This window comes from Colobus angolensis, unplaced genomic scaffold, assembly GCF_000951035.1.
Source record: "Colobus angolensis palliatus isolate OR3802 unplaced genomic scaffold, Cang.pa_1.0 Scaffold585, whole genome shotgun sequence".
Taxonomy (NCBI): Eukaryota; Metazoa; Chordata; class Mammalia; order Primates; family Cercopithecidae; genus Colobus; species Colobus angolensis.
This window is the reverse complement of record NW_012119432.1, coordinates 1,280,011-1,352,099: the sequence shown is the minus strand read 5'-3', so window position 1 is coordinate 1,352,099 and position 72,089 is coordinate 1,280,011. Positions and strand designations below refer to the sequence as shown.

The following is a 72,089-nucleotide window of genomic DNA, read 5'->3' as shown; positions in this document are numbered from 1 at the left end:
GGGTACAGACTTCATTCCACTTTATCCACCCACTATCATGCCACACCCTAAACCTCATAATCACCCGCAATTGCCAACTTGAAAGAATAGCTTCAAACCTTCCTCTATGGCCTGTGTCAGAAAGTAGAGAGAAGCAGAGACTGAAATCAGACTGACCACAGTCCCGACCTTGCACACACAATTTGACCATTGAGTGTCTTAGTTTCATCCCATATAAAATATTTAAAAAAACAATATATACTATTAGTGTTATTTTTAGCTGTTTGCATAGAACAATGGCTGGATTATAGTGAGTACTAGCTCTTGCTACTATTGTTCTCTCTCTCCTTCAACACCTGCTTTTTATAACCCATTTGATACCTCCCAACTTTAGACTCTTCCATTTTCTCCCAAACCATCAGTTTTCTTCAGGTTTCACTCCATCTTCTATTTTAATCTAGGTACTAGATGTATCTTCTCAATTAGTTACTGTCTAAACCCTTCACCTCCTTTGATCCTTCACTGTCCTGCATATCATATGGCAACATTATAACCCGGATCAATCCAGCTGTTCACAATTGTCTGGCCTCCTGTTCCATGCCCTTCCTTCCTCAATCATAGTCGAAGAGGTCTTCAGTCTGAGGCAGATCCCAATTCTTATCCCTCTTCAAATAATTTAATTCACAAATGATCCCATCTTCTGTATCTTCAACCTGTTTACTAATTTTCTATTTCTTTCTCATCAGCATTTCCAATGGCTTAGTTTCTCCTGCTATGGAACAAAGTACAAAACAAACACCTTCCCCACTACGATGTGGGGAAGTCATTCCCCAAGGCCACAGAGGAAGGTTTGAAGCTATTCTTTCAAGTTGGCAATTGCGGGTGGTTATGAGGTTTAGGGTGTGGCATGATAGTGGGTGGATAAAGTGGAATGAAGTCTGTACCCAGTTCACCACAGCTCTTCTGCCCTCTCCTTCTGCAGCATCCCAGTGACTTTCTGCTTGTCATTGTAATTGCATCCTTGTAGCTATCTCTAGCTACCAACCTAGGACAGCAATACTTCTAGATTTCAAATTTCTGGATTTCTAGAATCTAAAAAGAGCAAGTTACACAATGTCGTATTCACATTCTCATTAGCCTTAGTTCCTCAGTTAACTGCAGTGTGTATTTTGCCTTTCTTTTTTACTGATGTTGTCGTGGCAAAGTCACCTGTGCCTTATGATGGTATCAAGGGTAGATCGATATGGAAAAATGTTTAATCTCCCCAATAGGGTACAGTAGAACACCTGGCATGCAGTAGAAGCTCGGTAAATGCTTCTTAGTAGGAAAGAAGATGCACAGACTTACTATAACAAAAATGACTTGCAATATTTTTGTCTTGAGCCCAAGTTGGCGTATGAAATCCAGGAAGAAAAAACCTCTCGTTGGAAAGAATGGGGAGGCTGGAGCTGACTTTTATTAGGTGGCAACAAATGGTGGCAGTTGGCATTTTAACGCTATTTTCATTATATATTCACGAGTAAAATGCTAATTTTTTTAGAAACAGAAGTATAGAGAGTGGATTGTAATCAAGTTGAACGCATTAAGAGGGATGCCCAGGAAAATTTGTAAACCGAAGCTGAAGACACACTCCTTGAAAGCTCTAAAATTTTGTGGGGGATGCGCCATCCCCTTTCCCCAATTATTCCTCTCTATCTTCTCTCCCTTGCCCCCTTCTCAGATTTGCTTGCTTCCTTTGTATTCATTGACATTCATGAGTATTCATCCATCTATTCATGGAGAGGATACCTAGACTCAGATCCCCTGTGCCCGTGCCACCCCAGCTCCTGGGAATTTTGGCTGCTGGCAGCTCCCAGATGCTTTTCCAGGTTGGAAATTGCCATAGGCCTCCCAGACATGCTATGCCATGGGATACTTCCTTTTTAGGGACTGGATGACTGAGTAAATCTGAGATACAAAGGCTAGTCAACCTGATACAAAGGATGGGTATTTTTGCTTCAATTTGGAACAACTTTAAAGGGCCATCCCAGCCCTAGATCCCCCAGTGAATCAGATGAGGCACTATTTGCAACCCGATTGTAGGTCAGAATCTCCCACTGCTAACCCTGCCTTCCTCACCCTTTACAGGCCTGTCTTTTTGTCAGTGACATAATGCACTTCACAATTAAGAAGATGCCTTTATTCAGGCTATTAAAACAGCAAATGTTAAAAGACAAAATTACAAAAAATATATAGTTTTGAAGACCTTAATTGACTTTAATTGTGAGTGCATAATCAGACCCTACTGAAAATGGTTCAAAATCCTCCACCCTACCACATGTGCAGATCATATTTATACTCAGATTAAATGAAGTGAGATACAAAAATAACCTGATTGGCTGCCCTCTGCAGTTGCCTTATAAGGTCATATTTTGGCAGCTCTCAGCCTCATTGGCTGGCCATTCAGCTGCTATGATTGACTGAGACTTGGTTACTTGTTACAAGAGGGTATGTCCAGATTAGGCTACAGTCTTTTTACACATCAAGCTAGGTTACATTTCACTATACATGGTTAAACCTTTAGATCAAACTTAAAATACTATGGAGGCAGCTTTTAGGCAAATCTTAATTCAGGTTAACAAGGGACTGTGTATTAATAAAAAAGTTGTCAAAGCCAAAGAAGGTGTTTTATGGAGGTAGGAGACAAGGAAATCATCTGCATCATTCAGGAGTCCTGTAGGGGCAAGTGAAAGACAGAGGTGGGTGTTGTCTCCCAATATGTAAACATATGAGGGTAGGGTGGTCCTCAGTGGTTAGCCATTTCCAGAACAGGAAAGGGTGGTGATGGTGTCAGTAGTAGAGGTGGTGGGTGATGGTGGCTGTGGTGGTGGTGGTTGTGGTAGACTTTCTATCTTCCACTGCCATCTGAAACTCATGGCTCAGGTACAGTTCCACACTGCCACTCTCAAGAGCTTCCCTAATCAACCTCCTGCAAGCAACTCTCCATCCCAGAGTCTGTTTTCAGGTAACCCACTCTAAGAACTCTCTGCCATCTGGCAGTATGAACCAGGTTTGAACTTCTCTGCTTAGAGGCCTGAACACCAGAAATCTACAGAACTTTATGTTTATGAGATAATCAGTGAGATCCTGGGTAGAGGTTGAGATTCTAGCCCAAAGCCTTCACATTTCTTTGGGTACAACGAGACTCTGGCTGTGAGCTGAGCTGCTTCACAGTCAAGTTGGGACTCTGAATTGGAATCTTTATCCCAGCAATGCCCTAGCACTCTGAAGATGATAAACCATCTAGATGCAATACCCTTGGTTCTTGGTCTTTGGTTTGGACCTTGGGCCTTGTAAGAAGGGCCATTGATGACAGTGAAACCTCTTGCCACTGGCTTCGAGGGTGGCAACCTGGGGAAGATAAAACTGGGAAGAATGTAATGGATCTTGCTTGAGGCCTGCAACTAAAAGTCTTGTGGGGAGCCTTAGAAACGCGCCCCAAGATATACAAATAGGACATTTTGGAAATTGTGACTTAATTGCCAGCAGTCAGGCTGATAGAGGTTTGAGTGTCCATGCTTTGGTCATGAATAGTAAATGTAATCTTTCAGGCTGGTGAGGTCTGGGATGTCGGTGTTACATTATGGTATCTTTAAATAGGACTCATTAAAATAATAATGTTGTTTCTTGGCAAGTATGGTCACACTTAAATAATATCAAAGATGAGAAGACTGTTATAAAGTACACTGTAGTTTAGTAATGTCAAATTTATTTTATTTTAAAGTTCCAGGGTAAATGTGCAGGATGTGCAAATTTGTTACACAGGCAAATTGTGTGCCATGGTGGTTTGCTGCAACTATCAGCCCATCACCTAGATATTAAGCCTAACATGTATCAGTTATTTTTTCCTAATGCCTTCTGTCCCTCCACACCCCGCCCCCATCCCCAACAGGCTCCAGTGTGTATTGTTCCTCTCCCTGCTGTGCCCATGTATTCTCATTGTTCAGCTCCCACTTATAAGTGAGAACACGTGGTGTTTGGTTTCCTGTTTTTATTTTTGAGATGGAGTTTTGCTCTTGTCACCCAGGCTGGAGTCCAATAGTGAGATCTCAGATCACTGCAACCTCCGTCACCCAGATTCAAGTGATTCTCCTGCCTCAGCCTCCTGGGTAGCTGAGATTAGAGGCACCCACCACCATGCCCAGCTAATTTTTGTATTTTTAGTAGAGACAGGTTTCCCCATGTTGGCCAGACGGGTCTCGAACTCCTGACCTCAGGTGATCCACTCGCCTCGGCCTCCCAAAGTGCTGGGATTACAGGCATGAGCCTCCGCACCTGGCCCAGTGTTTGGTTGTCTATTTCTGTATTAGTTTGCTAAGGATAATGGCTTCCAGCTCCATCCACGTCCCTGCAAAGCACATGATCTCATTCCTTTTTATGGATGCATAGTATTCCATAGTGTATATGTACCACATTTTCTTTTTCCTATTATTGATGGGCATTTGGATTGAATCCATGTCTTTGCTATCGTGAATAGTGTTGCAATAAACATACATGCACATATGTCGTTATAATAGAACGATTTATATCCCTTTGGATATATACCTAGTAATGGGATTGCTGGGTCAAATGATATTTCTTGTTCTAGGTGTTTGAGGAATTGCCACACTGTCTTCCACAACAGTTGAACTAATTTACATTCCCATCAGCAGTGTAAAAGTGTTTCTATTTCTCCACCACCTTGCCAGCATCTGTTGTTTCTTGACTTTTGAGAAGTGTCTGGTCATGTCTTCTGCCTACTTTTTAATGGATGATATGGTATGACTGTGTCCCCACTCAAATCTCATCTTCAGTTGTAGTTCCCATAATCCCCATGTGGCATGGAAGGAATCCAGTGGGAGGTAATTGAATCATGGGGATGGTTTCCCCTATGCTATTCTTGTGATAGTGAATAAGTTATTATGAAATCTAATGATATTACAAGTGGCTTTACCCATCGCTCGGCTCTCATTCTTCTCTCTTGTGCTACCATGTAAAGAAGGATGTGTTTACTTCCCCACTTCTGCCACAATTGTGTGTTTCCTGAGGCCTCTCAGCTATGCAAAAGTGTGAGTCAGTTAAACCTCCTTTCTTTATAAATCACCCAATTTCAGATATTTCAGATATGTCTTTATTAGCAACATGAGAATGGACTAATACAATGGGGTTTTTTCCTGTAAATTTGTTTAAGTTCCCTGTAGATTCTGAATATTAGACTTTGTTAGATGCATAGATTGCAAAAGTTTTCTCCCACTCTCTAGTTTGACTCTGATGATAGTTTATTTTGCTGTGCAGAACTCTTTCATTTAATTAGATCGCATTTGTCAATTTTTGCTTTTGTTGCAATTGCTTTTGGCGATTTTGTCATGAAATCTTTGCCCGTGTCTATGCCCTGAATGGTATCATCTAGATTTTCTTTTACGGTTTTCATAGTTTTGGGTTTTATATTGAAGTCTTTAATCAACCTTGAGTTAATTTTTGTATGAGGTGTAAGGAAGGGATCCGGTTTCAATTTTCTGCATATGGCTATCCAATTCTCCCAGCACCATTTATTAAATAGGGAATTATTTCCCCATTGCTTGTTTTTTGTCAGGTTTGCCAAAGATCCGATGGTTGTAGATGCATCGTTTTGAGTTTTTCTATTCTGTTCCATTAATCTTTGTGTCTGTTTTCATACCAGTACCATACTGTTTTGGTTATTGTAGCCTTGTAGTATTGCTTCAAGTCAGGTAGTGTGATGCCTCCAGCTTTGTTCTTTTTGCTTAGGATTTTCTTGGGTATATGAGTTCTTTTTTGGTTTCACATGAATTTTAAAATAGTTTCTTCCAATGCTATGAAAAATGTCAATGGTAGTTTAATGGCAATAGCATTGACTCTATAAATTACTTTAGGCAGTATGGCCATTTTCATGATATTGATTCTTTCTATCCATGAGCATGGAATGTTTTTCCACTTGTTTGTGTCCTCTCTGATTTCCTTTAGTAGTGGTTTGTAGTTCTCCTGGAAGAGGTCCTTCACTTTCCTTGTTAGCTGTATTCCTAGGTATTCTATTCTCTTTGTAGCAATTGTGAATATGAGTTCATTCAAGATTTTGCTCTCCGATTGTCTGTTGTTGTTTATAGAAATGCTTGTGATTTTTGCACATTGATTTTGTATCCTGATACTGTGCTTCAGTAGCTTATCAGCTTAAGAAGCTTTTGGGCTGAGATGATGGGGTTTTCTAGACATAGAATCATGTCATCTGCAAAAATGGACAATTTGACTTCCTCTGTTCCTATATGAATACCATTTATTTCTTTCTCTTGCCTGATAGCCCTGGACAGAACTTCCAATGTTAGGTTTAATAGGAGTGGTAAGAGAGGGCACCCTTGTTCTGTGCCAGTTATCATGGGGAATGCTTCCAGCTATTGCCCATTCAGTATGATATTGGCTGTGGGTTTGTCATAAATAGCTCATAATTTTGAGGTACCTCTTCAATACCTAATTTATTGAGCGTTTTTAACATGAAGAGATGTTGAATTTGATTAAAGGCCTTTGCTGCATCTATTGAGATAATCATGTGTTTTTTGTATTTAGTTCTGTTTATGTGATGAATTATGTTTATTGATTTGTATATGTTAAACCAGCCTTACATTCCAAGGATGAAGCTGACTTAATCATGGTGGATCAGCTTTGTGACGGGCTGCTGGAGTCAGTTTGCCAGTATTTTATTGAGAATTTTTGCATTGATGTTCATAATAAATATTAGCCTGAAGTTTTCTTTTATTGTTGTATCTCTGTAAGGTTTTAATGTCAGGATAATGCTGGTCTCATAAAATGAACTAGAGAGAAGCTCTTCCTTTATAATTTTTTTGAGTAGTTTCAGAAGAAATGGTACCAGCTCATCTTTGCACCTCTGGTAGAATTCAGCTGTAAATCCATTTGGTCCTGGGTGGTTTTTGTTTGTTTGTTTGTTTTGTTTTGTTTTGTTTTGTTTTGTTTTGTTTTTGGGTGACAGGCTATTTATTACCACCTCAATTTCAGAACTTGTACTAGTCTGTTCAGGGATTTAACTTCTTCCTGGTTCAGTCTTGGGAGGGTTTAAGTGTCCATAAATGTATCAGTTTCTTCTGGATTTTCTAGTTTATTTGCATAGAGGTGTTTATAGTATTCTCTGATGGTTGTACTTTTTTGTGGGGGGTGGTCAGTGGTGATATCCCCTTTATCATTTTATATTGTGTCTGTTTGATTTATCTCTCTTTTCTTCTTTATTAGTCTAGTTAGTGGTGTATCTATTTTTTTTTTTTTCAAAAAAACAGCTCCTGGATTCACTGAATTAAAAAATTTTTGTTTGTTTGTTTCTCTATCTCCTTAAGTTCTGCTCTGAGCTTGGATATTTTTTGTCTTCTGCTAGCTTTTGGATTTGTTTGCTCTTGGTTCTGTAGTTCTTTTAGATGTAATGTTAGGATGGTGATTTAATATTTTTATAGCTTTTGATGTGGGAATTTTGTGCTATAAATTTTCCTCTTAACACTGCTTTAGCTGCATGCCAGAGATTCTGGTACATTGTCTCTTTGTTCTCATTAGTTTCAAAGAACTTCTTGATTTCTGCCTCGATTTCTCTTCATCTGGGTCCCTTCCACAACTTGAGGTATCACCAGTGAAGGCTGCCAAACAGCAAAGGTGGCTGCATACTCCTTCCTGTAGGAGCTCTGTCCCAGAGGTGCAATGACCTGATGCCAGCAAGAACTCTCCTGTATGAGGTGTCTAGAGACCCCTGTTGGGAGGTCTCACCCAGTCAGGAGGAATGGGATCAGGGACCCACTTAAATCAGCATTCTGGCTGTCCCTTGGCAGAATGGGCGTGCTGTGCTGGGGTGAATCTCCCTCTTTTGGGCTGTCCTGACTCTCCATAGCTGGCAGGCAGAGTAATGTAAAATTTTAAGACAATTATTATTGTTCCTGTAAAGGCTACTAGGAGGTCAACTTTGTGGTCAGGCATTTTTATTTTGGAGTCTGACAGATTTGTGTAACTTCAGACTAGATTTTCATCCAGTGGGGAAGCCAGGGAGAAGAGAACAATTTCTAGGGACTTCAGTCCTCCACATATGATGTCTCAACACCCCTATGGTCCACAATCCAACCCATCCTTAAGAATTAATGAAAACTAATTGCTTGATATCTGAATGGAACCTCAAGGCAGGTATTCTAATCCAGAGAAAATTTTATTAAAAATGTACAGGAAAATATATGCATACACTCACACAGGCAACCCAAAATTAAGACGCAAACAAACAAACAAAGAAAAATCACTGAGTAAAAACAGTAGATTTTCAGACAACTTTAGCTTCAAACTAAGAAAGTCCTTTAGCCAACTTCTATCCGCACGGCTTACTCAGTATTGTGTTTCTTCTCTACTCCCCTACCCCAAACACACTTTTGCACAGGAGAGTAAAGGTCTAAACCCTTCTATATGCATATGTGGTCTCCTTAACTAGCTATAGGTAACTTCTCTATGCCCCAGTTTTCCAATCTGTGAAATGGAGAAAATAATAAACATTTAATGAGATCTTCCACATATGGTGCTTAACAGTGGGTGACCCATTGTGAGCATGCATATATATGGAAAAATACATTATTAGAATTAGATTTTTATAGGTTTTATAAAATACCTGGTAATGTACATCATTTATACTAAAATATTTGTTGCATTTTTTGTATACTTGAAGGTAGAGTGAGAGGAAGATATTTCTGTCTGTCTCTTCCTCCATGTGAGTCTGGAATTCCTTCTACCCATCTGAATCTGGAATCACTTGATTGCAAGGAACAAAAACAGAAACTCTTCAAAAGAGCTCAAAAGAGAAGAATGGATTTATTAATAAGGAAATCTCCTGGAACCCATTTTAGGATGCATGTATTTTACCTGGATTAATTAATTTAATGGCCTAACATAATTAGTCAATATTGTTTCCATTTTAAAGATAAGTAAAATGAAACACAGAGAGGAAATATAACTTACCCTTTAAAAAGAGTCATTTCCTTATTGTTGGAATTTTCAATTATTTTCATATGTTTGTTATTATTTTAAAAACTTCAGGAAATATTTATGTATTGATTTTTTATTTTGAAGTAACTTTGTGAGAATAAATCCTGAAGATATATATTATTTAGACAAAGGGTATGAGCTTTTCAACAACTCAGTATGTGTTCTGGTTTTTATTTCATGCGATATTTCCATTAACTAAGAAATATCCTATTATTTTGCCAAAGTAGAGATGCTATTGGCAGCACTTACTATTACTAATTGTTTAACACTAGAATATATTGGATGATAATTATTGGTATTGAATTGTCTGTGGGCTTTTCATCTTGTGTATCTATTTACTCTTCCTTATTATCTTGCGTACCTCCTGAGTACAGTTCTTGTCCTTGCATGGTTCATATGGTCAGCCCCTAAGTCAGCCATCTCCAATCTCTGGAGTCAGAGATCTGCCCTCTCATTGTGATAGATTATCTTCTGAAGTTTTCTCACAGACACTTATAGGAAATAGATCTGACTGGAAAAAATGGAAACTTTCCACTTGCTTTCTCAGCTGGTTTTGATTAATTATAAGGTAGAATGATTATAAGTGTAATTAGGTTATTTTGTCTCTTTGGAACAAAGGTTCAGTAGGAAGAGGAGTGCAGAGTGCAGTAAGAAGAGAGAAATGATAGCAGTGATAACAATGATAAAGTTGGTGAATACTGGGTTGGAAGTCCAAAGTTATTTTGTCTCTTTGGAACAAAGGTTCAGTAGGAAGAGGAGTGCAGTAAGAAGAGAGAAATGATAGCAGTGATAACAATGATAAAGTTGGTGAATACTGGGTTGGAAGTGAGGGGTGATTACCTTTCTTTCATTTCTCTAGCTGAGCTTCATTCTGGAATCAAAATATGAATGCTTGGGTTAATCATTACACATGAGAAGCAACCATTGAGAATATACTAATTTGCCATTCATTCAACAAGTATTTATTAAGTACCTCTGTTGTACTAGGAGCGGATTGTGGGGAGGGAAGGAGTGGTGGGGAGAGAGAGAGAGAGAGAGGGAGAGAGAGAGAGAGAGAGAGAGCGATTGCTCTAGCACACACAGTATGTCCAAACTTAAAATGAAGAAAATAATATTTAACTGCTTATAGTAGTCTCTATTAGGAGGATAAAATTAAGGAATAGCAAGGTTAGATGACATGCCTAAGGTCAGACTCCTAAAAGGTATTAGAGTTGGGATTTTAAATGAAATCTATCTGACTTCCCCTTTTCCCCTAAAGGACAGTAACTCCTAGTGTCATGAGAAAAATAATATATCATTAGAGGGCTATGAGAGTTTAGCAGAGGAATTGATTAATTCTTTTCCAGGGGTCAGGAAGGGCTTGGTGGGAACATTTAAATGGAGCCCCTGATGGATGACTAGGCTTTGATTGGCAAGGGGTAACATATAGCTGACGGGGTGAAAAGGCTGAGGATAAAGGTTGAAAAGCAGTATGAGCAAAAACAATGAAGTTGTATTAATGTGTCTGAGGTTTTCAAAGCAGGAGGAGTGGATGGCCCTTGTGGGTGGTCCACAGTTTGGATGGGGCATAGAGGGGTGGTGATAGACAGCTTGGAGCTCCAATGTAGAGAGCCTTGGAATGCCATGCCAGAAAGTTCAGATTTCATTTTATCTATAGTAACAAATGATTGCAAGGACAAATGTGAGTTGTAAGAGCCTGAAACATTGGCTACAGCAATGAAAACAAAAACGATTGGCAAGATTCCAAAGATAGTTTAATGGCAGAATTGGCTGACTTCCATTATCTTTTTTTAGAGAGAGGAAGAGATCGAAGATGCTGAGGTTTCACTTTTGGTAAAGAGATTCACCAAATTTAGTTTTATTCAGTTTATCCACCATTTGCTGGTTACCCCTGTGGTGTGGAACCCGAGGAAAGGGAAGTTTGTTTTTACAAAGACATCCCTAGTACTGGAAGGCTCAAGGTAAATGTTTTGACAATGTACTTCCTCTAATCAATATAACTCTATAATTTAATAAAGCACTCCACAGTTTATCTTACCAGATTTTCTGACCTTAAAAAAAGGAGTTTCTTATTTCTTATACTCCATGAAATTAAGGATTCTTTCAATGGATGTTGCCCCCCACCACACACACACACATTTCACACTTTGACACCTCCATTAATCTGAAGAAATGATTGATACCAATTCAAAACCTTAGGCTGGCTGTACCTGCCTTTTAAAATACATATTTTTGGTAGTACATATTCAAAGTACGTTGTTGGGTTTTTTAATCTCTGAAAACTGTGAAGCAAAAAACTCTGGCTGAGCAGAAGAGTGGGAAGAGGTGAGGCTACTGCGATGGAGTGGAAGTTTGTGAGCATTTTCACAAGGCCCTTGTTCAGCAATTACCTTTGTCTGTGCCATTTATATATGTTTAGAATAAGCTCTACTGTATTACCAAACTCAAAGGAAGCCTTTTTTTTTTTTTTTTTGAGACAGAGTTTCGCACTTGTTGCCCAGGCTGGAGTGCAATGGTGCAATCTCAGCTCACCACAACCTCTGCCTCCCGGGTTTAAGTGCTTCTCCTGCCTCAGACACCAAGTAGCTGAGATCACAGGCATGCGCCACCATGCCCAGCTAATTTTGTATTTTTAATAGAGATGGAGTTTCTCCATGCTGGTCAGGCTGGTCTCCAACTCCCGACCTCAGGTGATCTGCCCACCTCAGTCTCCCAAAGTGCTGGGATTACAGGCATGAGCCACCGTGCCCAGCCTAAGAAAGCCTTCTGTGACACTTGGAATCATCAGCAGGAAACTATCTTAACACATTAGAAATCTGTAATGAAAGTGGACTAATATTTTGGTTTTAAGAGAATGCTAAATGAAGTAAATGGTGACCATCTGGTTATCATTTGTAAATTTAGTGAAGCTTGTAGGATGAAAGTTTATCCCTGGCCATGGATTACACACTTTTAACATTTATTGACTGCTTACTATATTTCAGGAACCATGATGCAAGGTTTTTTTGTTTCACATCTTATTCAATGTTCAGAACAGCTCAGTGTGGTGGTATAGTTATTCTCATCTCCGTTTTACTGATGAGAAACTGGGGCTAAAGACATGAAGTGACTTGCACAATGTCAGCCTGACCCTACTCTATGTCTGGCTGTGGCTTCCTGTGAGCTGATCTATTAGGCAGTAGTTGAGATCTTCACTTACCCTGAATTTCTTCTGGCTTTCCACTACTGGTGAATGACTAAGTCTGTGAATTGAGTAATGGATGAAGTCAGGAATGAGTCTATTGCATGCACGCATTTATAGAAGAAGCTGCAGTGCCAAGACTCCTTTGGTTTTCAGTTTGCACATTGTGTATGGATGAGGCTATGCCAGTGTTCTCTATCTTTATTGCATATAAAATGCAGAGGATTTCAGGCCTGGGTGTAGACCGTCATCACTCGTGTGTTGTTGTTGCTATGTTTATAGGCAACAAAGATAGGTTTAGACCAAGCTTGTCCAACCCACAGTCGATGGGCCACATGTGGACCAGGACAGCTTTGAATGTGGCCCAATACAAATTCGTGAACTTTCTTAAAACATTATGAGATTTTCTTTTGATTATTTTTTTAAAGCTCATCAGCTATCATTAGTGTCAGTGTATTTTATGTGTGGCCCAAGACAATTCTTCTTCCAATGTGCCTCAGGGAAGCCGAAAGATTGGACAGCCCTGGTTTAGACAGTGTCATGGGTTGAATTGCGTCCACTAAAATTCATATGTTGAAGTTTTAACTCCCGGTACCTCAGAATGTCTTTATTTAGGCCTATATCAGCTGTTCCCAACCGTTTTGACACCAGGGGCTGGTTTCATGAAGACAATATTTCCATGGATGGGTGGAGGGATGGTTTCAGGATGAAACTGTTCCACCTCAGATCATCAGGCATTAGTTGGAGTCTCATCAAGAGAGCACAGTCTAGATTCCTCGCATGTGCAGTTCACAATAGAGTTCATGCTCCTGTGAGAATCTAATGCCACTGGTGATACTTGCTCGCCAAACACTCACCTCCTGCTGTGTGGCCTGGTTTCTAATAGGCCACGAACTGGTCTGCTTCATGGCCTGGAGGTTGGGGACCCCTGCTTTACAGAGTTAATCATGTTAAATGAGACCCAATGTGATGGATGTCTTTATTAAAAAAAAAAAAAAAAAGGAAATTTGGGTAGAGAGGAATGCATAGAAGGAAGATGATGTGAAGACACAAGGTGAGAAGACAGACATTTCCAAGCCACGGAGAGAGACCTAATACAGATCCTTATCTCAAAGCCAATTTATAGTCTTGTGTACACTTGTACAAACACAATAGATGAATAACATGGGCGTGGCTATTATTAATTTGTGAGGAAGTGGCAGGAAGGAGGTCCAGGGAAGACTGTCTGGAAATAATGACACCTATGCTGCAGATTTATGGAGGAACAGATGTTAACCTGGTGATTGGGATGCAGTGTGGGAGAAGGGTGTCCTAGGCAGAGGAGATAACTTGCGTAACGTCAGGAGTGGGTGAGTAAGAGAGGATGGTATGTGCGTAGGACTCCTTCCTGCTCTGACCTTGGGCCTGGCACTTCATGTTCCTGGTTCTCCGTTGCCTCTCCTAAGCATCATTTTCTCTTCCGCTACTCATGCTAAGCACTATGCAAAGTTCAGTTTCTGGCCCAGTGATAGTCTCCTACTACTACTTTTGAAAAATTTTAAAAATGCCATTACATAAAATATCCTCCCTCCCTGGACACCCCCATATACTCCAGCTGAGTGGCAGTTCTTGTCTCCAGCATTTACATTTGTATAGCCCAGCTTCAGCTCAGGTCTGAGATGCCAAAATGACACCCTTCACCTTTCCTTCCAAATTGTTGTCTAGATTCTGTGTTTTAAAAAACACTCATCATCAATAAGTGACCTGGTCCTAAAACCTGGAGTGATCTCTGACTTCTCCTGCTACCAAACACCTTGTCCGGATTCAGGGCCAGACAAACAGTGTTATTGTATACATCCTCAATTGTTTATTTTTCTTGAAATTCTAAGCAACCTTCATCTCTCCCCATTCTGTGCGCATCTCTCTCCAGTTTTACAAGCCATGTCAAAAATTACTGACAGTGACTGAAATTATACCTGTAAGACCTTTTCACACTGGGAATTTCATTAGGCTGTGTCCAAGGGCTTACATTTTTAGTAAACAGTCAGATAATCTCCTGCTACCTTTTTGTTGATCTGGGTTGGGAATTCCCCTCTTAAATTGTCTGTTCTATCCTTTCTAATTTGAAGAACGTTACCTTTCCTGAATAAAATAGGCACACAACAGAAAATTAATAGTTGGAACGTTTTCAGATAACATGTGCAGAACGTGCAGTTTTGTTACATAGGTATACATGTGCACATGGTGGTTTGCTGCACCCATCAACCCGTCATTTACATTAGGTATTTCTCCTAATGCTCTCCCTCCCCTAGCCCCCCACCCACCGACAGGGCTCAGGAACATCACACCTTCTTTTGTCCTCATTCTGTCTGTCTACAGACATTTTTGCAGTCATTGACACTGTGACTACCCTGTTCTTCATACGACTTTGTTCTTGTTTATGTGACACCATTGCCTCTTGGTTTTCTGTTTCTCTCTGAGGTCAATTCTATTTCAAACTCTGCTACAGAATCTACTTTCTCTGCTAACATTTTAAAAGTTTATGTTTCCTAGTCATTTGCCCTGAATCCACTTGTCATTTTTACTCTTCAGATTTTACCAGATCTTGTAATTTATTGGCAGACCTCCACTGCCACCAAACCCACACATCTGAATCTACAGATCAGATCTCTCTTCTAGAGATTCAGCTGCCACTTCAACACCCCTACTTGGATTGCCTAATAGATTCCTTAGCCTCAATCTACCAAACACTGATCTATTCACCTATTTCTTCTTTTAAGAGGGACTTATATTGTTACTAGGATTGGGAAAACGTATAGCAAACTTTGTTTCCTGAGATGTTAAAGTGATTTGTATCTGTTCCAATTTGGTTTCTGGCCAGTATATTTTAGGTACATTAAATAGTATTACCTACAAAGTTTCAGAATAGGCAGGGAAGGAATAAAAGCAGGCACAACAGACTTCGGTACTTATTCATTCAGTCTACAAATGTGTAGTAAGCACCAACTTTGCTCCAGGGATGACAGTCATCACCAGTGGTACATGGCTTTAAGGTATGGTCCCTTCCCTCATGGAGCTTAGATGGTGAGATATTGTGTAGACGTTCCTTAAGAAGCATCACAGTCTTTCACATACTGAGATATCCTCAACTTGAGTCTTACCTGTGTGATTATCTGTAATTAACATACTGTACAATTAATATTTGTGCCTGGACAGTTTTATGAATTATAACCCATGTTTAGATTTATGTAACCACAACACAATCTGGATACACAACAGTTCCTCACCCCCTCGCATTTTCTCATGTTGTCTTGAGAAACTCTTTCCTGTTAAACTCTCCACACACCCCAGAACCCATGGCAGTCATGGATATGTTCTCTTTCCTGTAGTTTTTGCTTTTAAAAATGTTATATAAATGGAATCCTACAGTTGTTTTTTTTTTTTTTTGAGATTGTCTTTTTTCACTCATCATCTTTCTCTAGATAATCATTCAAGTTGCTTGTATTAGTAGTTTTAAAAATATTTAATGCTGGGTATTATTCCATTATATAGATGTACTACATTCTGGTTATCAGTTCTCCAGTTGAAGGCATTCATATTGTTTATAGTTGATGGTGAACTTGAATAAAGATGCTACTAAACATTCATGAACAGTTATTCTGTGAATATCATTCACTTAGGTAAATTCCTAGGGTAAATATTACAGGGGTAGGATTGCTGGTCTATAGAGTGAGTGTAAACTTAACTTCTAGAAACTGCCAAACTGTTATCAAGAGGGTGTAGCATTTTGCATCCCCATGAGCAATGCCTGAGAAAGCCAGTTGTTCTGCCTCCTTACCAGCACCTGGTGTTTCCTGGTTGTTGTTATTGTTGCTCTTTTTCCATCTTAACAGAAACATTGCGGTATCACTTCATGGATTTCATTTGCATTTTCTTAATGACCTCTTTTTATATGTTCCTTTACCATCCACACATCTTCTTTGTTTGTGTCTGTTCACGTATTTGCTGTCTGAATGTTTTAATTGATTTCTAGAATGTCTTTACATGTATATGCCAGGTAAAAGTTTTCTGTCAGATTGGCAAATATTTTCTTTCAGCTCATTGCTTGTCATTCAGTTTTTAAATGGTAGATTTCTCAGAGAAAATATTTCTTTTTTTTTCTTTTTGATAAAGTTGTTATATTAGTTTGTTCTCACTCTGCTATAGAGACATACCTGAGACTGGGTAATTTATGAAGAAAGGAGGCTGAATTGACTCACCATTTTGCGGGCTATACAGGAAGCACAGCTGGAGAGGCCTTAGGAAACTTACAATCATGGTGGAAGGCAAAGGGGAAGCAAGCATATCTTACCATGGAGGGGAGAGAGAGAGAGAGAGAGAGAGAGAGAGAGAGCGAGAGCACAAAGGGAAAGTGCTATACACTTTTCAAACAACCAGATCTTGTGAGAACTCTACTATGAGACAGCACTAGGGGGATGATGCTAAACCATTAGATACAACCCCCATGATCCACTCACCTCCAACCAGTCCCCTCCTCCAACACTACAAATTACAATTTGACATGAGATTTGGATGGGGACGCAGAATCAAACCATTTCATTTTGTACCTGGACCCTCCCAAATCCCATGTCTTTCTCACATTGTAAAATACAATCATCCCATCTCAATAGTCCCCCAAAGTCTTAACTCATTACAGCATTAACTCTAAAGTCTGAGTTCAAAGTCTCATCTGAGAGAAGGCAAATCCCTTCCACCTATGAGCTTGTAAAATAAAAAACAAGTTAGTTACATTAAAGATACAATAGAGGTAAAGGCATGGTGTAAATGCTCCCATTCCAAAAGGAAGAAATTTGTCACACAAATGGTCTACAGGCCCCATGCAAGTCCAAAACCCAGCAGGGCAGTCATTAAATCTTAAACCTTTGAAATAATCTCCTTTGACTTCTTGTCGCACATCTAGGGAACACTGATGCAAAAGGTGGGCTCCCAAGGCTTTGGGCAACTTCACCCCTATGACTTTGCAGGGTATAGCCCCCATGACTGCTTTCACAGGCTGGCATTGTGCCTGTGGCTTTTCCAGGTTCACAGTGCATGCCATCAGTGGATCTAATATTCTGGAGGCTGGAGGAGATTGGCCCTTTTCTCACAGCTCCACTAGGCAGTGATCCAGTGGGGAATCTGTGTTGGGGCTCCACCCCCACATTTCCCCTTTACATTGCCCTAGTAGAGGTTCTGCATGAGGGATCCATCCCTGCAGCATACTTCTGCCTGAATGTCCAGGCATTTCCATACATCTTCTGAAATCTAGGCAGGGCCTCCTGAGCCTCAACTCTTGCCCTCTGTGCATCTGGAGGCTTAACACTCTATGGGAGCCACCAAGGCTTGCAGCTTTTACTTTCTGGAGCAGCAGCCTAAGACGTATCTGGGGCCCTTTTAGCCATGGCTGGAGCTGGAGCAGCTAGGACACAATGAGTAGTGTCCTGAGGTTGGGCAGGGCAACAGGGTCCTGTGCCTAGCCCACGAAACCATTCTTCCCTCCTACACCTCTGGGCCTGTAATGGGAGGGGCTGCTGTGAAGGTCTCTGAAATGCCCTGGAGGCATTTCCCCAATTGTCTTCACTATTAACACTCTGCTCCTCTTTACTTATGCAAATCTCTGGAGTTGGCTTGAATTTCTCCTCAGAAAGTGGGTTTTTCTTTTCTCTCACATGGTCAGTCTGCAAATTGTTCAAGCTTTTATGCTCTGCTTTCCTTTTAAATATATATTCCAATTTCAGACCATCTTTTTGGAAATGCATATGAGCGTAAGCTGTTACAGGCAGTCAGGCCATTTCTTGAACATTTTGCTGCTTAGAAATTCTTTTCTGGCAGATGCCACAAATCATCTCTTTCAAATTCAAAGTTCCACAGATCCTTAGAGCAGAGGCCCAATGCCACCAGTCACTTTGCCAAACCATAGCAAGAGTGACCTTTACTCCAGTTTCCAATAAGTTTCCCATCTCCATCTGAGACTACTTCAGCCTGACCTTTATTTTGCATATCACTATCAGTATTTTGGCCACAATCATTCAACAAGTCTCTAGGAAATTGCAAACTTTTCCTCATCTTCCTGTCTTCTTCTGAGCCCTCCAAACTCTTTCAACCTCTGCCCGTCACCCAGTTCCAAAAGTGCTTTCACATTTTCAGTATTTTTATAGCAATGCCTCACTTGTCTGGTACCAATTTTCTATATTAGTTTGTTGTCACACTGCTATAAAGACATAGCTGAGACTGGGTAATTTATCAAGAAAAGAGGTTAAATTGACTCACAGTTCTGAAGGCTGTACAGAAAGCATGGCTTGGGAGACCTTAGGAAACTTACAATCATGGTGGAAGGTGAAAGGGAGGCAAGCACATCCTACCGTGGTGGAGCAGGAGAGAGAGAGAGAGAAAAGTGGAGGTGTTACACACTTTTCAAACAATCAAGTATCATGAGCACTGTATCATGAGATGACACTGGGGGCATGGTGCTAAACCATCAGAAACCGCCCCCATGATCCAAACACCTCCTATCAGGCTCCTCCTCTAACACTAGGAATCACAATTCAACATGAGATTTGGGTGGGGACCCAGAGTCAGACCACATCAGCTATGTTTACCCATTCTTTCTTTACACGTCATACTTTGGTGTCATCTCTAAGACCTCTTCACCAAGTCTTAGGTTACAAACACTTCCTCCTGTGGTTTCTTCTAAAAACCTTTATAGTTTTATGCTATACATATTAGTCCAGGTACAATTTTTAATTAATTTTATAAAATGTATGAGGTCTAGGTTAGGATGGGGTTTTCTCCACCTATGAATATCCAATCATTCCAACCAAATTTGTTGAAAAAAATTAGCCTTTCTTCATTGATTTGCCTTTGCACCTTTGTCAAAAATCCATTGTCCATATATGTGTATCCATTTCTGGACTCTCTGTTGTCCTGTGTGATATTTAACTTGCTAGTAATAGCAGTTGGTGTTTGGGTCCTACTGACCGGTTAGAAATGAACTGCCCCTATTCCACTAGAGGGCTACTTAAAGGATGGAGCTGATTCTCATTGGTTGGACAGTTTTCTCTTCTGATAGGGGGATAGGAATCTGAACTAAAGAAGGATTTAGGAGAAGTTTTGTTGGAACTGCTGGTAGTAAGCCATGAGGAACTGAATATATACCAACTTACAGTGTATAAATAAATTGCTTGGGCTTTTTTCTTTTTCTTTTTCTTTTCTTTTTTTTTTTTTTTGAGCATATAGATCTGTCAGGGAAAATTGACTTCCTAAATTGCTTTATGCAGAGAGGAACTTTCAAAGGAGTTGATTGACTCCATTTATCAAAAATAACTCTTTCTGCCACCCTCTATTCCATGTGCCCCTGCTTACTTTCCACTGAACAAATGCCTTGTTCCCTCCATCTCAGCAGCCTCTCCCTCTACCTCCTGGCTCCTCATGGAGGACTAGTGTTCCCTCCCCAACATCCCACAGTGCCTTAGGGAGCTCCTTCCAGCAGGAGTCTGCTCTATCTCTGAAGCATCTGGTCCCCTGTAGTTACTCTGTGTTTATTATACTTGAGTTTCTTCCTAATTATTTTGGAAGAAAATAAGCAGGATGAAATGTTTAGAAAACATTTTGCAGAAAGAAAGGAAGACTGAATGATGCTGTAAGGGAGCTAAACTAGAAGTTGGACACCTGAGTTCAAATCCCACCTACCAGAAAGCAGCTGTGTAACTGTGAGTGATTTTTTTTTTTTTCATCTCCATCTCAGCTTCCATGTTCTTATCTGCAAAAGGAAGAAACTGGATGAAAACAGCAGTTAGAATACCAAGGCCTATAGAGATCAGACAGGCAACCTAAATTAGTGCAATATGATGTATATAAGAACAGGTAGACATAGAAGCACATTGATAAATGGCAATTAGTGTTCTGCCTCTCTGAGGGATAGAAGGGAGTGGTGGGGCTGGGGGTAACTCAGACTGAAGCCCACCTAAAGTGCTCACAATCACTTGGCTGCAGCTGAATTTTGACCTGAAAGCTCAGTGTTGACATGTCATATGATTTTTCTGAAAAAGCCAGAAATTTAGCTTTCCATATGAAATCCCACTTTAAAAAATATTTGCCTCATGTTTTAAAAGATCGTCATTCAGGCAAAAGAAACTCTCAAGAAAACTGATCTGGGGGACCATATCTCAGATACGTCACCTCTGGAGTAAACTCTATGGCTCCTATGCTGCAAAATTCTGGGGCTCCAAGGTTCTGCTAAGAAAGTAAGAAGTTTGAATAAATAATCAACTTCTACTATGGTCTGAAAGTTTCTGTCTCTCCAAAATTTACGTGGATACTTAATCCCCAATGCAAATGTTTTAAGAGGTGGGGCCTTTAGGAGATGATTAAGCCATGAGGACTCTGCCCTCCTAAATGGACTAAGTACCCTAATAAAGGGTTCTAGGGAACTAGGCAGCCCCTTGCCCTCTTTCACCATGTGGGGACTCAGTGACGAGGTGTCATCTTTCCAGCAAAGGGCCCTCAACAAACACAAAATCTGCGGATCCTTTGATCTTGGACTTCCCTGTCTCCAGAAATGTGAGAAATACATTTCTGTTATTTATCAATAGTTGAAATAAATTTCTGTTCCTTACTTTCAGTGTAAGCTATTTTATTATAGCAGCTGGAATTGTGTAAGACAACATCTTAGCTGAGGGTACGCTTCATGTGCTTTTTATGTTAGCCCCTTTGAAAGTTAAATATTTTGTTAAACTAATAATAGCAGCTTGGTGTGCTATTAAAATAACACATGATATTTCCATTAAGGAGGCTGTATAAAAGTCATTTGTTCAAACATTTGTTGCAATAATAAGATCATAAAATTATTTGTTACCAGAAGCGCTTTATTCATCTTTTCGTTGCTTATTTCAGTGCAGAATCTATCTATAGCTTGGTGGCTCATAGCCAAATGTAAGAACACTGCATGATACTTCTCACTTGAAAGTGCTCCAAATGGGACACTACATGAATGGATTAGGCACTGACCCTGTTGTTCCTTCCACTATTCCCTACTTTTGTGACTACAAGGGGAAACACCTACTCTTGAATCAGCATTTACCTGGAAGCTGTAGGTAGCCCCATCAACTGTTCAGCTCCAGGGCTGCCTCTCAGCCTAAATGGGCATCCTGTGCCTTCCTCTTTTCTTTCTGCAGGTCATAAGGGCTATTCTCTTGTGCAGAGCTGCCCATGTCCACTCCCTCTTCCAGGTGCCTCTTTCTGCCAAGACTAGCCTCTGAATTGGATGTAGCCTCTCCCCTCCCACTTCCTTAAAAGCCCAAAATGCAAGCACACAGAGCCCATATGTGTACTTGGTTTTTCTGTTAATCACTCTGGCAAAAGACAAGGGTCATAACTTTTACCAACCCAGTGTAACAAGGTGTCCTGATTTCCTGATTCTTTAGCATCCTTGTCCCGGGACTCTGATTTCTTGCTGTCTTTACCTAGTGTGTTTTGACCCTCAGCCTTACTTTAAAGAAATTTTTTTTTTTTCCATGCAGGCATAGTGGCCCATGCCTGTAATCCCAGCACTTTGGGAGGCTGAGGCGGGCAGATCACGAGGTCAAGAGATCGAGATCATCCTGGCCAACATGGTGAAACCCCGTCTCTACTAAAAATACAAAATTAGCTGAGCGTGGTGGCACTCTCCTGTAGTCACAGCTACTCAGGAGGCTGAGACAGGAGAATTGCCTGAACCCAGGAGGTGGAGGTTGCAGGGAGCTGAGATCGTGCCACTGCACTCCAGCTTGGTGACACAGTGAGACTCCATCTCAAAAAAATATATATATATTCTTTCAATAGCTTTTGGGGTATAAGTGGTTTCTCATTACATGGATGAATTATATAGTGGTGAATTCTGTAATTTTAGTACACCAATCACCCGAGTAGTGTATATTGTACTTAATGTAGTTATTTTTATCCCTTGCCTTCCTCTGTACTTCCCCCTTTTGAAGACTCTAAAGTCCATAATATCAATCTGTATGCCTTTGCATACTTACAGCTTAGCTCCCATTTATAAGTGAGAATATATGGTTCTTGGTTTTCCACTCCTGAGTTACTTCACTTAGAATAATGGCCTACAGTTATATCCAAGTTGCTGCAAAGATATTATTTCATTTTTTATGGCTGAGTAGTATTCCATGGTGTACATGTACCACATTTTCTTTATCCACACATTAGTCAATGGAAAATTAGGTTGATTCCACACCTTTGCAATTGAGAATTGTGCTGCTATAAACACACATGTGCAGGTGTCTTTTTTATATAATGACTTATTTTCCTTTGGGTAGATATCCAGTAATGGGATTGTTGTATTGAACATTAGATGTATTTTTAGTTCTTTAAGGAATCTCCATACTGGATTCCATAGAAGTTGCACAAATTCCCACCAGCAGTGTATAAGCGTTTCCTATACCTCGTATCTACACCATCATCTCTTGTTTTTTTGACTTTTTAATACTGCCCATTCTTGGAGAATTAAGGTGGTATCTCATTGTGGTTTTACTCTGCATTTCCCTGCTGATTAGTAATATGGTTTGGGTCTGTGTTCCTGCCCAAATCTCATGTCAAATTTTAATCCCCAATGTTAAAGGTGGGGCTGGGTGGGAGGTGATTTGATCATGCTGGTGGATTTCCCATTTGGTGCAGTTCTTGTGATAGAGAGTGAGTTACCATGAGATCTGGTTTAAAAGTTTGTAGCACTTTCACCCTCTCACTTACTCCTGCTCTGGCCATGTAAGATCAACCTGCTTCTCCTTTGCCTTCTGCCATGATTGAAAGTTTCCTTACCCCTCCCCCACCACCCCCGGCCACGCTTCTTTTACAGCCTGTGGAACTGCAAGCTGATTAAACTTTTTTTCTATACAAATTACCCAGTCTCAGATATTTCTTTACAGCAGTGCAAGAACAGCCTAATATAGAAAATTGGTACCAGGAGTAGGGTACTGCTATAAAGGTAACTGAAAATGTGACTTTGGAATTGAATAACAGGCATAGGTTGGAAGAGTGTGGAGGGCTTAAAAAAAGACAGGAAGATGAGGGAATGTTTGGAACTTCCCAGAGACTTGTTAAATTGTTGTGACCAAAATGCTGATGGTGATAGTAACAGTAAGGTGTAGGCTGAGGGAAGATGAGAAACTTATTGGGAACTGGAGCAGAGGCTGCTTTTGCTATGCATTAGCACAGATGTTGGAGGCATTGTGCCTCTGCCCTAGGAATCTGTGGAACTTTGAACTTCAGAGTAGTGATTTAGGGTATTTGGTGGAAAAAAATTCTAAGCAGCAAAGTGTTCAAGAATTGGCCTGGCTGCTTCTAACAGCGTATGCTCATATTCATTCTCAGAGTGACGGTCTGAAATTGAAACTTATACTTAAAAGGGAAGAGAGTCTGGAAGTTTGGAAAATGTGTAGCCTGGCCACGTGAAAGAAAAGAAACATCCATTTCCTTGGGAGGAACTCATGCTGCCTGCAGAAATTTGCATGTGTAAAGATGAGCCAAATGTTGATAGCCAAGATAGTGGGGAAAATGCCTCACATGCATTTCAGAGTCTTTCCCAGCAGCTCCTCCCATCACAGGCCTGGAGGTCTAAGAGAGAAGAATGATTTTGTGGGCCAGGCCCAGGGCACTGCTGCCTTGTGCAGCCTTGGGACATGGTGCCCTGCATCCCAGTGGCACCAGCTCCAGCCTCGATTAAAAGGGACTATGGTACAGTTCATGCTATTGCTTTAGATAGTGCAAGTCCCAAGCCTTGGTGGCTTCTGCATGGTGTTGGGCCTGCAACTGTGCAGAAGGCAAAAGTTGAGGCTTAGGAGCCTCTGCCTAGATTCTAGTGGGGCAGTGCAAAGGAGAAAGGTGGGATTGGGTCCCCCACACAGAGTCCCCACTGGGGCACTGCCTAGTGGATCTTTGAGAAGAGGGCCACTGTCGTCTGGCCCACAGAATGGTAGATCCACTGACAGCTTGCACTGTGCACTCAGAAAAGCCACAGGAACTCAACACCAATCCATAAAAGCAGTCATTGGACCTGTACCCTGCAGAGCCATAGGGGTGGAGCTTTCCAAGGCCTTGAGAGCCTACCCCTTGAGTCAGTGTGGCCTGGATGTGAGACATGGAGTCAAAGGAATTATTTTGGAGCTTTAAGATTTAATGATCGCCTTGCTGGGTTTCAAACTTGCATGGGGCCTGTAGCCCCTTTGTCTTGGTTGATTTATCTCTTTTGAAACAGGTGTATTTACCCAATGCCTGCACCCTCATTGTATATTGGAAGTAACTATTTTGCCCTTAATTTTACAGGCTCATTGGCAGAAGGTTCTTGACTTGTCTTATCTCAGATGAGACTTTGGACTTGGACATTTGAGTTAATGCTGGAATGAGTTAAAACTTTGGGGGACTGTTGGGATAGTACGATTGCTTTGAAATGTGAGAAGGACATGAGATTTGGGAGGGGCAAGAGGTGAAATGATATGTTTTGGCTTTGTCCTCATCCAAATTTTATGTCAAATTGTAATTCCTAGTGTTGAAAGAGGGGCCTGGTGGGAGTTAATTGGATCATGGGGGCAGATTTCCTTTTTGGTACTTTTTTTGTGATACGGAGTGAGTTACTGTGAGATATGGTTGTTTAAAAGTGTGTAGCACTTCCCTTCTCTCTGTCTTGCTCCTGCTTTGGCCATGTAAGATGTGCCTGCTTCCCCTTTACCTTCCGCCATGACTTCAAGTTTCCCGAGACTCCCCAGCCACGCCTTTTGTACAGTCTGTGAAACCATGACCCAAGTAAGCCTCTTTTCTGTATACGTTCCCTAGTCTCAGGTATTTCTTTATAACAGTGCAAGAATGGACTAATACAATTAGCGAGGTTGAGCATTTTTTAATATGTTTGTTGGCCATTTCTATATATATTTTTTGACATAAAGTCTTGCTCTGCCACCTAGGCTGGTGCGCAGTGGCATAATCTCAGGGGGTTACTGCAGCCTCTAATTCCTAGGCTCAAGTGATCCTCCAGTGTCAGCCTTCCAAGTAGTTGGGACTACAGGTACAGATACTGTAATTATAACATTCACAGCTACAGAACTAATTATATTTTATATCCCCTTTGAAGCAACTAACACACCTATATTACTTTTATATTTTTTGTTAAGATAGGGTTTCACTGTGTTGCCTAGGCAGGTATCAAACTCCTGGGCTCAAGCCATCTGCCAGCCTGGACCTCCCAAAGTGCTGAGATTACAGACATGAGCCATCATGCCTGGTACTTGTATTTCTTCTTTTGAGAAATGTCCATTCATGTCATTTTCTCACTTTTTGATGGAATGATTTGTTTATTTCTTGCTGATTTGTTTGAGTTCCTTATAGATTATATGGATACTACTCCTATTGCAAACAGAAGAAAATATTGCAAATATTTTCTTCTATTCTGTGGGTTGGCTATTTACTCTATTATTTCCTTTGCTGTACAAACCTTTTTAGTTTAATTAGGTTCCATTTATTTATTTTTGTTTTTATTCCATTTGCTTTTTGGGTCTTAGTCATAAATTCTCTTCTACATTGATGTCTAGAATAGTTTCTTTCCATGATATATTCTAGAAATTTTATGGTTTCAAATCTTATATTTAAGGTTTTGAAACATTTTGAGTTGATTTTTGTATAAGGTGAGAGATAAGGATCCAATTTCATCCTTCTACATGTGGCTTGCCAGCTTTTCCAGCACCATTTATTAAACAGGTTTTCCATTCCCCAACTTATGTTTTTGAATGCATTGTCAGAGATCAGTTGGATGTATGTATTTGGCTTTATTGCTGTTTCTTATTCTGTTTCAAAACTAGGTCTATGTGCTTACTTTTACATCAGCACCAAGCAATTTGGGTAACTCTAGCCTTGTAGTATAATTTGAAGTCTGGTAATGTGATGCCTCCAGATTTGCTCTTTTTGCTTAGGATTGCTTTGGCTAATCAGGCTCTTTTTTGCTTCCATGTGAATTTTAGAATTGATTTTTCTAATTTGGTAAAAATTGATGTTGGTATTTTGATGGAAATTGCATTGAATCTGTAGATTGCTTTGGGCAGTATGATTATTTTCACATATTGATTTTTTCAATTCATGAGCATGGGATGGGTTTCCATTTGCTTGTGTCATATATGATTTCTTTCTGTAGTCTTTTAGTTATCTTGTGGGAATCTTTCACCTCCTTGGCTAAGTATATTTCTAGATATTTTATTTATTTCCAGCTGTTGTTAAAGGAATTAAGTGTTTGATTTGATTCTCAGCATGGTAATTGTTTGAGAATAAAGGTGCTACTGATTTGTGTACATTAATTTTATAACCTGAAATATACTGTTTTTTTAATTAAATATAACATTTTTTTGGAGGCATCTTTAACATTTTCTAGACACATTTAAAATATTCTAAATTGTACCATATTATATGATACAATCATATCATCTACAAACAGTGATAATTTGACTTCATTTTTCCCCCAATTTGTATACCTTTTATTCTTTTCTCTTTCCTGATTACTCTGGTTAGGACTTCCAGAACTATGTTGAACAGGAGTGGGAAAATGGGCATCCTTGTCTTGTTTCAGTTCTTAGGGGGAATGTTTTCAACTCCTCCCCATTCAGTATGATGTTGGCTGTGGGACTGTCATATATGGCTTTAATTATTTTGAGGTTAGTCCCTTCTGTGCTTGGTTTTTTGAGAGTGTCATAACAGGATGCTGGATTTTTTCAAATGCTTTCTCTGCACGTATTGAGAGGATCATATGGCTTTTGCTTTTAATGTTGTTTATTTATCACATTTATTGATTTGCATATGTTATACTATCTCTGAATCCCTGGGATGAAATGCCCTTGATCATGTTGGGTTATCTTTCTGATGTGCTATTAAATTCAGTTAGCTGGTATTCTACTCAGGTTTTCTGAATCTATGTTCATCAGAGTTATTGGTCTGTAGTTTTTTTGGTGTTGCTGTTATGTCCTTTGCTGATTTTGGTAACAGGGTGATACTGGCTTCATTGAATTATTTAGGGAGGATTCCCTCTGTCTCATTTTTTGTTTTCTTTTCTGTAGGATTGGTAGCAATTCTCCTTTGAATGTCTGGTAGAGTCAGCTGTGAATCCATCTGGTTGTAGGCTATTTTTTGTTTGTTGGCAATTTTAATATTGCCGCATGTCATTTGTCTGTTCAGGGTTTCTATTTCTTCCTGATCTAATCTAGGAGGGTTTTATGTTTCCTGAAATTAATCCATTGCCTCTAAGTTTTCTAGTTTGTGCACATGAAGGTGTTCATAGTAGTCTCAAATGATCTTTTGTATTTCTGTGGTGTTGTAGTGTCTTCAGCTTCATTTCTAATTGAACTTATCTGAAGCTTCTCTCTTCTTTTCTTGGTTAATCTAGCTAATGGTGTATCAGTTTTATCTTTTCTAAGAACCAGCTGTTTGTTTCATTTTTCTTTTGTATTTTTGTTTGAATTTAATTCTCCTCTAATTTTGTTATTTCTTTTCTTCTACTATCTTTGGGTTTAGTTTGTTCTTGTTTCTCTAGTTTCTTCAGGTATATCATTAGACTGTCAAGTTGTGCTCTTTCGGATTTTTTTTTTTTTTTCTCTTTGAGACAGAGTCTCATTCTATTGCCGAGGCTGGAGTGCAGTGGTGTGATCTCCGCTCACTGCAACATCCACCTCCTGGGTTGGAGTGATTCTCCTGCCTCAGCTGCCAGAGTAGCTGGGACTACAGGCGCATACCACCACACTGGCAAATTTTTGTATTTTTTGTACAGATGGGGTTTCACCATGTTGGCCAGGTTTGTCTCAAACTCCTGGCCTTAAGTGATCCAACTGCCTTGGCCTCCCAAAGTGTTGGGATTACAGGAATGAGCCATGGTACCCAGCCTCTTTCAGACTTTTTGATGTGGGCATTTAGTACTATAAAATTTCCTGTTAGCACAGTTTTGGCTTCATCACAGAGGTTTTGATAACTCATATCATAATTATCATTCAATTAAAGTAATTAATTTCCGACCAGGCGTGGTGGCTCACGCCTGTAATCCCAGCACTTTGGGAGACTGAGGCAGGAGGATCACCTGAGGTCATGGGCTCGAGACCAGCTTGGTCAGCATGGTGAAACCTCGTCTCTACTAAAAATACAAAAAAATAGCTGTGGTGGTGGTGCATGCCTGTAATCCCAGCTACTCAGGAGTCTGAGGCAAGAGAATCGCTTGAGCCCGGGAGACAGAGGTTGCAGTGAGCTGAAATTGTGCCATTGCACTCCAGCCTGGGCAACAAGAGCAAAACTGTGTCTCAAAAAAAAAAAAAAATTAATTTCCATCTTGACTTTTTCTTTCTTTTTCTTTTTTTTGAGATGGAGTTTCACTCTTGTCACACAGGCTGGAGTGCAATGGCATGATCTCAGCTCACTGCAACCTCCACCTCCCAGGTTCAAGCAATTCTCCTGCCTTAGCCTCCCACGTAGCTGGGATTATGGGTACTCGTGACCACCCCCAACAAATTTTTGTGTTTTTAGTAGAGATGGGGTTTCACCGTGTTGTCCAGGCTAGTCTTAAACTTCTGACCTCAGATGGTCTACCCACCTCGGCCTCCCAAAGTGCTGGGATTATAGGTGTCAGCCACCGCATCTGACCTCAATCTTAATTTCTTTGTTAACTCATAATTCATTCAAGAAAAAATTATTTAAATTCCATATATTTGTGTAGTTTTAAGGATTCCTTTTGGTGTTGGTTTCTAGTTTTACTCCATGGTGGTCTGAGTAGATACCTGATGTTATTTCACTTTTTTCTTGATTGAGGTTTGTTTTGGGGCCTATCATATGGTCCATCTTTGGAGAATGTTCCATGTGCTGATGAGAAGAATGTATATTCTATGATGATTGGGTAGACTTTCTGTAAATATCTATTAAGTCCATTTTTTGCTACTATGTCATTTAAGTCCATTTTTTTGTTGATTTCCTGTCTTGATAATCTGTCTAGTGCTGTAAGTGGTGTATTGAATTCTCCCACTATTATTGTGCTGCTGTCTATCTCATTGAAGAGGTGTAGTAGTAATTGTTTTATGAATCTGGGTATTACAGTGTTTGGTGCATATAAGTTTAAAATTGTGATATCTTCATGTTGGATTCATTATTTAATCATTTTATAATTACCTTCTTTGTCTTTTTTAACTGTTGTTGCTTTGAAATCTGTTTTCTCTGATACAAGAATAGCTACTTCTGCTTGCTTGTGGTTTTCATGTACATAGAATACCTTTTTCCACCCCTTTACCTTGCGTTTATATGAATCCTTGCGTTTTAGGTGCATTTCTTGTAGACAGTATATATTTGGTTTGTGATTTTTCATCCATTCTGCCATTGTGTACATTTTAAGTGGAGCATTTAGGTCCTTTACATTCAACACTAATATTGAGATATGAGGTAATGTTCTCTTCATCATGTTAACTGTTAGCCAGATAGTTTTTTTTTTTCATTATAATATTGTTTAATAGGCCCTATGAGTTTTAAGCTTTCAAGCATTTGTATTTTGGCATATATTGAACTTTTGTTTCAATATTTAGAACTTCTTTTAGCATTATTTGTAGTGCTAATTTGGGAGTGACAAATTCCCTAAGCATTTGTTTGTATGAAAATGACTTTATTTCTCTTTCATTTATGAAACAGCTTTACTGGATACAAAACTTTTAGCTGACAATTATTCTGTTTAAAAAGGCTGAAAATTGGACCTCCATTTCTTCTGGCTTGTAAGGTTTCTGCCGAGAAGTCTGCTGTTAGTCTGTTAGGTTTTCCTTTACAGGTTACTTTTTACTTTTGTTTTATTGTTCTTTGAATTATTTCCTTCATGTTGAGTTTAGATAGCCTGATAACTGTGTGCCTTGTGAAGATCTATTTGTCATTAATTTCCCAGGAGTTCCTTTAGCTTCTTGTATTTGAATATCTAAATCACTAGCCAGGCCAGTGAAGTTTTCCTCAATTATTCCCTCAAATAAGATCTCCAGCCTTTTTTATTTTCTCTTCTCTCTCAGGAACACCAATTATTCTTAGGTTTAGCCTTTTTACATAATCTGATATTTCTTGGAAACTTTGCTCATTTCTTTTGATTATTTTTTCTTTATTTTTCTCTGATTGTGTTAATTTAAAAGCCTTGTCTTTGAACTCTGAAATTTTTCTTCTAATTCTTCTAGTCTGTTGTAAAAATTTCCCACTACATTATGTAATTCCCTTTGTATTTCACTTCCAGAAGTTTTAATTAGTTTTCCTTTATGATATCCATCTCTCTAGAACATCATTTATTCATATCCTGAACTGTTTTTAAACTCATCTATGATTGTTTTCACCTTTCCTTGGTATCTCCTTGAATAGCTTAATAATGAGCCTTCTGAATTCTTTGTCTGATATTTTAAAGATTTCTTCTTGATTTGAATCCATTACTGGACATCTGGTGTGATCTTTTGAAGGTGTGGTAGAACCCTATTTGGTCATATTACCAGAATTACTTTTCTGATTTTTTTTCTCATTTGGGCAGAGTGTTTCTTCTAATTATTATTGAATTTATGTTGATTTGACTGTGCTTGTTTTTAAATATTTTTTCTCTTAAGTATGCTACTTTAATGCTTATAATTAAACATAGCCTAATTCAGTTATTGGTTCTTTCATGGGTGGAGACTTTGTAAGGTTCCTTGGTTATAGAGAGTCTTTGTATAATAGTTTTCTCATATGTTGGTTGTAGTAGCAATGTGTTCATTGTGTGAGCAAATTTACTGTCTCCTATAAGACTGGGATGATAGAGGACTCTTGAGGCTTATTTCATTTCCCCATGTTGTACACTTTTTTACATATTTATTTTTCCCCAGTATTTTCTTTAAGTCTTTTCTCGTTTAGAAAAAAATAGTGCAGCTTGCTGCCACCACATTTTACATAAACACGCTCTCTGAGGCTGAAGCAAACCTGACTGACTTTCAATGTAAAAATAAAATATAAACTCTTGGAGTTATTTCTAAACAGAACAAACATCAGAATCATCTCAGTCATCAGATTGTCTATGTCCAAAGAATCAGATTCATCAAATAAGTATTTAACCAATAACTGTTCATGGCTGATGTTAACATCATGCAAAGGAAAGCTATATTTTCTAGGATTTGACATTTTCAGCAGTTGAGAATTACTATATTTTTTAAATGGAAATACCATTTCTATAAACAGAATGCTATAAATAGAATGATGTCTTTAGTTTCCAAAGTTGATATACTAGAGTGATGTGAAAATAATAATAAAAGTAAGATATTTCATAGCAAAGTTACTTCATAATAAATGCTTCAGCCACAAGCACCACCAATGAGTATTCTTGAGGCAAAAGGGAAAAGGGTTAATGATTTGATGGTTCAGGTTTCAGGCCAGTAGGGGAGGTTTCCCTGAGTAAGAATCAGTTGTGGCTAAAGCTGGTGGGTAAATGAAATACTCAGTGGTGGACAGAGGTCCCTGTCTTGACAAAGGTGGCTGGAGAAGCTTTCAGCGAATCACACTGAGGTGTCGTCGGAGGGTTAGAGCCACCTGGACTCCCCTGGCAGGCCAGCAGGGAAGCTGTCCACTTCTCAGACACAGTGCTGTTCCAGTGCTCCAGCTATTCAGACCACATAGGCACCTCTTTTCATCTGTAGAAATGTAGATTTTTCAAGTAGAGAGGAATTGTGACTCTGTCTTGAAAGCCTGAACCTTTAGGGTGTCCTCCTGCAGGGATGCTGTCACCCTGAAGTGTTCCAGAAAGGTCGTCTATAGTTGCAGCCATGCAGAGCTCCCATGGGAGAAGCCCCAACTGTGCTCATGGTGGTGGGCAAAGGAGGAAAGTTGTTTCCTTCTCCAAGGCCCTTCACATGCACTAAGGCTGTCTGATGGTTAGATTAGAGCTGCAGACATTACTTGCTGAGCCCAGCACTACTACTGTTCCTCTGCTGAAACTGCCCACCCACAGAAGGACATGGTACTCAAGGCCTGTCATCTGTACTCTTTTGTTTCATGGGCTGGTCCCTTGAGGTGGTGCACTCCCTCTTCCCCTAGGAGTCGAAGTCCCTGGGAGCCAGATTCCTGTGAGTATTGTTGCTCTGCTGGGTCTAGCTGCTTAGTGAAATTGCCATACCCCAGGCTGGTGCTAGGGAATGAGATCAAGGGATCCCGTGATGTGACCTGTTCTCAAGCCTCCCAGAAGTGGGTAGTAGCACCAGCTCTACTGCTGGTGGCAGGGGACTGACCTATCCTCTGTGGGATTCCTTGATTTTAGAAAGCCTTAGTGTGTTGGCTTTCTCAAATGCCACTTATCTTAGTAATCAGCTGATCATTCGGCCAGAATCAGAGCCTCTTGATTAGCCAGAGTGGTGCAGTCAGTGGTGATAGCTTAGGTCACATAGAAATTTTCTCTCCTTCCTAGACTCAGTTTTATTCTACCAGGAGATGCTGTAATAGACTGTGTTGGTTGGCCTCCAGCCAGGAGGTGGCACTTGCCAAACAGCACCAGCTGTGGCAGTAGCAGTGAGAGTTTTGCTTGCTTTGTGCTGCCCCGAGTGGGTATTCCAGTTTATTGGGCAATGGGCGAGGCCATAAAGTTCCCAAATGTTTCTGTCCTTTGGGTTAAGTTACGAAGGCAGGTGGCAGGGCAAAGCCAGGTGTGGTCTAGGTCAGGCGGGTTTGTGAACTGAATTTCCACATGCAGGGCAAGCAGCAGTTCCTGTGGGTGTCAGGGGAAATGGGTGGTTCTCAGGCCACTGGGTTGGTGTTAGTTGGCCACTGCTTCTTGAAAAAAACGCTCCAGAGGGGAATGTTGCTGTCTCTGCTGCACAGAAGAGTTTGCGCAGGGAGTGGGGAGTAGCAGACTGCGGTAAGCCGCACACTGATCCCACACACTTGGTGAGGGAGATCTCACTCCTACCGTGTTCCAGTAGCAGCAGCGATCTAAGTTTCAGGCAGCCTGCCCTTAGAATTCGCAACTGCCCCAAGCTGCCTCCATGGCTTTCCCCATGGAGATAGCAACTGCATGTTTCACGCCACGCCCCTCCAGGTCCATTCACAAAGCCAGGCTCCCAGCCCCTGTGCTTGTGGCTGTGGCCCGCGTTTCACCTGAACAAGTTGGCCTTGGCCAAGAGGGTTCGTCCCCACCCAAGGCTACATCATCAAACCCAGTTTGGGGCTTCTTTCCACCTGCGACCACTGCCTGAACTATTTGGCTGACCTCCACAGAGTCCCCTGTGAGGATCAATAAGGAATGGCTTTCCTTGCTTTGCACTGGAGACTGAAAGTGCATACAAGGGTCTTCATGCTGCTGCTCCTACTTTTGTTCCACAACCCTCCCCAAGTCAGTTTCTGTGCTGGGTAGGGTTAAGGCTTTCCCCATGGCCTGGACTTTCAGGCTCTCTGGTTAGGGTGTGAATCTGAGAAGCAGTCTCTCCCCCTCATACTTTGGGGGACTCACAGCCCTTCGCCTGGCTCAGTGTAGGCTGCAGCCTGCTGCTTCCTTCGAAGGCTGTGTGGGTTCCTTCAGTTTTCCTGTTCAGTTCCTGCATTGCTTCTTGAAAAAAAAGTTTGTGGTGTGAATCTCTACACAATATTTTCCAAGTAGGAGAGGTATGCTAACAATTCCTCTAGTACATCATCTTAGGAAAAAATTAAAAACCTCAGCCTCACTTTGACCCTTTGTTTAGATGCAATAAGGCCTAGAGAAGCGATCAGCCCAGATGGCTGTTGCTCCCTACCCCCATCCATAGGAACAACTGGCATGTTCATGGAAGAACTGGAGCTTGGGATCAACAAGTTCACCAGGTACCTTCCCTGCCCAGAAATGAGCTTCTTTTGCGCTTTCTTTACTCACACGTTTGTGGATGTGTAGGAGGGTGGGGCTATTTGCCCAGTGGTAGTTGGGTACCCCTAGCAGGTACCCCTCTGAATGATGGGTACTCCCAGGAGGATCTGTGGGAAGGACTCAAAAACTTTGATCTCTTTACCTTGTGAGTCTCTTTTATCATCTGTGAAATGGGGATGATCACAGTGCTTCCTTCACGTAGTGGAGCTATTGGGAATTTCAAGGAGATTCATGCCTTTAAAGCTCCTGGCACAAAGGGAGCCTCCATAAGTCAGCCCAATTTGTTATCATGATGACTAGGAAGAACTCAATTTGTGCAGTGTCACAGCACTCTTGGGACAGCTTGGGAGGAAGGGGCTGCGGTGTGGAGCAGAGTCTAGCCCTGGTCCTTCCTGAGGGCTCTGTGGTCTTGGTGCTCATGGTCATCTCCCTTAAGCCATCCCCTAGTTCGTGAATCAAGAGGGTTCTTTGGAAACTCAATGTGTGGTGCTCCAGAACTCAGTCCCATGCTTGTCTGAGTGCAGATGCACGTCCTATAAGCTACACTCTACCTCACCTACAACATTCACATGCAAAATCCAATCTTATGACCAAGTCCTCACTTTCCCAGTGGCAGATTCAGGCACACGCTAACCTTGATTGAATCAATATACAGACCTCACTCCGTGTTAAGTCATAACAGACACCAAGCTATTGGCGAGTGCGCACTCCCCATTGCAACTCCTGCCTGAGGAGCTCCCTTGCACTCCTCTGCCTTGAGTTTGGTTGGGAAAGGACGTACACATCTGTTTGAGTAACTGGACCTGACATGGACAGGATGTGTAGGTCACAGGCACTTCTTCACTGGCTCTTGTTATTCACCATGGTGACTCTTCAGAGCACACCGCTGGCATTATTTCCTTAGGAAACAGGCTGAGAGTTAGTGAATGTGCCCCAAGTTACATAGGTAGCAAGTGGCCCTGCTGGGACTCGAACCTAGTTCTATGGACGTCAGTGCATCATCCTGACTTCCCCTTTGTTACAGGTATTATGCGCCTTAAGCCCGGCAATTGCTCCATTTGAACCGTACAGCACAGATATGGGGGGATGTGAACACTTGGCTGTCTCAGGATGCCTCCTGCTTCCCCTATAATTAAGACAGCCCCTTTCTCCAATCCATAATAAAGCAAACAGTGAGTGATGATCAGGTGTGATGTTCATGATTTCTATTCCACGTGGTGGGAAGAGGTGATGCTTCATAACTTCTCTCTTCTAGTATTTGCTCTGCTTCTCAGGGGCTCTCACCACATAGTGTTTTAAATCCCAGGATTTGGAGTTAGTCATACTTTGGTCTGGTTTCCAGCTCTTCCACTTTCTAAGCGTGCCTGGCCTGGGGCCACTCACTTTCACCTATACATCCATCAGTTGAACAAATATTGATGACTCTCTTGATTGTCAAATTGCCACATGTTATTTTATGCTAGAAATGGGGCTAAGGAGATGAGAACATGGTGGATTCTACTCACATGGAGGTCATAGTGCTGAGACAGAGACCGAGCAGTGAGCACATGAGGGTGGAGAGTGACATACGTGTGACATGGGCAGGGCTATGATGGTGCAGAGAGGAGTCAACCTGCCCCACACCCCCTTCCCCGTGCTGTTGCTTCTTGAACAGCTTCCTTCTTCACCACTAAAGAAGAGCTCCTCCATCCATAAAAGCCCTTCCAGATACAACTTCCTCCATAGACCCAATCTGTCTTCTGAGATCTGTCCTTCTTTGAGCCTCAAAGACATCCTATACCTTCCTTAAAATGCAGTCCCTTGGTCATGCCATATCTCACCTTATTTTCCACAGGGAATCCACGCCTGACTCATCTCAGCGTTCCTCACAGTTCAGTGGCTGGCACAGAAAGAAGTTCAGTAGATGTTTACAGGTTTCAACTGGGAATGCACTCAAATAATTCTACCTTTCCCAAATGCTTCCTCTGGTATGGAAATTAAATGCAGGGCCTGGAAGAATGCATTCTGGTTAAAAGTGCAGCTGAATGTCCATTAATATGATACAGGAGTGTTCGTGACTCTAACTGATGACCTGATGACCACATGGGATGGTATTGCTGTTTCTAATCCTAGTTACTTAGAAATGCACCCACATTTTTTCATACTGATAAGATTCATCTAGGCAAATGTAAGCATCTTCTTATGTAATGATAAAATAAATTTAACTGCACACATTTGTTGAAACAAAACATTATTAGTGAAAATCATATTTTACTGTATTATTGCCAGTGGCTAAGTTTCACTTGCATTGCCAAGCTTGACAAGGTGGAAACTTTGCTAATTCTAGGCCATTTTTTGGAAACCTGGAAACCTCTCTGCCTCTGTTTTTCTCCTCCTCCTAGAGTCCCCCCAGCAAGGAATGTGGTAACCATGTTCACTTCTAAGACATCCTTCAAGCTTTTGCAGATATTAGCTTTTGGTTTCCATTGAACAGAAAGGGCTTCAGAGGCAATGTGATGACTCACAGGTGAGAGATGGATTGTGTCCTCCATGGTAGAAACAGAATGGCTGTTGGAAGTGGAGATGTGTATACGTTCATGCAACTGTACCCAGCAGCACATCGTTCTGGTGAATGTACATGTCAAAGGTATTTCCATCCCCTTTCCATCCTATATTTTCCCAGGCTAGAAATACCTGCTTTATAAAGGGTAAATGTTCTGTAAAATACAAAGCACAATACAAAAGAAGATAGTAGATGTAGGAGTAAATAAACAGCAGGAAAGCATTGCTTATAATGAAGTGATTGAAAAGCCAATTCTAAAACAAAATTTTCAATGCATCTTAAATATTTATGTTACTGTGGTAATAATTACCTCAACAGCCTTTAACCAAGGTAAGTATGCTTTAGAAATATGTTGATATCTGGAAAGTGTGAATATTCAAATTGCCATGAGTTGGGAAAAGGAAAGTAAACCATGCTAAGTATAAGGAGCTTTTTTCCATGGAATGTGAACTGCAAGGTGGTTAGAAGGGTTAGGCATGATGTGGTGAGATCATTTTTAGACCAGTGTGTCTATTATCAGCTTTGTAACACTCCCATTGGGCATTATAATTTCCTGAAATTCATCATTTAATTAAGTCTATGGGTTTTAAATAATTTTTTAAAAATGTCAAACAGCATAATGTTTATGTGAAAAAGAAAACTGCTTGGTGGATACACATCGGTTAGCAGGAAAAGAGACCACAGGCATTCAGCATGGAGTCACCTGTGGATCGGGTTTTAGTTTCTGTCTTTGAGATGACCTTCAGGTAGTGCCTATCTGTTGAGAGTTCAGAGGATGTTGGAGAGATAATTAGGTAAAACAGCAAGATCTTCTCAGGATACATAAGGGAGTTAAATAAAAATGCAGGAGCAATTACAATTTTAGTTATTTGTAATTGTTGTTTACTAAGTCATAACATTGTCATTGATAACATGAAAAAGTAAAACATACTAAATATCAATAGACAAAAACCAGTTTTCTTTTCTCGGTCCAAATACCTAAATACCTAGCACTAACTTCCAGAACAAAATCCCCCAAATACCATCTTTGGAATAAAAGAATATTCTTTCAAGTCGTTGGACTATGAGGTAAAAACAAAAAATCCAAATGCTTTTTTTCTTACTCTTTGATATGTACAATTGAAAGTATTTCTCATTGAAAACCAATATATTTCCATCCAGCACGAGACATTAAATAATTTTTCATATTAGGATAGTAAGACAGGATAACACTCTTTGGCCCTAGGCATTTCAGGGGATAAAAAAGATAAGGTGAGAGAGGTGCAGCAAGAAAAGCAGAATAGAAGGCTGCACAGATCAGCCCCCTCGCAAGGACACAAATTTAACAACTACCCACACAGAACGAAACACCTCCTTACGAACCCAAATCAGGGGAACTGTCATAGTACCTGGTTGTATCACTGAAAGAGGCGCTGAAGAGCCAGAAAAAACAGTCTGAAATCGCTGAGCCCACCCCTTCCCTAGCCTAGGCAGTGGCAGTGTGCTGTAAAGAGCGTCTCTGGAAGCTGGAAGGGCAAGAGCACAGCAGTTGTGAGACACAGAACTCAGCGCTGTCTCTTACAGGAGAAAGCAAAACCAGTCCAAACTTAGCTGACTCCCACCTGGGAAGGGAGCATTTAAACCACCTCTAGCCAGAGGGAAATTTCCCATCCCAGTAATCAGCGGGGCTGTGGAGGGGTGCACATGACCTACCGAGATACCAGCTGGGGCAGCCAAGGGAGTGCTGGCATCGCCCTGCTCCAGCCCCAGACCGCACAGCTAGCAGCTCCATGAAAGAGTCCTTCCTTCCGCTTGAGGACAGGAGATGGAATAGTGAGGAGCCCTTTTTTTCTTGCATCTTGAATACCAGCTCAGCCACAGCAGCACAAGGCACTGGTCAGGGTTGTGAAGCCCCTGTTCCAGGCACTAGCTCCTAAACAACATTTCTAGACACACCCTGGGCCAGAAAGAAAGTTGCTACCACGGAAGAAATGACCAAGCCCTGGCAGCAACCATCACTGGCCAACTGAATAGCCCTTGGTTCCTGAATAAACAGCAGCAATACCCAGGTACTACATCGAGGACCTTGGGTGAACCTCTGAGACATACTAGTTCCAAGTACCAGCATGGGAAGAGGGCAATAGAGTAACAAGCGGGCTACTGGGGTCCCGAGTTCCAGGACTTGACTCTTTGACAGCAATTCTGGACCTGCCTGTGACCAGACAGGTGCCCACTGCCCTGAAGGGGTGAGCCCCAGGCCTGGCAGCATTCACCACCAGCTGACTCAAGAACCCTGGGGACTTACGGGAGCATCAGTGGTAGTGTTGCCGTACTCTCCACGGCCTGTAGTAGGGGTGGCTACAGGGTGAGGCTGCCCTGCCTTTGGAAAAGAGGGGAACGTGTGGGAAGAACTGCTTCTTGTGGTTTGAGTTGTGGTTTGAGTGCCAACTCAGCTGCGGTACAATAGAACACCAGGTAGACTTCTAAGGTCTTTAACTCTAATTCCTGACTCTGGGATGGCATCTCTGAACCCACCTGGGGGAACTCACTGCCCTGAAAGGAAAGACACAGGCCTGGCTAGTTTTGCCACCTGTGGATTATAGAGCCTCAGGGCTTTGAGCAAATAAAGGCAGCAGCCAGGGAGTGGTTACAGCAGGCCGTGGGCAAGACCCAGAGCTGTGCTTGCTTCAGGTCTGACCCAGCACAGTCATAGTGTTGGTGGATACAAGAGTGTCTGTGTCACTCCACCCCCAGCTTTAGATGGCTCAGAACATGGAGAGAGAGAGATACAGTTTGTCTGGGAGAAAGTAAGGGGAGAGAACAAAAGTCTCTGCCTGATAACCCAGAGACTTCCCCTGGCTCTTGTCCAAGACCATCAAGGTGGTACCTCCACAAGTATGCAAGAATTGCAGCATTATTGGGCTTGGGTGCCCCCAAAAGCAGATACAGATTAAAACAAAACACTCAAGTATTTGCAAATATCTGGAAAACATTCTCAAGAAGAATGGCTACAAACAAGCTCAGACAGTGAAGACAACAATAAATACCTTAATCTTCAATGACCAGATACCGAAGAATATCTACTAGCATCAACACCATCCAGGAAAACATAACCTCATCAAATGAAGTAAATAAACCACACAGACCAATTCTGGAGAAACAGATATGTGACCTTTCAAACAGAAAATTCAAAAGAGCTGTATTGATCAAACTCAAAGAAATTCAGTATAACACAGAGAAGATTAGAAGATTTCAGAATTCTATCAGAAAGGTTAACAATGAGTTTGAAACAACTGAATCAAGCAGAAATTTTGGAGCTGAAAATGCAAGTGATGGGTTGCAGAATCTATCAAATTCTCTTAATAGCAGAATCAATCAAGGAGAAGAAAGAATTAGTAAGCATGAAGACAGGCTATTTAAAAATATACAGTCAGGAAAGACAAAATTAAAAAATAGCAGACAGCAATGAAGCATGCATATAGAATCAAAAAAATAGCTTCAAAAGGACAAATCTAAGAGTTATTGGCCTTAAAGAGGAGGTAGAGAAAAACATATGGGTGGAAAGTTTCTTCAAATGGATAATAATAGAGAACTTTCCAAACCTAGAGAAAGGTATCAATATCCAAGTATAAGAATATTATAGAGTACCAAGCAGATTTAACTCAAAGAAGTCTACCTCAAGTAATTTAATAATCAAACTCCTGAAAACTAAAGATAAAGAAGGGTTCTTAGAGCAAGAAGGGTTCTTGGAGCAAGATAAGAGCTCCAGTATGTCTGGCAGCAGACTTTTCAGTGGAAACCTTACAGGCCAGGAGAGAGAGGCATGACATATTTAAAGTGCTGAAAGATAAAAATCTTTTACCTTAGAAAAATATATCTGAAAAAGAATATCTTTCAAACATGAAGGAGAAATAAAGATGGTCCCAGAGAAACAAGAGCCGAGAGATTTAATCAACACCAGCCCTGTCCTACAAGAAATGCTAAAAGGAGTATTTCAGTTAGAAAGAAAAGGATGTTAATTACAAATATGTAATCATCTAAAAGTACAAAACTCAATGGTAATTGAAGTACACAGAAAAAATAGAATATTATAACAATATAACTGTAGTGTGTAAACTACTCTTATTCTAAGGAGAAAGACTAAAGGATAAGCCAATCAAAAATAATAACTACAACTTTTCAAGACATAATCAATACAATAAGATATGAATAAAAACAATGAAAAGTCAAAAAGCAGTGAGATGAAGTTAAGATGCAGTTTTATTAGTTTTCTTTTTGCTTGCTTCTTTGTTTATGCAAATAGTCTTAAGTAGTTATCAGATTAAAATAATGGGTTATAAGATAGTATTTGCAAGGCTCATGGTAACCTCAAGCCAAAAAACATACAATGGATACACAAAAAATAAAAGGCAAGAAAATAAATCATATACCCTCAGAAAAATCATCTTCACTGAAGGAAGACAGGAAGGAAAGAAAGAAAAAGGAGAAGAATCACAAAACCATCAGAAAATAAATAACAAACGACAGGAGTAAGTTTTCACTTATCAATAATAACATTGACTGTAAATGGGCTAAACTTTCCAATTAAAAGACATAGAGTGGCTGAATGTATGAAAAAACAAGACACGTTGATCTGCTGCCTACCAGAAACACACTTCATCTATAAAGAAACACATACACTGAAAATAGAGGGATGGAAAAAGATACTCCATGCCAATGGAAACCAAAAAAGAAGCAGAATTCGCTATATTCATAGCAGACAAAATAGATTTCAAGACAAAAAGTAAGAGAAGAAAAAAAAGGTCACTATATACTAATAAAGGAATCGGTTCAGCAAGATGATATAACAATTTTACATATATATGCACCCAACACTGGAGCACAAAGATATATAAAAGAAATATTATTAGAACTAATGAGAGAGAGAGAGAGGGAGGTCCCAACACAATAATAGCTGGAGAATTCAATACACCACTTTCAGGATTGGACACATCTTCCAGAAATAAAATCAAAAAAGAAACATCAGACTTAATCTGCATTATAGAACAAGTGGGTCTAATAAACATTTACAAAATGCTTTTTCCAAGGGCTGCAGAATACACCTTCTTTTACTCAGCACATGGATCATTCTCAAGGATAGAATATATGTTAGGTCATATACTAAGTTTCAAAACATTTAAACAAATTGAAATAATATCAAGCATCTTCTCTGACCACCAAAAAATAAAACTGGAAATTAATAACAAAAGTAATTCTGGAAACTATACAAATACATAGAAATTAAATAATATGCTCCTGAATTACCAGTGGGTCAATGAAGAAATTAAGAGGTAAATTGAAGTTTCTTAAATGATAACAGAAACACAACATACTAAAACCCATGGGATACAGCAAAAGCAGTATTAAGCAGGAAGTGCCTACATTAAAAAAGAGGAACAACTCCAAATAAACAATTTTATGATGCATCTTTTAAAAACTAGAAAAATGAGATCAAACTGAACCCAAAATTCATAGAAGAAAATAAATAATAAAGATCAGAGCAGAAATAAATGAAACTAAAATGAAGAATATCAATACAGAATATCAATAAAACAAAAAGTTGGTTTTTTGAAAAGCTATACAAAATGACAAAACTTTAGCCAGAGTAAGTAAGAAAAAGCAGAGAAGATCCAAATAAATAAAAGCAGAGATTAAAAGGAGACATTACAACAGATACTGCAGAAATTCGAAGGAAAATTAGTGGCGACCATGAGAAACTGTATATCAATAAATTGGAAAATCTCCAAGAAATGTATAAACTCTTACCCATACAACTTACCAAGTTTGCATGAAGATATCCAAAACCCAAATAAACCAAAGAGATGTAACAAGATAAAAGATGGCTTCACTGTTGAATTCTACCAAACATTTAAAGAAGAGCTAATACCAATTTTACTCAGACTGTTCCAAAAATAGAGAAGGGAATACTTTCAAAATCATTTTAAAATGCCTGTTTTACCCTGATAACCAAAACTGGACAAAGACACATAAAAAAGGAAAAACCAAAACTATAGGCCAAAATGTCTGATGGATATTAATATGAAAATCCTCAATGAAATATTAGCAAATCATATTAAACAACACATTTGAAAGATGATTCATCATGATCAAGTGGAATTTATCACTGGGATGCAAAAAGGTTTCAACATGCACAAATCAGTCAATGTAATACATCATATCAACAGAATGAAAGCTAAAAACCATGGGATCATTTCAATTGATGCTGAAAAGACATTTGACAAAATTCAATATACTTTCATGTTAAGAACCCTGAAAAACACTGCATATAGAATGAACATATCTCAACATAATAAAAGCCATATATGTCAGACCAACATCTAGTATCATACTGAATGGAAAAAAAGTAAAAGTCTTTTCTCTATGATCTGAAACATGACAAGGATACCCACTTTCACCATTGTTATATAGTGCTGGAAGTTCTAGCTAGAATAATCAAACAAGAGAAAGAAATAAAGGGCATTTAAATTGGAATGGAAGAAGTCAAATTATCTGTGTTTGCAGATGATACTGTCTTCTATTTGGAAAAACCTAAAGACTCTACCAAAAAACTCTCAGAACTCCTAAACAAATTATTTGAAGTTGCAGGATTCAAAATCAACATACAAAAATCTGTAGCATTTCTATATGCCAATAGTGAACAACCTGAAAAATAAATTTTAAAACTTATTTTATTTACAATAGTCACACATAAAATGAAATACCTAGGATTTAACTTCACCAAAGAAGTGAACAATCTGTATAATGAAAACTATAAAACACCGATGAAAGAAATTAAAGAGGACACCAATAAATGGAAATATATTCCATTTTAATGGATTGAAAGGATTAATAACTTTAACATATCCATACTACCCAAAGCAATCTACAGATTCAATTCAATCTCTATCAAAGTACCAATGAGATTCTTCACAGAAATAGAAAAAACAATCCTAAAATTTATATGGAGCCACAATAGATCCAGAATAGCTAACATCATCCTGCACAAAAAGAACAAAACTGAAGGAATCACATTAACTGGCTTGAAACTATACTACAGAGCTATAGTAACCAAAACAGCATGGTACTGTTATAAAAACAGACTTGTAGACCAATGGAACAGCATAGAGAACGTATTTACACATCTATAGTGAACTAATTTTCAACAAAAGTACCAAGAACATACACTGGGACATAGACAGTGTCTTCAATAAATGGTGCTGGGGAAACTGGATATCCATATACAGAAGAATGAAACTAGACCCCTATCTCTCTCCATATATATAAATCAAACCTAAATAGAATAAAAACTTAAATCTAAGACCACAAACTGTGAAATTGCTACCAGAAAACATTGTGGAAAATCTCCAGGACATTTGTCTGCACAAGAATTTCTTGGGCAATATCTTATATCTTACAAGTGCTGGCAACCTAAGAAAACATGGAGAAATGAGATTACATCAAGTTAAAAAGCTTCTGTGAACAATTAATAAAGTGAAGAGACAACTCACAGGATGAGAGAAAATATTTGCAAACAAGCTGTGTCACAAGGGATTAATAAACAGAATATATAAAAAGCTCAAGCAACACGATGAGAAACAAACATAATAATCTGATCAAAAATGGGCAAAATATTTGAATAGACATTTCTCAAAGGAAGACGTACAAATGGCAAACAGGCATATGAAAAGGTGCTTGGTCTCATAGCGTATTTAAAAAATGACATTTGTTGTTCCAATTTACTCATTCTACAGCTGAGGGATCTGAAGCCTACAGAAGGTATGCAGTTTACCCAGAGTACCAGAAAGAATATGAGATTTAGGGCAGCTTGAACTAGGCTTGAACACTGTTTCACAATTATTGAGTTATTGAGCTTCTCTGGGCCTCAATTTCCTTATCAGTAAATCAGACCCCCGTGATGATATCTACCTCCTGGGACTGCTGTGAGTATTGCATCTCTGCTGAACATCTTCCCTCTGCCTTTCCAGATCCACTCACCACCATTTTTCACCTGTGCTGTTCTAAGAGGCTATTTAGGAAGGATTCTCTCAATGGGCTCCTGGACTCTCTGTGTCCACTGGGTTTGGCTAATGAAAAGCCCCAAGGAGAGTTGGAGGTACGAGGGAGAAAGGAAGGAGAGTGAGGACTGTGGACCTATTCTCCTGGCTCCATCCCTGTGAGTCATCTCGAGCTGGATGAGTCTCTTGGTGGAGGTCACTGTACTTCTGAAGATAGCAATTTCCTCATGATTTATTGATTTTTCCAGATTCTAGTAACGACTTCCTCCGTGTTCTCATTCCTTTGGGTTTGGAGTGATGGCAGCTGCTACTAGCACAATCTCTGATGTTCCCCCTGCATCTACCTGTTTATAAATGGTCCCTTTGAAGGCAAATATTTGTCAAATATTCCATTTTGGATGTACCATCTGTTTGACTTAGATACTACATGCTTAGAACAGAGCCTGACATATATTATATTCTTGGTGTATAGAATCTATTGCTAATTGTAGTATTAACATTAGTGTAGAGGTAGTAGTCGTTGCAGTGGAGGCAATGGTGCTGGTATTTTTCAAAGCCACTCATTCAGTCACATGCAAAGCCAGTAGTAGGATATATTCCTCTTTCATACTCAACTCTTTCTCAATGATTGCTTTTCAACTGTCTGTGCTCCAAAGGGAAATATATGGTTGGCTTCTAACTCCTTGCTCTTTGTGGCCACGGAGTGCTGCAAATCCCAGGCAGATCCTATCCTATATCTGGTACTTTGTGTGATGTTTAAACCTACCTTAGACAGATAAATTTGTAACAAAAATCATTAAGAATGTAGCTGAGGGTTATTATTATAACTAAACTAATGTCAGTCTATAATATCACTCGTACAAAGGTCCATAAACAAAAGGTGAAAAGGTTTCAAGAAGTCCCTTGTTCTAGCCCTGGGTCCATCTCTGACTTACAGCATGACATGGGAGAGTCACTTTGAGTAGTTCCTCAACCTGATATGAAGTAGAATATTCTTGAAAAGTGAACACATCAGAAATTAAAAATAAAATCAATATGATAAACTCACTGTACCCTGATGACCTTTAATTTTTTATTATTCATTTTGGTGGAAAATATAACATAATCATTAAGTTTTTTAATAGGAGTTATTTTGTAAAGTAAGTTGTAATCTTTCAATAGAAGCATGCACTGAATGTGTTCCTAACATTTTGATGAATTTTCATTGGATAGTGATATACTCATCAAAATATTTTTTGTAAACAAATTTAGAAAACAATTATAAAAGGTAATAAGATAATCGAAAGCTGTTATTTTCAGCAATTTTAATTAGTTTTTGATGTACCCTATTTGATGTGGCATGCCTGTTGGTTCTTGCTTGGTTTTTGTTTGTTTGTTTGTTTTTTATAACATGACATGACAGGGTGATGTTCTCACTGTTAATTGCAGGCAAAAGTCCAAAAGAAATAAATACTTAATGTTAGTTTGTAATAATTTACTAAATGGAGTTGTTAATCTCTAGACAACGTCTGGAGTTCACTAAAAAAGAAAAGTATACATTAATAACAGTGTTCTCTTGGTTTGCTAGTGTTTAGATGGCAGTAATGGGAGTGCTATGAATTATGTGTTTCTGGAGGTCAGCAGAGTATTTTTCTAGACTTTTTATTGATTTTATGGTATATGAAATAAAGATATATGAACCTGACGAACACTGGAACAAAAATCCAGGGTCTACTTCGCTTTTGTTCTATTTTTATTTTTATTTTTTTTCCATTATTGTGTTTTGTGACTTCCTATAAAGAATGGGACGAGTGTCAAACTATGGGAGGAATCTAGGGCCATGCCTTCTTTATCTTTGGCTCTCTCTCTTGTTCTCTTTTAAAACATTTTTAGCTTTTTATTTTGAAACAATTATGAGTTCACAAGAAATTTCAAAGATATGTACATGGAGGCCTTATGTACCCTTCAACCAGTCTCTCTCGATTAGTAAAATCTTCAATATACTACCATATTACACTATCAAAACTAGAACATTGACATTGGTATAATCCAGAGCTTTTTAAGGTTCAACACTTTCCTTTTGGCTATTCTAGTCACTTTATATTTCCATATGGATATTATAATTATCTTGTCAATTTCTATTAAAAATCCTTTTTAGAATTTTGATTAGAATTGAATTGAACCTACAGATGAATTTGGAAATAACTGCCATTTTACAATATTGAATCTTCCAACCGAAAATCAAAGTACACATCTCGATTTTTTTATGTCATTAATTTATCATTGCAATTTTTTCTAGTTTTAAGTGTACAAGTAATTTACATCTTTGTTCAGCTATATCCCTAAGACTTTAATATTTTTAGTGATATTTTAAATTGCACTGTTCTTATTTTCAACTTTCGGTTGTTGAAATTAACTTCCAGTCCACCCTAGGACTAACATTAGCTGAAACATTGCCTCTTCTAATATATAAACTTCTAATATATAAACATACAATTGATTTGTGTATTGTTCTCTTACTCTGCAATCTTGCTAATCTCAATTATTGTAGAAGCATGTTTTTAGATCGACTTTTCTACATACACTCTCATGTAGTCTTTGACAAAAGACACTTACTTCTCCCCTTCCAAACTGAATCCATTTTTTTTCTTTTTGCACTGGACACAATCTCCACTACAAAGCTTAACTATGCCCATACTGGTGCACATGTTGGTCTTAGATTGTAGTATCCTGCATGTAAACACTGAGAACAACTTCCAGCACTTGAATATCCACTCTTTCCCCTACCCACATACTGGCTGAATTCATGTTGGGAGACTATATTTACTATGAACATACATCCCTCATTTGAAACAAGACTAGGATACACGGTAAAGAATGTTTATTCACTAAAATTTTGACAGACTCAAGGCCATTATTTCAGATGGGAAATAGGAAATTTAAAAGAACTACATGGACATTGCGCAAAAGAACATGGGTTGAAATTTGCCTGGCAGTAGCCTAAAAGTAAATGGTCTTCAAGGTGCATATGCAAGAACTGTAGGAAGGAAATGGGATAATTCACATCTCCACCAATAATTAAATGTAGCCACACTAGCTTGGAGGGATTTGAGGTGAGACATCTAAAATACTAGGTCATGGTGGGTGCTGGAAGACAAAAGAATGAATCACTTACTAGGAATGGCTGTGGGGAAGGGCTTGAAGGAACCATCCTCTCGCTTCCATGTGAGCCATGAACATTAAACATGGAGAAATGAGGAGAGGCGGCAGATCCGTTTGGGATGCATCATCTTCAGGGGATGCTGAAAAAACAACAGCATTTGGTTTCCTCTACACTCCTTTCCCCTCCCCCGCAAGCCCAGGGAGGGGGCTGCAGTGGTGCTTTGTGATGTCAAAGCCACCCTAGGACTGCCATTGGCTGGGACGCTGCCTGTATGATCAAACAAAGCTCAAGGGCGTGGCTTTGCCTTGTCATCAGGAGGGTAAATATAGGGAGGGCAAGAGCTCTGGGACATCTCCCTAGGAAGCTTCAATATAGCTGTGGAAGTCTGGACTCTACAAGAGCCTACTAGAGACATTCTACAACCTACCACAATCATGGAACAGCCAACTTCAAGCACCAGTGGGGAGAAGATGAAGGGCCCCTGTGAATCCAACAACAACAAAAATGATGAGGTAAGACCGTTAGGTTTTGAAGGGAAGGCGAGGGTGAAAGAAAGACACACTGAGAGGGGGTGGCTCAAACAGCAACACAGGAATACGGCAGACACCTGTGGAAGTGGGGGGCCCGCTTAATGCCAGAGCCCACAGCTGCTTACCGGCTGGGGTGCTTGTAGGTATGGGTGGGAGGGGCCTGGGCAGTATGGCTTCCTGCCTGACAGGATATTGATAAGATGGTTTTATGATCAGGCTGTTTGGCCCTTTTTCCAGTGGGATGTCATTGTGGTGTTTCTTGGAACTTTGCCCAGCAAGATACGATAGGAAAGTTTCTTTAGTTGGGCCTTTGTCCACCTTGTGTTACGATGATTAGGCAAGATTTTTCTCCCGGCCCGAACCCCCATGGAATGTTTCACTTTGACCAAAGTCTGCAAAATAGCAGGGGGCTTACTAAATGGTGGTTTGGACTCACATTCTTGCCTTCTACTTTAGTATAAAAGGAAGAGGGGCGTTGTTGAGTCTCTGGCTGCTTCCTGCTGAATAGGGGAGCTGTAATCAGAGTCTGGGTTTTGCAGCAGTGGGTGTTGGACTTCAGAGTTGTTTTCCTGGAGGCACTAGAATGGTTTCAGTGTGTTGCAGGGTGGCTGCCTGGACGAGGGAGTTTAGCCTTCGGGAGATAAAGCAAGATATGAAGGTGAGTATACATGGGCCAATTGTAGTATCAGGAGGAGGAAGATTAACGGCCCTAAGAAAGGGGCCACCTGCTATGTCAGTGCTGAGTGCAGCAGAGATGGTTAGTTCTGCTAACACTAGAATGAGGTGTAGAGCCTGCTTAGTGTGTGTGGAGGAAGATGAGACAGAAGCTACTAAAAGAATCTGGATGGTCTGCTTGTTAGGCAAAATGTTAATGTTTAGACTGAAACACCAGGGTGCATGTTCCTGACCACCTGGCAAGTAGGCAGAGATAAGAGTTTGTGCCACAAAGGAAGAAGACACTGGGGGTGGACAGACAAAAGTTATAGGTTATGGTGGCAAGCCATGAGAAGGTGGGGGCTGAATTCTGCACAAACCCTTTGTTTTAACTTTTATATTTTTCCAAGTTGAATAGCTGCCAGCAAGGGTAGCCCATCTGAGGGCCTGATAGGAAATGGTGGTGGAGGAGGAGGTGAAGGCTGTTTTTGGAGAGAGAGAGACGAGTGGATTTTTGTAACCAATAGCCACTATGGTCCTGACAGGGCAGAAGGATACATGTTGCAGTTGATGAAATTGTTTGTGCATTTTTTCCAGGGAGTGCCCTTGAGTTGGATACATGGAGAGCGGCGCGGTCAGAGAGGGGAGGGGTTGGTAGGAGGTATTTTATGGAATCCGACTTGTATCATGTTTAGTTAAGAGGCTATGAGGCGAAGGAGGGTGACAGCCCTGTGTGTGACTGTGTGGGTGGATTTGATGGATTTGGGGAAAAGGTGTTTAGCCGAGCAAGATTATTATAAACAGGTTTGGGGAATGAATTGGTCAACTAGTTGAGATGCAGGTTCATTTTGGACTGAGTTCATGTGGCCAGGTTGACAGGAAGGGTTGTGAATTGCTGGATTTGTGTGGACAAACAAATTTAACAGTTGGAAGGAAGAGGGGAGTGTGACTGATTTACAAGGCAATGTGTGAGGCTGATGAAGGGGGCTCAACAGTTAGAGGCTAGGGGTCGGAACTTCGAGTATCCCACAGACAAAGAGGACAAAAGAAGGAAGAGGAGATTTGAGTAGGAGTGAAATTTTGGAAGGTGCCCTGCAGTCATACCTCCTGGATTAGTGTGAGAAATTGGTAGGACTATTCAGGGACATGGGGAAGGGAAACCAGGAAAGGTCTTAAATCAAGTAGGAGAAAAAAGATTGGAAATTGGAGACGGAGAGTGTTATGGACTAAGGGTTGGCAACTTCTGGAATTCTTGTTAAGTACAGTGAGGTTGGTCCTATGAGGGAAGGAGAATAATTTGGGGGTGATCAAATTTCTACATGTGGATCTGGTGCTCTTTTTAGTTTGCAATGGTGCATTCTGTGTGGAAAAGATGTTAGCTTTGCCCCAGTCAGAGTAGTTAGGATAACCTGGTGAGGACTCATCCACTTAGGTTGGAGAGTGGAGGAGGAGGAGTCTGTGATTCAGACCCAGTCCCCTGGTTATAGGGACAGGGAGGAGTGTTTTCAGGATGGACTTTTAGGCTCAGTCAAGTAAGCATTTGCGTACTCTCTCATTAGATGTTGGGTGAGATGTAACGCTATTCAAATATTCCATATAGAAGGGGGAGAAAATACAGGGAGATTCTGGAGGATAAAGGGGCATTTCTACATGAGCTTAAATGGGCGTAAACTGAGGGGCTTTTGGGAAATGACTCATAAATGCATGAGGAACAGTGGGAGAAGTGAAGTCCAGGTCATTTTATCCTTAGGGAAGGTTGGTTAGTTGCTGTTTTCTAAAAAAACTTTCCTGAAGATTCCGGGTGGTAAGGAATATGCAAAGCCCATTTAATGTTTAGAGCCTTTATCAGCTGTTGGTTAAACTGTGAAACAAATTGGCCCACTGTGTGACTGGATGCAAGAGGGGAGTTTAAACTGGTGGATAATATGGGTGGAGAGAATAGAAGCGATGGTGTGTGCCTTTTGGTGGTGGTAGGAAAAGCTTTTATCCATCCAGAGAATGTATCTACTATTGTCAGAAGGTATAGGAATCATTTTATGGGGGGCATGTGAGTGATGTTGATTTGCAAGTCCTGCCCTGGTAAGTGTACTCGGGCCTTGTGTGTTGGAAAGGAGGTAGTTTGATAGCTTCCTGAGGGGAAGTTCTAGTGCAAAGGGAAGATGCCTTAGTAATATGTTTGAGATGGGCAGCCATGGTGGAAGAATATATATAAGTTTTTAAAAGCTGGAGTAGGGGCAGGGACCAGCATGGAAATGGTTGTGCACATATAAAAGTACAGAAGGTTTCTTCAACTTGGATAAGACACTTTTATCATTGAGGTAGAACCATTTTTTCCTGAATGGAGAATCTACAGTCTCACCCATCAGTCCAGGCGCAACTGAAATAACAACGTTACCTGGCAGTACCACAACAATAGGCCTCAGTGAGACATCTACCATCTGATGACATAGCCAGCTGCTGGACATGGCTGCCTAAAGAGCTTCCATTAACTAACCGTGTGTGTGTTCCCTGCAAATGGGCATCTGAAATGTGCTGGCAGGGGGAGGAGAGGGAGTCTAAGGGGTCCAGACAGGAGAGAGAGAGCTTAGAGTCGGAAGTGTTTACACTGGAAGGTGATTAGAGGGTTACCTATGAATAAGGCGTGTACCTGCTGAAAGCGGGATGGTGGGAGGGATAGAAGAAATTGATGGTTTATGGGGTCCTGTAGGTAATGGGAAGATGCAGTAGTAATGTGTTGGTAGGGAGGGAGTTTCCGTGCCTCTAAGGCCAGCGACGTGGTCACACCCGAGATTTTTAGTCGGAGTGACCAGCCTTGGACGGCAGAGTCCAGTTGTTTTGAGAGATGTGCAGTGGCTCGTGGGGCGTTGCCATATGTTTGGCAGAGTTGTCCAAGAGCAAGGCCTTGGTCGGAATATACATACAAAGTACAGGGCTTGGGATTGGGCGGTCCCAGTGCCAGGACAATTAAAAGGGCATTTTTTAGTTTTTAAGTGGGATTTGTTGGGGCAAGCTGGGTTTAGGGGTTTTAGGATGGGCCCATGTGAGGCCACGTAGAGCGCCTTGGCCAGCAAGTCAAAGTTGGGAATTCACAGCCAGAAGTATCCCACAAGGCCCAAGAAGGAGGGGAGGTAGTTTTTTTCTGTGGGTAAGTGGCATGTCACAAATTAGCTCCTTTCATTGGGTTGGGATGGCTTGAGAATTAGGGGTTAGGACAAATCCAGGTAAGTAACTTTGGTTTGGGCTACCTGAGATTTTGTGGGTTAGGCCCAATATACTCAATTATGAAGGAAGTTTAAAACCTGAGTGGTGTGTTGAATGGACAGGTTAAGGAACGGGCTACAGAGAAGGAGGTCCTTGACATATTGGAGGAGGGTACTAGGAGCAAGGGGAAGTTCAGCTAGGTCCTTGATGAGGGCCCATCTGAACAGGTGGAGCCTATCCCGGAACCCCTCTAAGAGTACAGTCTACATGTAAGTCCAAGTGTAAGTCCTGTAAGAGTACAGGACATGTGAGTATTAGGCTTTGACCAAGTTAAAGCAAAAAGACTTTGGTAAGCCGGATTTAAGGGAATAGTGAAGTAGTCGTCTTTTAGTTCCAATACAGAGGACCCATAAAGATGTGTTCTCTGTCCTCCAGGGTGACGGTAGAGGAGAGGATGACATATATATCATGCCAGGTAAGGTTGTAAGATTTAGGGAAGTACAGAAATTCCTTGCAGAAAGAGGTAGGATCCATTGAAAAGGAGCCAAGTCTCTTTTTAATATGGGAGAAGTCAGCTAGGGAACTTGAATTCAGATTACGCTTTCAGCCCTCATGACCTCCTGCAAGGGAAGGACTTTGGAAGGCCTTTGGGCATGTGCCTGGTTTCTGGAGATAGGGGGTTGGGCGTGAGACCTGATTTGATGTGGAGAAGGAAGGGGGAATGGAGGGCGACAGTAAGGGGGTGAAGGAGTCGGATCCGAAGGAGAAGGTGGAGGGAATGGTGGCGGGCAGGAGGCAGAGGAAAGGGTGTGTTGGCCAAGTTGAAATTCAGAGGAGGAAGCCTTGTCTGTAGGAGGAGGCATTTTAGCGGGGTTTCTCCTTGTGGAGGAAGATTTGAAATGGTGAACAAAATTGGCAGAAAGAGAGAGAGAGTGAGGCATGAAGCAAAGCACTTCAGATCATTTACCATTGTGTTGGAGAAAGTTTTTTAGATTATGTTGAATTTGGAAGTTTTGTTTTTTGGAAGAGGGGAGTGAATACTCTGGATGGGAGCGAATACCCCTGAGGAAAGTGAGTACCCAGGAAGGGAGTGAATATGCCAGTGGAGAGCGAGTACTCCAGAGAGAAGTGAATACCCCAGAGGAAAGTGAGTACTCGATTCTGCCTGGGAGAAGGGACCTGGAGAGTCAGGGTAGCCCTGTAGCTATTCATGTTCCCTAGAGGCCAGACTAGCCAGAGTGGCAAGCGTTCTGAGGCTGTCCCCTGAGAAGGGAGGCTGTGGTCACCTGGTGACTGGGAAGAACTCTCACCCAGCACTGGAATTTTTTTGGAGAACTGGCAGAAATAGAGAGGAATCCACAATGGAGGAAGAGGGAGACTCATTCACTAATTGAAGCCCAGTGTTGGATGTGATGTCCAGCAATGGGGGTGATACTTGTTGCAGCTGCCTGGAAAGGGGAAGGAAGGAAAAATAAGATGGAGAGTTTGATCAATATCTGGAGGTTAGCCCAGCGCTGGAGAATATGAGAGAATAGGGGGAACAGGACTCAGAACAGGGAGTCCACTCAGGATCTGGAAATAGGCCCCAGTCTAGTTTGTGCTGCTTGCTGTTTGCTGCTTTCTGCTTTCCAGGTTGCAAGAGAAAACTTACCCATCAGAACCCAATCACCATTCTGGGTTTTGACACCAAAATGTTAGGTTTTGAAGAGAAGACAAGGGTGAAAGAAAGACACACAGAGAGGGGACATCTCAAACAACAACACAGGAATATTGCAGACACCTGTGGAAGTGGGGGACCAGCTTCATGCCAGAGTCCACCACTGCTTACAGTCTGGGGTACGTACAGGTATGGGTGGGAGGGAGCTGGGCAGTATGGCTTGCTGCCCAGGAGGATATTGATAAGATGTTCTTATCGTCAGGTGGTTTGGCCCTTTTTCCAGTGGAATATCATTGTGGTATTCCTTTGCAGCTGCCTGGAAAGGGGAAGGAAGGAAAAATAAGATGCAGAATTTGATCAATATCTGGAGGTTAGCCTAGGGCTGGAGGATACGAGAGAATAAGGGGAACAGGACTTAAGATAGGGATGTTTCTTTAGTTGAGCCTTTGTCCTCCTTGTAGTCAGGTGGTTTCTCCTGGCCCGAACCCCCATGGAATGTTTCACTTTGACCAAGTTCTGCAAAATAGCAGGGATCTTACAAAATGGTGCAGTTTGGACTAACAGATGACCCTACTCATGCTCCTCTTCTTCTTCTTCCCCATAGATCCCTACCCTATGATTCCACCTTGTTCTTCTCTGGCACAAACCCCTTCCTCAAACTGCATTCCTTCTCATAAAGCCCCCCTTGCTATCCAGTCTATCCTATTCACCCAAAATAATGTCTTTCTGGCCCCTCCCTGTTTTCTCACCAGATGCAGGAGGCACCAAACAGAGTCTTAGCCCCTGAACAGAGTTTGAAAAAGACAAAAACACCAGAATATCCAATAATATTTGTGTATTACCACAAGAAGGGTAAGAAAATAAGTTCAAGTCAACTGGAGAACGACCGGTCACAAGAGAACTCCATCAATCCAATCCAAAAGAAGGAGGATGAAGGCGTAGACCTATCTGAAGAATCTTCAAAGGAGGATGAAGACTTAGACTCATCTGAAGGACCTTCAAAAGAGGACAAAGACCTAGACTCATCTGAAGGATCCTCACAAGAGGATGAAGACCTAGGCTTATTTGAAGGATCCTCTCAGGACAGTGGGGAGGATTAGTCACACATGGAGAAACCAAATTGCACAAATCATCACTACTGATGGCGATGATTACAATAAAATCAAGTTTGAGGAGTTGATGACTGTGTATATCTCTGCCTGTTTTCTGGTGGTTGGGGGGAAGGGAAGGGAAGAAGTAGGCATTTGAGTAGGGAGGGATATGAGGTCCTGTAGGGTTGGCAGACAGACCCACAGGTTGACAGCCAGACATTGTAAATAAGGACTGGGGGAGGACTGACTCCTCAGACAAATTTTCTTCTTAAAATTTTGTCTCACAGGAGAGGAAGAAAAGGACTTGGTGTTTCTTGGAGCATGTGATTGTGTAGAAGAGCATATAAAAAGATCTATATTGGCCAGGCATGGTGGTTCATGCTTATAATTCCAGCACTTTGGGAGGCCAAGACTGGCAGTCACCTGAGGTCAGGAGTTTGAGACCAGCCTGGCCAACATGGTGAACCCCTGTCTCTACCAAAAAATATACAAAAATTAGCTAGGCATGGTATCAGGCACCTGTAATCCTAGCTACTTGGAGACTGAGGCAGGAGAATCGCTGGAACCCAGGAGGCGTAAGTTGCAGTGAGCTGAGATCATGCCACTGCACTCCAGCCTGGGGGATAGAGCAAGGCTCTGTTTCCAAAATAACAAAAATAAAATAAAATAAAATAAAATAAAATAAAATAAAATAAATAAAAATAAAATAAAATAAAATAAAATAAATAAAATAATCTGTATTGTATATAGGTGACAGTGATACTCTTTCCAAAATGAAGACATCAAAATCACCACCTCCAGGCCACATACATCATAGTGGTGTGGGTTATAACTCACCCAATGCTGTGAGCAACTGAAGCCCCTCAAATGGATCAAAAACCTCACCCTACATAAAGTAAGACATCATGTCACATACACTAAAATACTGGTGCTTGGAGGCCATGGTCCCAATACTAGGGCATTTCCTTGTTAAGAAACTTTAGGTGGAACAGTAGCCTACCAAGTGTGGGACGCTGGGAGTGGCCATTGTCTACTGCAGGCAATAAAGGAAAGCATAGTCTACAGAGAATTTGAATACAACGATACAAATAAAAGTTGTTATTTTTATTACCACTTCCATACATCAGCATTTCTATAGAATGTCAATGATTAAGAATTCTTCCCTTGAAAAAAATATTGTTTTGATTGAAGGGAATACAATAGAGTGGTTTTGGCATCAAGTTTAGAGGGTTGAGTTACATTTTTTGAGTTAATTGCCAAGACCCTCTCCTGTTTGTTTACTCATTCATTCTCCTTTATTTCCATGACCCAGTTTTATTTCTCTTGTCTACATTGGCAATCATTGTAATGCGTTTGGTGTGTATCCTTTTCTCTGTATGTCAATACATGTTTTTTTTTATTGTTTATGGACATTTGTTTTCAATTTATGTAGCCATTGTCAGTATTTAATGTTTCACTCAGGCCTGTTTTTAAGATGCCTCTGTTTATATATAATCTGTTCTTCCCTTGTAAATGAATATATCAGGTACATTTTTGTATTTTGTGAATTTTAGAAAGATATTTTGATTTTTAATATTTGTACCCACCTTCTGGTCCATGTTTTGTTTAATTTATGTCTTAGCATTACATTTTCTTCCAAATGACTGTAAATAGTATCATGTGCTTAATTTTGATTTCCACATATTCAATGTTAGCATATAGAAGTGTGATGGATTTTTTATTTTTATTTTAAAGAAATTTTATTGTGTAGACTTGAGGTTTACCACATGATATTATGGGATACATAAAGTAAAATAGTTACTATGGTGAAGCAGATTAGCATACCTCTCTTCTTAGTTTTTAAGTGTGCGACAATAGCAGCTAAAATCTACTTATTTAACAAAAATTCATGACAATTTCATCAGGTTTAGTCTCCCTGTACATTAGATCTCCATACTTGTTCATCGTACATACCTGCTATTTTGTGTCCTTTGACCTACTTCTTCCCATTTCTTCTCCTACCCCCAATGTTTCATTCTCTACCTCTGTCTACTTGAGCCCCTTATTTATATGGTGCACATATGAGATCATCAAATCTTTTTCTTTCTGTCTGGATTATTTAACTTACTGTGATGTCCTCCAGGTTCATCCATGTTGTGGCAAATGCCAAGACCTCTTTATTTTAAGGCTGAATAATATTTAGTTCTGTATAACTATATATAACTACACACACACACACACACAAACACACACACAGAGAGAGAGAGAGAGACCAAATTTTAAAATCCAATTATCCATTGATGGGCATTTAAGTTGTTTCCATATCTTGGCTATTGGGAATAATGCTACAATGAACGTGAGAGTGCATATATCTATATGAGGCTGTGATTTCATCTCATTTGGGTATATACCCAGAAGAAGGATTGCTGGGCCATATGGTAGTTACTTGTTAATTTTTTTAGATACCTCCATGTTGTTTTACTTTATGGTTATACCAATCTACGTTTCCACCAACAGTGTACTAGGGTTCTTTTTTCTCCACACCCTCATCAACATTTGTTATTTATTGTCTTTTTGACAATAGCCATCTTAACAAGCATGAAGTGATATAGTGGTTTCAATAGGCATTTCTCTTATGATTAATGATGTTGAATGCCTTTTAATATATCTGTTAGCATGCCACTGTAGGAAGTAATATGAAGAGATACCAGTGTATCTTTTACTCAGTTTCCTCCCATGATAAGACCTTGTAAATGTGTAGTACAACATCACAACCAGAAACCTGACATTAATACACTCCATCTATTCAGATTTCACCAGTTTTACATGTGCTCGTCTGTGTGTGTGCTCAGTTATATTCAGTTTTATCATATGCCTAGATTCAAGGAACAACGCCCATAATAAGAACACAGAAGAGTTTTATCAACACGAAAGATCTCTCATGTTGTCCTTGAATAGCCACCACCGACCTTCCTTTCAATTTCATAACCCCTAGTCATGACTATTCTCCACCTATATAATTTTGTCATTTTCAGAGTGTTATGTGAATCTTTCAGTATGTAACCTTATGGAATTGGTGTGTTAGTCTGTTCTCGCCTTGCTATAAAGAAATACCTGAAGTTGAGTAACGTATAAAGAAAAGAGGTTTAATTGGCTCACAATTCTGTAGGCTGTACAGGAATTGTTGCCAGCATCTGCTTCTGGTTATGGTCTCAGGAAGCTTACAGTTATCGCAGGTGAAGGGAAAGCAGACACATCACATGGTGAGAGCAAAACCAAGAGAGGGAGGAGGTGCCACACACTTTTAAAAAGTGAAAAAGTTCACAGATCACATGTGAACTCAGAGCAAGAACTCACTCATCACAAAGGGGATGGTGCTAAGCCATTTATAAGAGATTCACCCCCATTATCTAATCACCTACCACCAGACCCACCTCCAACATTGGGAATTACATTTCAAAATAAAATTTGGAGGGGACAAACATCCAAACCATATCATTTATTTTGTCACTCACCGTAAGTCTCTGAGGATTCATTCACGTTGTTGCATATATCAATAGTTTATTCTTTTATATTCCTGAGTGTGATATTCCATTGAATAAATGTACCATAGTTTGCTTAATCTTTCTACCTGTTGAAGGACATCTGGGCTGTTTCTAGTTTTTGGCTATTAGAAATAAAGCTGTTATAATCACTCACATGCAGGATTTTGTATGAATGTAAGATTTCATTTCTCTGTAATAATTACCCAGATTATGGATACTAGGGTAGTTGCCCTATTTGGTTGTATAAGGAAATTCCAACCTTTCTAATGTGGCTGTGTCATTTACATTCCCACCAGCAATGCATTCATGATCCAGTTTCTTTGCATCTACACTAGCATTTGCTTTTGTCACTTTTAAAAAGCTTGGCCTTTCTGGAAGGTGTGTCCTGATATCTGATTGTGGTCTTAATTGGTATTTTCCTGATGGCTAATGATATTAAATATCTTTTTATGTACTTATTTGTCATCCACATATTCTCAGCCCTCTCTCTTTGACAGATTCATGACAATGGGTTAGAACAAAGATGTTGACAATATATGTATTAAGTCTGAAAATGACACAAAGATTAGAATATTTTTCTAATAACAAGATTTAAATGCAGTAAGAGTTTAAACAGGCTAGACTGTGGACCACTTGAACTATGATTGTAATCAGACAAGAGAAATTTACTAGAGAACATTGGCATGCTGTCATCTTGGAATCCCAAAACTATTATCTTGTGAATAGAATGAGAGACATTTGGTTTAACAGTAGTATCAAAAAAGCAACTTAGAGGTTTTCAATTGACAGTGAATAGATTGTGAACCAAGCATGTGAAAAGGCTGTTCAGAAACTACTAGTATCTTTGAGTAACTTCCATTGAAATGTAACTAAAACAAGAGGTGACTTTCTCTTCCTGTCCTGTGTTGATCAGACTACACTTGAAGGATTAGTTCCAGTTGCGGACCTTTAAGAGGAAGAGAGACAACTTAAATAGTCACTTGAGGAAGGAAGAAATCTGAGTGATGTTGAGACTTGAAATGGTGTCGTGGGACAAATGATGAAAATAACTGTATCAGATATCGTTCTGATGGGAAACAGACTGTACACTTGAATAGGAAAATTAGAGGAGGGTTTAATAAATGTCTAACACTTAGTGATTACAGAGGAATGGGACAGTATAGGGAAACCAGAAGAAATAACTTGGAGTTGGAAACAGGAGGGCAACTGCTACTAACCCTAAGTTTGACAGGGAGAAGGAAGAGACTATTACTGGAACCTGGAGAATTAGGGAGCTGTGTGTAGAGAACTGTCAGACAAAAAGTGATCATCTAGGTCAAGAAATGAAACAGGAATTTCAGAAATTACAGAAATTCTTCAAGGAACGAGCCAGATAAAGAAATACTCTGGCTTCATTTTCCTCCTCCTCCAATCATCTGTAGGGACCTACCATTCACTAAAACTAACCCAAGGCCAGAGAACAAGACAGCCTGTTGTCAGGCCTCTGAGCCCAAGCCAAGCTGTCATATCCCCTGTGACCTGCACGTATATATCCAGATGGCCTGAAGCGAGTGAAGAATCACAAAAGAAGTGAAAATGGCCCTTTCCTACCTTAACTGATGACATTACCTTCTGAAATTCCTTTTCCTGGCTCAGAAGCTCCCCCACTGAGCACCTTGTGACCCTCGCCCCTGCCTCCAGAGAACAACCCCCTTTGACTGTAATTGTCCATTACCTACCCAAATCCTATAAAACGGCCCCCACCCCATCTCTCTTTGCTGACTCTCTTTTTGGACTCAGCCCACCTGCACCCAGGTGATTAAAAAGCTTTATCCCTCACACAAAGCCTGTTTGGTGGTCTCTTCACCCGGATGTGCATGACACTTGTTAATACAGTCCATGGTTTATATGAGTCAGATTTTTAGGAGCACAAAGCAGAGTGAAGAAGAGTGGAGAACGGATCTGGTGAAGCAAATGGATGATATATTAAGAACACTGAACTCAGAGAAGCAGAAGTCTCAGGAGAGATCAGTGTCTTTCTTCAACTCTCTCATAGGCGTCGTGTGGAATCAGGTCAGACTTACACTTTTTGAGTGTCATGCCTATGATTAGTAGGGCCACAGCAGGGAACTTACGGGAAATGGCATAAACTCCCTTAGGCAGTTGATGTGGATGAGTTTGTCCTGGAAAAGCTGTTTACAAAATGATCAACTGCAATTTTGCTCTTTTGGAGCTCGGAAAACAATACCCCAAAATGAAGACCTCAGGAGCAAAAGTCTTTCTTTAATCTTCTCCTACCCTCCTGTCTCTCAGCCTCATTCTCCCCCAAGGCTAGCCATAGAAACTAGAATCCTTCTTCCCTAAGGTGTGTCATAGAAACCAAAACATATTTTCCCCAAAGGCAGCAATAAAACTTCAAAATATTACTCTAATTTTCACTCCACCTTTCTGTGTCAAAATTGGCCATAAAGAAATGGTCTGATCTACCTTATTTGACTGTAGGTCAGAAGACCCCCATTTCACAGGGAGTCCTGCCACACATCCAGAAGGAATTATGTTGCTCAAAGAAGCCAAGAATAATCTAGACATACAAGCCTTTCTGTGTTTCCCCATTCAGTTCATTAGTATTAGTTTATAGCCTTTTTGTCCAATCCTATTTCTGCGCCTCTGTCCATACTTCCTTAAACCTAGGCATAAAATTCACAATTTCCCCTGTATCTTTGGGTCTTTGTTCTGCAGGCTCCCACGTACAACCATTAAATAAATCTGTACACCTCTTCTGCTATCAAGCTGCCTTTTGTCAGTGATTTTTAGTGAGCCCTCAGAGGGCCTTGCCCCTTACAGCTCTTCCCTGTGGGTGCAAATATCTCACAATGCCTGTCACTCTTTACATCAAAATGTCTAATACTTGCTACTATATTTCCCTGGCGTAAAGCAGAAAGTTGTTGTTTTTGAAACTTGATGTCACTTGGAAAATAATAGTTGTATTATTTAAAAACTTGAACAGTGGCAAGGATGTGTGGTAGCTTGACTGCTAATTTCCTGGAAGTTCAGACTTGACCTTGTTTGCTGTGGTACCATCTGGAAATAGCATGGAGCCTGACACACAATAGGCAATTAGTAAATATTTGCTGAATGATGGCACAAGTGTGGAAAGTAAAGTGTAGCATGGTCATGAAAAAAAAAAGACTGATAGTGACACATAAAATGTTCTAGCCCCAGCTGTGGTTATAACTAAAAATATAATCTTGAGCTAGTTAAAGAAACACCCTTTAAAGGTGATGTCCAATCATCTCATTCCATGAATTTAGATTTAATCACTAAATGTTTGGGTCTATGTATCACATTAATCTAGTGCAAATATATCCAAAGTATCCAAGATAATGGAATGAATATCCCTAGCTGAGATTTTACTAGAATGTTGAGGCTGATATCCACTCTAAAAAAAAAATGAGGCTGATATCTATTAAAAAATAAAAATTTCTATGCATAGACAGTAGATATAATGATCTTAATTATATTAGTATTTTCATTTTACACAACCTTAACTTTTTTCTGGAGTTTTATTTCAGATATGAGGGTACACATGCAGGTTTGTTGCATGAATATATTGCACTTAGTTAGTGATTCTAGTACCCAATAGGTAGTTTTTTCACACGTGCTCTCTTCCCTCCCTCCCCCATCTTGTAGTTTAGTATCTATTGCTTCTACATTTATGTCCGTTTGTGCTCAATATTTAGCTACTGTTAATAAATGAGAACATCTGGTATTTGGTTTTCTGTTTCTACATTAATTCACTTAGGATTATGGTCTCCAACTCCATTCATGTTGTTGCAAAGGACATAATCCCATTGTTTTTTATGGCTACATAGAATTCCGTGGTGCATATGTACCACATTTTATTTATCCAGTCCACCTATTGATGGGCACCTAGATTGATTCCATGCATTTGCTATTGTGAGTAGTGTGGTGGTGAGCACACGAGTGCATGTGTCTTTTGATATAATGATCTATTTTCCTTTGAGTATATATCCCATAAGGGGATTACTGGGCCAAATGGTAGCTCTATTTTAAGTTCTTTGAGCAACAGCTTAATTTTTAAAAGATATCCAAAGATAATTTTACTTTAGTAAACTTTAAATCAGTGCACATTTGGGTGGGCGCAGTGGCTCACACCTATAATTCCAAAACTTTGGGTGACTGGGGTGGGCATATTGGTGAGGTCAGGAGTTCGAGAGTAGCCTGGGCAACATGGCAAAACTCAATCTCTACCCAAAATACAAAAAAGAAAAAAAAAATAGCCAGGCATGGTGTTGTGTGCCTGTGGTCTCAGCTTCCTGGGAGGCTAAGGCAGGAGAATTGAGCCCAAAGGCCAGAGGTTGGAGTGAGGCAAGATTGTGCCACTGCACTCTAGCCTGGGTAACAGAGTGAGACCCTGTCTCAAAAAAAATAAATAAAATCATGCACATTTAAATGAAGAGTATTCCTTTTCATTGAAATGCTTCACTAAATGTGAATAACACTATTAATAATACTAATAATATTGAACATTTTCAAATAATTATGTCTAACATTTATTTAGCATTCACTAAATATCAAGCACTTCATATGCATAAGGTAATTTAACCCTCACAAGCAGCTTATGATTCTGGTAGTTTGGCTATCAGCGTCCTTAGGGAATGAGGAATGGAGACCACATAGCAAGCAGTGAAAGAGAGATTCAAACCCAGGCAGTCTGGAATAAAGAGTCTGAATATATATCCACTCACTATAAATATTATCTCTTGACTTTTCCTCAGAAAGCTCATGGTCAATGCACGTTTTCTGTTACACAAATTCAAAGATACCATGACTGCATATTAACATGGTTTGGTTCTGTGTCCCCACCCAAATCTCATCTTGAATTGTAATCCAAATTATAATACCCACATGTTGGGAGAGGGACCTCATGGGAGTTAATTGGATCATGGGGGACATTTCCCCATGTTTTTCCTGTGATAGCGAGTGAGTTATCACGAGATCTGATAGTTCTATAAGGGACTCTTCCCTCTTTCCTCATTCTTCTCTCTCCTGTAACCATGTGAAGAATGTCATTGCTTCCTCTTCACCTTCTGCCATAATTGTTAAGTTTCCTCAAGACTCCCCAGTCATGTGGAACTGTGAGTCAATTAGACATCCTTTCTTTACAAATTACCCAGTTTCAGGTATTTCTTTACAGCAGTGTGAGAATGAACTAATACAGTAAATTGGTACTGCAGAGAGTGGGGCACTGCTATAAAGATACCCAAAAATGTGGACGTGACTTTGGAACAGGCAGAGGTTGGAATAGTGTGAAGGACTCAGAAGAGGACAGGAAGATGTGGAAAAGTTTGGAACTTCCTAGACACTTGTTGAACTGTTTTGACCAAAATACTGATAGTGACATGGATAATGAAGTCCAGGCTGAGGTGGTCTCAGATACAGATGAAAAACTTATTGGGAACTGGAGCAAAGGTCACTCTTGCTATGCTTTAGCAAAGAGACTGGCAACACTTTGCCCCTGCCCTACAGACCAGTGGAACTTTGAACTTGAGACAGAGAATCTGAAATTGAAACTTATGTTTAAAAGGGAAGCAGAGAATAAAACTTTGAAAATTTGCAGCCAGATGATGCAATGGAAAAGAAAAACCCATTTTCTGGGGAGAAATTCAAGCCAGCTGCAAAAATTTGCATAAATAACAAGGAGCTGAAATTTAATCTCCAAAGCAGTGGGGAAAAGATCTCCAGGGTATGTCAGAAGTTTTCATGGTAGCCCCTTCCATCACAGGGCTGGAAGCCTAGGAAAAAAAAAAAAATGGTTTCCTGGGCCAGGCCTACGGCCTTGCTGCTTGGTGCAGTCTCAGGACTTGGTGCCTTGCATTCTAGCTGTGACAAAAAGGGGCCAATATACAGCTCAGGCTGTTGCTTCAGAGGATGCAAGTCCCAAGCCTTGGCAGCTTCTATGTGGTGTTGGTCCTTCCAGTGCACAGAGGTCAATAATTGAGGCTTGGGAACCTCTACCTTGACTTCAGAGGAGGTATGGAAACTCCTGAATATCCAGGCAGAAGTCTGCTGCAGGGGTGGAGTCCTCATGGAGAACCTCTGCTAGGGAAGTACAGAAAAGAAAAGAGGGGTTGGAACCCGCACACAGGGTCCGCACTGGGGCACTTCCTAGTGGAGCTATGAGATGAAGGCCACCATCCTCCAGAATTCAGAGTGGTGGATCCATCAACAGCTTGCATAGCAGGCACTCAATACCAACCTATGATAGCTGCTGGGAGGGGGCTGTACCCTGCAAAGCCACATGAATGGAGCTGCCCAAGACTGTGGAAGCCCACCTTTTGCATCAGCTTGCCTAGGATGTGAGACATGGACTCAAAGGAGATCATTTCAGAGCTTTAAGATTCAATGATTGCCTCGCTGGATTTTGGACTTGCATGGGGCCTGTAGCCCCTTTGTTTTGGTCAATTTCTCCCATTTTGAAGAGGTGCATTTATCCAGTGCCTGTACCTTCATTATATCTTGGAAGTAAGTAACTTGCCTTTGATTTTACAAGTTTATAGGTGGAAGAGACTTGCTTCATCTCAGATGAGACTATGGACTTGAACTTTTGGGTTAATGCTAAAATAAGTTAAGACTTTGTAGGGGTATTGGGAAGGCATAATTTTGTTTTGAAATGTGAGCAGGATGAGATATGGCAGGGGCCAGGGACAGAATAATATGATCTGGCTCTGCATAACCACCAAAATCTTGTGTTGAATTGTAATCTAAATTGTAATTCCCACATGTTAAGGGAGAGACCTGGTGGGAGGTGATTGAATCATGGAGGTGGTTCCCTCATGCTGTTCTGGTGATAGTAAGTTCTCATGAGATCTGATAATTTTATAAGGGTCTCTTCCCCCTTTTCTCATTCATCTCTCTCCTGCCACCATGTGAAGACTGTCCTTGATTCCCCTTCACCTTCAGCCATGATTGTTAAGTTTTCTGAGCCCTCCCCAGTCATATGGAACTGTGAATCAATTAAACTTCTTTTGTTTACAAATTACCCAGTCTTGGGTATTACTTTATAGCAGTGTGAGAATGAACTAATACAAATACTTTAGTTTTAGGGCCTGCATTGCAGCAATTTACTGCACTAACATCTAATGATACTTTAATGCATTTCTGATATTGCCTAGAAGAATGTACATGCATCTGAAAAATTCTATTGTAGAATGTAGCAGCTGGGTTGAGAACAGTTACCACAAACAGATAGACATGACTATAAACTAATATAGCACTTCTTCTGTCAATTAACAATGTGCACCTGGGTCAATTTGTGGCATGCTCTCCAACTTCTGACATAGTACACAGGGCAAGCTGTAGTCATCACAAGGGTTATATGTCTTCCAGTTTGTGTGCTCTCATATGTGGGATTAATTTGCTTTTGATCATTTCTCTGAAAAAGATATTTTTAAATTTAAGAATATTATTTATTTCCTGTATACTTTTGGGTGTTTTGTTTGTTATTTGGTGTTTAGTTGGAAAACCAAATGCTTTTTTATTGGTGTTTGGGAAAGTGAAATCTTTCTTTTAAGTTTTTTAGGATAAACAAGATGGTTAATTCAGTTAGCACTCAACACTTGAAGAGCTAGTATTAAATCAAGTATTTTAAAAATTTATATAAATAATAATGGTATTAAATTTTAATTGTCTGTTCCTAATGACCTGTGATAACATTTTAGGGCCCCAATGTATTACTTCTAGATAAATTTAACTGGAAACACAAGGAAGACCAAATTAGACATAGAGGCTATTTAGCCTTAGGATCTCAAACCCTACGCAGGAAAGATGCTGAAAAATCTAAACGTTTTCTTCTCCCTTCAGTTTCTTTCTTTTCAGTAATATTCTCTATTTAAGTAAAAATATATTTCACATAGTATATCATAGTACAATATTTACCAACTAAACCTATTGAGTCTGGCACACTTGGGATCACATCTTTGAGCAAATGTCTGAGAGTTGATTTTCTTATCTGTATAAATTAGGCTATTAGTTCTAATTGTTTTTCCCTCTGAGGATTAAATGAAAAAAAAAAAAAAACTTCTTATCCATTTCTTAATTACTAATAGAAGCAATAGCTAGAAAATTCCTTCTTGCATGTCAATTGTGCAAAAAAGAACGGGAATTGTTTCATTTCTCATTAAAAAATTATCATGGGCAAAGGATGTCTTATGGAGTTATAGCTGAAAGATTCAGGTGTACCTGCAAAGTAGCTGTATGAATACTACAGATTTACAGACTCCCAAATGTATTCATGCCTAGAGAGTAGGTGCTCCCCTTTCCTAGTCATCTTTCTCATATAATGAAGAGTTTAATATCAGCTAGAGCTACTCATCCAGAAAATCAAAAAGGAAAGAAAAAATAGCAATGATATTATGCATCTCGAGATAAAGACGAAGTGACATCAGCAAAGATTGCAGAGTAGGCAAATTAAGAACATCATTTCTCATCCCCTCACCCTAAAAAGCAACCAATAACTGGCAAAAACTTAAGTCAGAATCAATCGTATTGAACTCTGAAATCCAGTTAAAAATTACAAGCGGGGGAAATTTGGTGAAGAAAGAAGCTGCTGCTTTGTAGTGAGAAAGGGCTGTGGTATTTTAAATTGCCTGTCTACCATCACCCACACTACAGCTCTGCAGTAGTAGTAAGAACAGCAATGTGCACTTTACTCCTGGGGTAGATTGCTGGTGCCAGAGGAAGTAATACAGATTTTATTCTCAAACAATGTGGTTGTCAGTTGCAGGCTATCTGGAAGTTTCTGTAAAGACTTGCATGATAGTTTTCTTTTATTTTGTCTAACTTTGACCATTTCCAGGTCTGAGACAGCTTACTGAGTTGCTTTTCCTAAAAGCAGTTAAAAATATACTGATTCTTGAAGCCTAGGAAAAGTGACACTAGGTATCAACATAGACAGACCAAAATTCTGGGAGAGAAGAGATGAGAAAGGAGATGCATGTGACAATAAAGGGCTTTTAAAGCTTCCATGTCTATGGAATAAAAGAGAAAGCTACATTCATGTCAAAGGTGAGACAAATGCTCAAAAAGGCCTGAGAAGACCCTATGCATTTACCTTTGCCTAGCTGCAGTCTCTGCACAAGTAAGAAGTGAAGGCTAAGGTAGAGTTGTAAACACCTTGGGAAATTGCTGAAGGAATGGCACAACAAAAAGCCAATTTGCAAAGACTGGGAGAATTTTTTTTTTTTTTTGCTTTTTATTTCTGTTGATTCCAGGCACTTAAGGGAACAATGGAAAACTCTGTCAAAGCTGACTACTAAGATAACAGAACACAGAGTTGAGTGGCCACACATTAAAAAGGCCACACTTTATAAAAAGAGTTTAGAAAAGTTAGTGGACAAGCAAACAATAGTAATTTGAAACAGGTATTATAAATCCCACAGATGGAGAAGAATAATTGTCATAGTTGACACATTATAATATTAAAAATGTCTAGTTTTCAACAAAAATTATGCGACATTCAAAAATAATAAAGTATGGTTCTTTCACAAAGAAAGAAAATACAAAATGTTTATGAGGAAGTTCAGATATTTGACTTTTAGACAAAGATTTTACACCGTCTTAAATATGCTCCAATTGTTACATTAAAAACACATAAGAAACTTCAAGAAACTAGGAGAAAAATGTCTCAAAATATACATTAGTAAAGAGATACAAATTACAGAAATCAACTCAGTATTAATTCTGGTGATAAAAGTACAAAAACTGAAATAAAAATTTATTAGAGGGGTTCAACAGCAGATATAAGCAAGCAGAATAAAGAAAAGTCAGTGAACCTGAAATTATATTAATTGTGAATATTCAGGATGAGGATAAGCAAAAGAAAATAATAAAATCATGAAGAGAGCCTAAGAGACCCATGGAACTCTATCAAACATATTGCATAACGAAAATTTCAGAAGAAGAGAAAGAAAAAAATCAGAAAGAAATATTTGAATATCCTCAAATTTGATGAAAGACATGAATCTCTAATTCCAAGAAGCTTAATAAATTTGAAGCAGGATGAACTCAAAGATATCCACAATGAGAGAAATTACAGTCAAATTGTCCAAAGCCAATAGCAAGGAGACAATCTTTAAAACAGCAAAAAGAGCAATTTGTCAAGTCCAAGAGATGTTCAATAAGATTACTATCCGATTTCTTTTCAGAAACCACAGGATTCAGAAGGTATTAGGATGATATGTTTAAAGTTATGAGAGAAAAAATAATTTGTCAATGAAGAATTCCATATGGGTCCAAACCATCCTTCAGAAATGAAATAGAAATAAAGATATTTCCAGATAAACAAAAACTAAGGGGGTTCATTACTTGCAGACCTACCTTGTAAAAAAATGTGAAAAAGAGTCTTCCAGACTGAAATGAAAAGTCACTAGACCATAACTAAAAGCCATATGAATAAATAAAAAACAGGCAATGATAAAGGTTAACTATGTATGTAAATATAAAAATTAGCAGTATTGTGTAGTCGGTTGGTAACTCATCTCATCTTCCTTTTTATATGATTTAAAAGACAAATGCATAAAATAATTATAAACCTATGCTAGTGGGTACACAGTATAAAGATATAATTCATGACCATAAGAACACAAGCAGGGATGAAGCTGTATAAGAGCTGAATTTTTTTGCATACTATGGCAGGTACATTGTTATAATTCACCTTTATTATAAAATTAAAATGTTAATTGTAACCCTTATGGTAACCACTAAGGAAGAAAAACTAAAATATTATGTCAAAGAATAAAAAGAAAGGAATAAACATGCTATACTAGGACAAAATCAATTAATCATAAAAAGACATAGAAAACAATTAGCAAAATGACAAAAGTAAGACCTTTCTTATCAATGATTGCATCACATGTAAATGGATTAACCTCTTGATTTAAAAGGCAGAGACTGGCAGGATAAATTTTTTAAAATGATCCAAGTATATGCTGTTTACAAAAGATTTAACTTAGATTCGAAGACACAAATAAGTTGAAATACAAAGGGTAGAAAAATATATCTCATGCAAACAGTAACCAATAGAGAGTTGTGGGTTCTTATACTAATATTAGACAAAATAGACTTCAAGATAAAAATACTTACAGGGAATTAAATACTGATGAAAGTGTCAAATCATGAAGAATTTTGTGTGTGTGTGTGTGTGTATCTGTTTTTAATGCCAGTACCATGCTGATTTTGTTACTATACTTTCGTAATAAATTTTGAAGTCAGACAGTGTGATGGCTCCTGCTTTTTTTTTTCTTTTTGATCAATACTACTTTGTCTAGTCAGGGTTTTTTGTGACCTCATATAAATTTTAGGATTTTGTTTTCTTTTTCTGTGAAGAATATCGTTGTTATTTCGATAAGAATTACATTGAATCTGTAAACTGCTTTTGGTAGTAATGTCATTTTAATAGTAGTCATTTTCCAATCCACGAACAGGGATTATATTTCCATTTTTTGATGTCCTCTTTAATTTAATGTTATTAGTATTTTATAGTATTGCTTGTATAGATCTTTTCACTTCTTTGGTCAAATATAAAAGGTATTTTATATATATTGTAGCTATTGTTAGTGGGATTCCTTTCTTCCTTTTTCTTTTTTTTTAGATTGTTCACTGTTGATATATATAAAATGCTACTGATTTTTGTATGTTGATTTTCTGTTCTGCATCATGGCCAGTTTATAAGAAAAATCGTAATGCACACTAAAAGGCAAAAAGTGCAAGAAGAGAGAAAGCAAAAATCAGAACCAGAATCAGATAGGACAAAAATGCTAGAATTATCAGACCATCAACCTAAAATAACTATGATTAATATTAAGAATTCTAATTGAAAATAGACAACTTGCAAGAACAAGTGGGTAATGTAAAGCAGAGAGGCATAAATTTTAAGAAAGAATAAAAAATAAATATTAGAGATTGAAAACAATATAATGGAAATAAATAACGCTTTTAATGGGCTCAGTAGACTGGACTTGGCTGAGCAATGAATCAGTAAACTTGAGGTTATATTAATATAAGCTTTCAAAACTGAAAAATGAAGGAAAAAAAGGAAAGCAAAAGCCAGAACAGAATATCCAATAACTGTGGGACCCTACAAAATGTGTAGCATATGCATAATGGGAATAGCAGCAGGAAAAGAAAGAGAAAAGGGAAGAAAATGAATATTTGAAGAAATAATGACTGATAATTTTTCTCAAGTTAATGTCAGAAACCAAACCACTGATTCAGGAAGCTCACAAAACACCAAGGAGGATAAATGCTCCCCCAAACCCTACATTTATGGTTATCATATTGTGCAGAATCTCAAGATGATGAAAAAAATCTGCAAATAAACCAGAGGGAAAGGGGGACAGCCTCCCTACAGCAGAGCAAAAATAAGAATTACTTGAGACTACTCCTCAGAGACCATGAAAGCAAGAAAAAAGTGAAGCGAAATATTTTGTGCTGAGAGAGAATAAACACCAATCTCAATATTGTATCCTGTAAAATTATCTTTCAAAAGTGAAGGAGAAATAGACTTTCTCAGATATACAAGAATTGAAGGAATTTGTTCCGAGAACCCCATGGATACAAAAATTTACACACACTCAAGTCATGTAGTCAGCCCTGTGGAACCTGCAGATACAAAATGTTGGTCCTCTATATAGAGAGATTTTGTGTCCTGTATTTTCATTCTACATTTGCTTGCAGATGCAGTAGCTGTTGATATGGAGAACCTACTATATTTATTAAAAAATATCTGGGTGTAAGTGGACCCAAGCAGTTCAAACCTGTGTTGTTCATGACTCAACTGTAATTCATAGGCTAAGCGACAAGACAAAATAGAATTATGTTCAACTAAAACCACAGGAAGCAAAAAATAGTAGAAAACAAAAATAGAAACAAATAATAAGGGCAATGAAGAAAAAAGTAACATAACTGTTAGGTATTATTCCAACTATGTCAATACTCAGCTTAAATGTCAATCATCTAAATACACCAATTAGAGGCAAAGACTATCATATTAAAAACAAGACTCAATTATATGTTGTCTACTATAAAGCCACTTTAAATACAAAAATATATACAGATTAAAAGTAAAGGGGCAGAGAAAGATATGCCATGCTAACACTATCAAAAGAAAGCTGGAACTGCTATATTAATTACAAACAAAGTGGACTTTACAGTAAGAGAAGTGATCAGGAATAAAGAGGGGTATTATGATATAGTGATAAAGTGGCCAATCCTCCAAGAAAACATAACAATCCAAAATAGCTAATTTCATAAAAGCAAAAGCAGATTAGTGGTTTCCAGGAGTTGGGGGAAAAGGGCAAAAGGGAATGCAAAGTGGCTGCTTAATTTCTACAGAGTTTCCTTTTGGGGTGATGACATGTCTTGGAACTAGATAGAAGTCATGGATGAACAGCGGAAGTATACTTAATTCTACCAAATGTGTACTTTAACAAAATTTGTAGTTCATTGCATGTCATGTGAATTTTTCCTCGATTAAAAAACATGAGGAGACAACAAAAATATTCGTTTTCAGAATATCACTTACTGAATAATTACTACTAAACTAGTAACTGCCTGACATTAGTTCTTTCTCACCCCATCT

The 72,089-nt window shown here is 39.6% G+C and overlaps 1 protein-coding gene across 1 annotated transcript; it reads left to right on the top strand.

Moving 5' to 3' along the window:
* The first annotated feature begins 48,149 nt into the window (after nucleotides 1–48,149).
* Nucleotides 48,150–55,015, top strand: LOC105526287 (sperm protein associated with the nucleus on the X chromosome N3). Its single transcript, XM_011962232.1, has 2 exons — nucleotides 48,150–48,305; nucleotides 54,588–55,015. Exons 1-2 carry the CDS (start codon nucleotides 48,228–48,230, stop codon nucleotides 54,933–54,935), a joined length of 426 nt encoding a protein of 141 aa, XP_011817622.1. The 5' UTR covers nucleotides 48,150–48,227; the 3' UTR covers nucleotides 54,936–55,015.
* Nucleotides 55,016–72,089: the final 17,074 nt, after the last annotated feature.

Coding starts and splice junctions, on each gene's coding strand:
- LOC105526287 (XM_011962232.1), top strand. CDS start 48,228: ATGGAACAGCCAACTTCAAGCACCAGTGGGGAGAAGATGAAGGGCCCC. Junction 48,306..54,587: donor ACAACAACAAAAATGATGAG/GTAAGACCGTTA, acceptor TTTTCTCACCAG/ATGCAGGAGGCACCAAACAG.